We start from the raw sequence: 72,089 nt of genomic DNA, 5'->3' as shown, positions 1-72,089 counted from the left end.
ATGCAATGTAATACTTCTTTATGAGGTATAGTGAGTAAGACTTGGTGTTTGTATTCACTGAGTTTATGGTGTATGAGAAAGACAATCAGGAAGAAATTGCAATACCTGTATTTATTATGTTGCTCTAATAGCAATTCTGCCTTAAAAGAAAGGCACATCAGGCTACAGGACCGAAGATCAGGAGAATATAGCGCAGAGGAGATGGGAGTGGAGGTCCGTGGATCAGGGTCAGCTTCCTGATCCCAGGGGAATTTAACTGAAATGTAAATAATAACAAATAATAATCCAACAGATGAAAATAGTGTGTTTATGTTTCAAACTAAATGAGATTTAAGAAGTAGACCAAGTTTACTACAACTGGGGTTTGTTATTACAATGGGGACTGGTAGAAGTTGAGGTGGGAGAGGTATGAATTGGGACCTTTTAAATTGTGTAAATCATGCTAACAAATTAGTCTTTATTTTTTATCCTCAGGAAACTGTAAAAAAAAAAAAAGAAATAAAAAGTGGTGGTGAGGATAGGAAACAGGGAAGAATTCGAAAGCTGGGACACTAGCTCACTGGGAAATAACTGAGAGAGAGAAGGGGTTCAGAAGGACTCCCCCAGCCCTGGCCAGTTTGCTCAGTGGTTAGAGTGTTGGCCCTTGGACCAGAGAGTCCCAGGTATGCTAGGGACATGAACCTCGGTTGTGGTTTATCCCTGGCCCCCGTTGGGGTCATGATGTGTCTCTCTCACATCGATGTTTCTCTCTCTCTCTTCCTTCCTCTCTCTCTCCTGCTCTGTCTGAAACGAAATGAAAAAATGTCCTCAGGTGAGGATTAAAAAAAAAAAAAAAAGAAGGACTCCTGGACTCCCATAGTATTCACTGGGGCCACCGGTGGCCAGGGCACCATGATGGCAATTAGAAAGTGCACTGGGGAAGCAGGTTCTGCCTCCTAACCTCTGAAAGGGTTAGATCAGGTGAGATTTGGACGTAGTTTGAGAAGATGCTACATTTAGTTTAGAAAAGTCTGAGTTCCAGGTAACAGAAACCTCCAATAAAAAGTGTGCTCTAGGCAATTTGGTCTACAGGCTTAGTGAACAGAACAAAGATGTGTCAGCTGGCCAGGGACTTGGTTTTTCCTAACAGTATTCTCTGTGCCAGGAACTGCGTGGCATTGTGTAGATGCAGCCAAGGATCTTATTCCCATGAGTTTACAGTCTGGTTATAGGGACATATTTAGAGGTCATTAACTGAAGATAGAGAGGGAATAAGTTTCATAGAGTGCAGTCCCAGATTCAGAAAAAACAAGCAAACAAAAAAACAAAAGAATGTACACATTTATGAGCAATGTGCAAAAATAATGAGAAAAAAAAAGGAAGAAAGACATTTTTGTCTTTACATAGTATAGTGATCTAGTAGCATCTGGTTAAAGGAAATCTCATTAGTTAATGACCGAACATTTACATCTGACTATCTACATGGAAGTTGCCAGTGACTTTGTTGAGAGCTGAGCAGGGAGAAGTTGTGAAGAAGACAGGTTACAGCCAATTGGAGAGAGGGCTGGAGGTAGGAGGGTGCAGAGGAGGCTTTCCTATTGGTGAGGAGGCGGATCTAAGAACTATAGCCACCAGGGCTGCAACTGCAGGAAGATGGAGAGTCAATGGAGGGAGACTTGCTTTTGTTTATTTGTTTTTACACCAGAGACTGTTTAAATGTTGCAAGGAAGGAGCCCATGGAGAGAAATACCAATAAACACTTGCATTTGCCCTCTTTCGGAAGTAAGACAGAAAGCACACGGTTCCCTGAAACAAGATGCCGAGGGTCAGACCTCCGTAGCAAAAGACTAGATGCACTGGTGATGGAGAATGTCCTCATAATCCGCATTCAACGCAGCGCCTCTGAGTTACCAAACAGAATTCAATGCAAGCTAATAAAGTTCAGCCACTGTCAAATGCAACCTGAACCTGTGGAAGGTCTTAACAATGACTTCAATAACCCAGCATAACTTTTGTGTTAGCACTGTCATCTTTGCTGTCCTCTAAACTTCAGGCCTTACTTGTTTATACTTTATCACAATACCTTATCCATCTACAAAGTATTTTCTCCAGTTATATTAATTACTTGAATTTCAAGTGAAGTCCAAAAAGCCTCATACTGGCACTTAATGGCACTCCCGTTAAGAGCCAAAGGGGAAGATGAACGGTCTTGGCATCGTGTGTGTCTTGAAAACCTGGCTTTGGGCCGCACGTTAAAGCGTATCACTGAAGGTCTCATCGTATTTCTTCCTGTATTCAATAAACTGTCATGCCTTCATTATGCCATGAGCTGCACACAGATGCAAATGGATACCATTTATAATATTTTACAGTGTTTTGAAGTTCCAAGCCCATCTAGAATGATAAAGACCTGGAAATTGTTAACCCACCTCCAAGTCTTTTTTTTTTTTTTTTTTTTTTTTATTGCGTTCTTTAATAGATTGGTGCAATTTCTTTGCATGCTATAAAAGTCAAGAAAGTATTTCCATGGTATTAAATGGTAACACATGGAGACCATTTTGTTTTTAAGAAGAATGTTCTCTACTTTGTGATTTGTGTTTTTTAATGCCCTTTTCCTTCCTCTTGTTCTTTCAGGGACAGTTTGGTTCAGAGTAATGGAGCGGTGGAAATTAAATGAGTGCGCATGAAGTCCAATGAACTCAGTATATTGCTTATCTTGTAACTATACTTAATCTAAATAACCTTTTTTATGCTCTGCTGGAATGGCATTTTCAAAAGGCTATATAGTGGTAAATGAGAGTATATGTCAGTAAGGATTTGCCAGACAAATCAGATCTCACAGGGAAGTATATCTATCCATTACTATTTAATACACACTTCAGTTTGAAGGACAATTTCTATGTGTGTGATCAGACCATTAACATTTACTGTCATTTGGACTATGTTTTCTAACTTTTCTACTCTCCCTTTTTATTTTAATTTCATTTATTTTTTTAATTTATTTTTTCCAATAGAGGCCTTCGGACCAAAATTGCTTCTAAAAGACAGAAGAAAGTGATTTATATATGCACAAGACATTGACTCAGTTTTTCTTACAGATGTATGTTTGCCAAAGTGACAGATTTCTAAGGATAATGTCAACACAAAGGGTAGTATGCTGGAAAGAATATAATCCACACACATAAAACACATGGCAGGCAAGTCCTTTGATAACAACTTTTACTTTCTTTTCATTGATACCGCTTTCCTTTTTATTATGGTTGAAGGAATGATTTACTAAGCAGGATATAGAAAACAGCTTTTCTCTCTTAGCTACGGCCCCTTCCTTTGGTCGGCTGTGGGAAGTGATTAAGTGTGTGCTCAAGGCAGCCTAGGCATGTAAGCTATCTTATAATACTTTGTTTCTCCCAATGTCCTGAAGCAAACCTTGTGGTGCATTTGGGTAGTAAGGCTTTTCTCTTAGTTCTGGTTGCAAAGGCTAATATTTTCATCCCGTCCTGGGACAGCAAGCACCCCTCCCTCCCTGCCAGACTCCTACTATAAACCAGCATTTTGTCTGTGAGATACGTCCATGAATGAGGCCCTCCCTCAGGCTGCCTGATCTTTGTGAAGCTACCTTCCTCCTGCCTGCCACAGGGTATGCCCACTTGCCTTGGTTCCCACTGTTTGGTGCCACTGATATCAACTAGGGATGGGCCTTTGGTTAACAGGCTCTGCTCATCCTAAAAAACCATTCATCATCTGTATTCAGGCCAGTTCTGTTAGTCCTTATCGATAGGTAGATGAAATCACAGTCCTCCCAGTCTGTTCTCATTGGCAAAAGTAATCGTCCATGACTTGAAGAGCTTGAAGATAAAATTCTAGAAAGCAAGTCTTTGGATTTCAGTGTTACCAGAATTGACATTTGCAGAATACTTTCACAGTATCAGCAGCAATAGAAATTCCAGTCTTTCATACCTTGCAATCATCTCAGAAGCAGTCACTGCCTTGAACCTTGTTAAAACACAGGGCCAGTAGAGAGAAGTGAGACCAAGGATTTCCTTAAAAGTTGTTTCCTATTTGCCTCCTTCCCCTCATCTTAGTCTCAGGATTCCCTTTACCAGTGACCTTAAACCATCTCATTATATTCCAACACTCTCCAATGACATAACATTCTGATGTGTTCTTTTTCCATTTCTTTTGCATTCTTCTTACTTTCCCATGACCATCTCAGCCTACACCTTGAAAGGTTCACATCTGAAGGTAGTTTCTCAGCTTGTTATTCCAAGTTTAGGTTCTATTAATTACATCCAAACTGTACTTTAACTTCTTGTCAAATCAATTTTACTAAAGAATCGCTTCCATTAACTGAAGGGGGCAGGGGCAGAATGAGGAGGGGGGTTAAAGGGGGGGAGGGAGGTATCTGTAATACTTTCAACAATAAACATAAATTTAAAAAAAATCAAACAAAGGTGAGTGATCTCAGACTGTGGTCCCCCCACTGGGGGCATCAGCAACACCAGGAAACTTGTTAGAAATAAAAATTATTAAGACTCAGCTCCTGGGGATTCCGATGTTCAGTCAAGTTTGGAGCCACTGGTGACTTTTCCCACCTACTTGCTTGTTACAGAATAGCCACATGAACGAATGTGTTTTCTTTTTTTCAAAATGGAAACTTCTAATTACATAAACGAAATCCTCTGCTTACAATTAGATAGTATCACAAATAAAAAACAAATTATACAATTTAAGATCAAACCACTTGTCAATTTAAGAGTACTATGTAAATTTTGTTTTTTGTTCTTTGGGTTTTTTGTTTGTTTGTTTGTTTTTTTATCCTTGCACAAGGACATTTTTGCATTTATCTTCAAATATAGCGGGAGGGTGAGAGGGAGAAGAGAGAGAGAAACATCAATGTGAGAGAAACATATTCACTGGTTGCCACCCACACAACTCCAACCTGGGCCAAGGACAAACTGTAACCGAGGTACATGCCCTCAGCGGGAACCAAACCCGGGTCTCTCTGGTTCACGGCCGATGCTCTAACCGCTGAACCAAATTGGCTAGGGCAATACTTTGCAAATTTTAAAGAGAAAATCAAAGTTGATATTATAGTCTCTTTAAAACATAAAAACTATATATTAAAACTTATGGAATGCAGACAAAACCATACTTAAATTAATCATTATACCTATCAACCTTGTAGTTATTACACTAGAAAGAAAATAATAATTAAACTATACCTTTAACTCAAGAAATTAGAAGAAAACAAAATAATTCCAATAATAGCATGAAAGTAAAATTTATGAATTAGAAAACAAAGATAATTATCGAAGAGAGTGATGAAATAAAGCATTCCTTGGAAAATCTAATTTAAAAAATCAATATAAACACAATAAGAAACTACACTAAACTAAACTTTCTGTCAGACAGAAATAAGAACATACTAAACTAATACATTTAAAAATTAACATGAATGGCTATTTTCTTCGAAAATATAAATAACCATATAGTAACTTGATAATAAGATGAAAATCTAAACTTTTTAAATAAATTTCTGACCAATGCATTTGCTCCAAAAATGTTGCTAGACACAAAAACTTTATCAAGGATTTCTTTTAAAATCTGAAAAGAATGGTATTGCAAGGGCTCCAGAAGGCACAAGAGTGTGAATTTTGATAATATTTCCCTAGTATAAATTTTGATAATATTGTCTGACAAGAACTCAATGACAGGATCTCCTGGCCAATCTATCCAACTAATACATTAAAATAATAAAACATCATGACTAAGTATGCCTTATTTCAAGGTTGTCTGTAATGTGATATACTTGCTATTATTAACCATCTCAGTAGGCAAGAAAAGAATAACATAATCATCTTGTTAATAAACAAAAATCATATAAAGAAAGTAAGTATCCTTTTTAAATGAAAAATATTATAACATCTTATAGTTTATTAAAAGTATACAAACTGCTATACATACCTCAAATAAAAAATCAATAGCAAGCATGCTATTTTGAAGTATAAATACAAAAAAAGAATGTGTACTAATACTTTTACTATTCAGAATAGTTTTAGAAGTTCTAGTCAACCTAATGTGACAAAAATAAAGTATACATTTAGCAAAGGAAATTAATTTACTGTTATTTAAAGATGATATAATTTACTGTCTTGAAAACTCAAGAAAATCAACTAGAAATTTTCATTATTACTAAGAGAGTTTTGTAAGTTGACTAGAGACAGTATATCTCAAAAAGCCAAAAGATTTTCTATTTGTGACTTAGAAATTATCATAATTTAAAATAGTAAGTTAATGTACAAAAAGGAAAGAAAAATAAATTATAGGAACAAGATGAAAAGTCCACAGACTAACCTTGGTATAGATCATTAATTAGTATATATTAGGAACAATATTTTAAATAAAAACCCACGGATGAATTATATAATAAATGGTGTTGAGATAATTTAATAATCAAACAAAAATGAATACAGTAGACAATATCTTTTAAAATTGAGAGAAAATATCCATGTTTGATTGATATCAGAGCACTATACCACTACTCCCAGTTTTTAATTTAGATGATAAATTTAGGGGAGGGTCTATCTCATAATAATTACAATTTAGGCAGTTCCTAAACACTCATGATTCCTAAAAAAATCTTAGCTATCAAGAATACTTGTTTTCCAAATATTAAGGAAAAGGCAGTTCTTTCTTGCTGTTATTCACCATTGTTTCTATCTCCATGATTACAAGGCCCCACTCAGAAAACCATTCATCTGAGTTCGGTCAGATCCTAGATCCTTTCATTACCCCGCCCCCAGCACCCCCAGTGAACGCCTTGCTTCTGTCAGGACGATCAGTTTAAACCATGACTCCAGCTGGCCTTCTTAAAGCCACTCTTACCTTTTAAACTCCATCCAAATATTTAAAAAATATTTCAACCTTTTAAATTTCCTTTTACTAATTATTTATTGTCACCTTCTGCTGCCTTAAGCTGAAACTCTGCAGCCTGCAATTAACTGTAAACTCAACGGAGCATACGTAAAATAACAGCAGTTCTTGCCATTCACCCGAAAGACTCAAATCAAGTCGTATCGAGCCCCTCAACATATCTGTTATGTCAGACCTTTGACTGCTTCCCACCATCACCCATTTTCCTTCTGCCAACTTAGAATGGCCACTTCCATCCGGCCGTTGCAAAACACATTGTGTTCAAGTTCCTGCCGGCAAGATTTCCACCCTTCAGAAGACCTTCCCACACCGGTCCATACCATTGTGATCTTTCTCTGAAATTCTGGCCTTATATATACCAAAATCTCTTTACAAATATGGTTTTGTTTGTTCAACTCGATTATAAATTCTTTCCAAAATTTTCAAAGCCATGCTGTGCAACTAATACTCAATAAATATTTGCTCAATATTTATGTAATTGAAAGGAGAAGCCCAATTCTATGCCCAGGAAGGTGAAATATTCTCCTGGGGGAAAAAAGAAGAAGTTAATTGTGTTTATCTAATTATAAAAGTGCTAATGGAAAGAAAGAATTTATTTCCTTTGCAAAGCATTAAACACCAGAGGGTCGCTTATAATAATTTATGACAAAAAAATAGAAAGGCAGAAATTGTAATTTAAACAGTCTCATTCCAACCACAAAAACTTTTGTTAATGGCACAATACCCAGAATTATTTTAAATATAACATGTGACCAGAAACTCATTCATGAACAGGCCGATGCAAAAATACATTTTTAGAATACTTAAAAATATGAGTATTTTATAGGCATTTGAAATCTAAATCCTACAAACATTTATTGTTACTCTCTGCCCTGCTATCATCATTTTTTTTCAGATGATCTACGGCTGATTTATTATTCTTGACAGTGGCACTTAGTGAATTGGCACCCAAAACAGCAACAGAGAATTCTAAGCCAGGGTACATCAGCTTTCAAAGGCAGAGGAAACCTTGCATGATGCAGGTCTATGAAGAGAGAAACACAAAAGAACAGACCCTGGAATTTATTCTCATGTATCTTGTTGACTTGGGTAAAGATTCACCCATCTGACAACTCTTCATTTAGATTATGCATTACTTGTATAAAAATTTAAGTTACAGAAAATACATTTGAACAAGTACCATAGTTGATTTATAGATTATTATATAATGTAATTTAAAGCTGGCCACCTGCGTCCGCTTGATTGGTTGATTGACTGATTAAATATATGATCTTTACACTTTAATGTCACAATGAGGTAAAAATAAATTTGATTCTTTTCTCTTTTGCCCTTTGCTGGAATACACGCTCCTTTGGAGGACTAGTTATGTAGAGAAATCAAAATAAGTCTGTTTTTAAAAACTTATGTTTCCTTACATTCAAGTCAAGATTCAAATTGTTTAAAGATGTCATAGCTATTTCATAAGCAAGCTCATATTTTTAGGTAAAGGTGGAAAGTGAAACTGAAAAAAATAATTCCCCTTCTCCAACTCTTATAAAATGAATAAACAACAGAAGCAGTAGGGGGAGAAGAACCAATAACTCAATATCAACAACCATACAACCATTCAACCTCATGCCATAAACCTTAGAAACCGTTAGTCAAGGAATGAAATAGAAAGTTGTAGCATAGTGCAGCTTATATACAAACTCCAGTTCCATACCCAAAAAGCAGTACTGAGGATTGAATGGGAAGTGAAAATAACCTGAGAATTTTTATTAATATCCCACTACCGCCACCCCCACAGAAATATATACACATGCAAACACACACAGCAAACACAGAGCGGTAGCTTAGTAGAGATAGAGGCCATTTAAGTTACTTTTCAAATTTTTAATGTGAAAGTAAATTGTATGAACTACAGAAAAGATGACATAAACTTAGGAATGGTAGACACTATTGTGTTATGTGTTTAAAGTTGTACAATTTTTTAATTAGAATTGTCAATTTTTACTTGTTTATATAGAGAGAATGCATATTTTTTATATTTACAGTGCCCTGAAATAAAACACCTGCTTTTTTTAGAGTAAAATATCTGACATTTTTATTCTTGAAGCCCTGGCAATAATTTGTTTTTATGTTTTTATTCCTAGCAGCTAATCAAAGTGTTTGACAAGTGTAAAAGAAAAATACATTTTTTATTTAATAAATGAGCCTAAAACAAATTTTAAGAATATCTAAAGATGATTACCTGGGACAAAATAGCATTACTTTTAGGTTTTTATCTTGTACTTTAAACAAAGTTTTTATTTTCAGTGATACTGTTTGGTTTGAACATTTTAAGATAAAAGCTAAAGGCAAGTTCTGAAGCTGAACCTCATAGGCATCTTTACTGTAATCTTAAGACGGTGAGCCCTGGCCGGTTTGGCTCAGCAGTTAGAGCATTGGCCTGTGGCCCAGAAAGACCCAGGTTCGGTACCCGCTAAGGGCACGTATTTCATTTGCAGTTTGTCCCAGGCCCTGGTTGGGTCGTGCGGGTGGCAACCACTCAATGTGTCCCTTTCACTTCAATGTTTCTCTCTCTCTCTCCCTCCCACTCTATCTGAACAAAATATGGGAAAATGTCCTCAGGTGAGGATTAAAAAAAAAAAAAGACTGTGAGGCAACTCTTACAGATTCTCAGCATGCCCCAAAACTAGATGATCAGGACCTGAGGAACACTTTGGTAAACAGAAAGGACAAATGAAGCAAGCCGAACCTCTAGGACTTACCTGACCTCTCTAGCTAGAAAGACCATTCATATGAATCAAAATTAAAAATTAAACCAAAGCCTCATTTCATTATAATAAAAATGTTTAGGGAAACCAGATATTCTGAATATATAAAGCAATATCAAAACTGAGTCAAGAAACAAATAACCCAATAAAAACAATGGACTTTTAAACATTTGAAAAAACACTTCATCAACAAAGAAATGTGAATCACAAATAAGCACATGAAAACATGGCCAACATCATTAGTCAAATGCAAATTAAAACTACAATTCAATTATACTAGAGTGTCCAACGTTATAAAGCGAGACCATACCGAGCATTAACAAAGATGTGGAGGAAGAACTCTCAGACACTGCTGATGGTAATGTAAAAGGTAAAACCACTTTGGAAAATAGTTTGCAGTTTCTTAAAAAACTGAACATGCATCTACTGTATTATACTCCCATTGTACTTCTAAGTTTACCCAAGATTTAAGGGGGAAAAAAGCCTATGCCCATAAAAGACTCGTGTATGAATTTTTATCACAGTTTTGTTTGTAATTGCCAAAACCTGGAATCAACCCAAATGTCCATTAATGGGGAAATGGATAAACAAACTGTGATGAGTTTACAACGGGACACTACTCAGCAATAGAAAGTGATGGACTATTAATACATATAACTGCATGAATGAATTTCAAAATAATTATGCTGAATTAAAGAAGCCAGACAAAGAAAGGGTGCATATGGTATGAATCTATTTGTATAAGATTATAGAACATGCAAACTAATCTGTAGAAGCAGCTAATTAGTGATTGCCCCAGTACTTGGGGTTCAAGGAAAAGTGGCAGAGAGGAATTACAAAAGAACATGAGGAAACTCTTTGGGGTGATGGATAAACTCATTATTTTTATTATAATGATAACTTGGTGGATGTAAGCACATGTCAAAACTTACCAAATTGTACACTATGTTTGGTTTATTATATGTCATACTATCTACAAAGCTGTTTTGAAAATTACTAATTGATCATGTATTATAGAGCATGTCAACTAGTGCTCACATCTGACAAAAATATTTACATATAACACCTATTTTCTTTCTTTGCAAATAATGTTTGCTCTGTGCCCAAAATGTACTCACAACAATAATTTACTGATAATTTACTCATCATGACATGGTTAACCTAAGCATGCTTTTAAATTTTATCTGAAAATTCCAATTTCTAATTGTAATAAAACATAACAAAAAAATTATAAACTGAGTTTGGGTAAAATAACCCATCTCAGTGGTATCAAAAGTGTTTGCTGTCTTTCCACATTTGCTAACATTAGCTCCATAATCTCAATGGCCATGTTCTGTTGTGACTAAACTCTGCTGAGTTTGAAAACTGTGTTCGGATAAACATTTCTTCATCAGCTTCACTAATCCAGTTGCCTACTTACTCTGAGATGCCCTTGCCCCTTGATAGTTCTCTAACACTAAGTGTGGTCTTCCAGGCAGAGTTGTCTTTCTCTAAAATCCAGTGGTATGCCTTTTGGTTAGTGGTACCCAGTCTTTAAGTGAGTAGGTGTTGGTATCAAATAGAACTGTATGAATCTTAGTTTTGTTAAAGAATAACCTCCAATTTCATCATTTTAAAACCTAGTATGAGTACTGAACTCATACAGTTTTTCTTACCAATGACTGTGATAATGATATGTATATAACAATTCACATAGTGTCTGAAACATGTTTTTTTCTACATGTGAATGTTAATAAAAGCAATTATTGTTATATTTGACCTATAATTAAAGACAAGTATTAGAAGATGTAGCATCATAATATAGAATCTTGGAACCCCTCCCAAAATAATAAATATAATGCCATGATTTTTTACCAGCTCATGTTTTCTTTGGTTTTGTTTCTTTTTAATGAAATAAGTATGAACATTAAGACATACACTGGCGAAAAGATTATCTTTATACTTTAAACCCTTAGAAAAGAAAGTAAAAATTATAAACTTTACAAACCATGAACTCAGCATTCCCCCAAAGTGTACTTGGTGAAAATATAATCCTGTAAAATACTCTGTGAAGAAGAAGAAGAAGAAAAAAGAGTCCTATGGTCAAATAAATTTGGAGAATACTGTATGCTATGTGTTGCTTTGGGGGATTCACAGTACACAGGCTATAGTAAAGAGTCTGGGAAGTCATACAGTTAAAAAATGTGTTTCACTTTCTTGACCCAATGTTTTCCAAACTTTCCCTGAACATAGAACCCTTTTTAATAATATAAACTTTATAAATATGCCTCTTTGGGAAACTTGCCTTAACTATTATAACTCTTAATTCTTTTCTACTAAGAGACATAAAGACTGAAAATACTACTGTCAACTGTCAATGATCCCTGGTCTTTCCGTCAGGATTTCAGGGTCTGTGAGTAGGTCCCCGCAGCCTCCTTCACAGCGGCAGCGGTCTACTGCCTCAGCGTCTTCCGTGCTTGGCTACCAAGTCATTCCCCAGGGGTGTCTCTCTCTGTTATATTCTTCTCACTTCCAAGTGACTTGACAGAATTCAGAACAGAAAAAAGAATCCTGTGCCACAGGCATCTATACAACAAACAAATGTAATCCTCGTAATTGTCTTTTTCTAATGAGAGGAGAGTAATCTTCTTTTTTTAAAACTACTTGCTCTCATTTTTAGCACCTCCATTAATGGTCAATTACTTGAAATTTGCAATAGTTGTTTTAAGTGCATTCACTTGCAATTACTACAGAAGATTATGTATCAAAACATCCCACAACTCAGAGCCTTAAAACAGTAAGTACTATACGCACAGACTTATAGATCAGCTGGACATTCATAATCTCTTCTAGGCTCACTCACAGACCTACTATCAGCTGTGCTTTGGATAGGTCATTTTTCTAATATTGTCTGATCAAATGTTATGTCGTAGCTGGGTGTTGGTTGATCTAGATCTTTGTTAAATATTTGTCACATCCATCCAACAAACTAGCCCAGGACGTTCTCATGGTGAGAGAGAGAAAGTGGATGTGCGCAACTCCTCTTGAAGGCTAAGAACTGGCTCACAGTTATTTATACTGTATTTAATCTGCAAAACAAAGTCACAAGGCCTAGCAACTTTCAAGCAATAGTGAAATAGACTCCATTGCTTGGTGAGAGAGGCTTAAATTTACATTCACACACAAATCACACTGTCCCCTTCTCATGGTGCCCAAATTCTCTTCCAATTATTGTATTGTCCTCAAAGCTCAGCAACTTGTGATCTACATGAGGTCTACATATGGTTCTTCAGATGTTGTCTATTTGGGTTCAGAGACTTATGAACCAAAAAAGACAAGTTATTTGTACTTCACCATTACCACCCAGCATACAATAGCAGCAAAGGAAAATTGCATTAAACAGCACTCTCATTCTGAAAGGCAAGGATGGGAGGCATATAGAACTGTCTGGACCTTAAATATGTGGACATCCAATTGAGCAAATGTGGCCAGGTACCGACACTGGGAGAAGAGAATGTTTCCATATTTGGCCTCCATTCGGCTCCCAGGACAGGTTCCCTTGTCCATTCTTCACAGCTCCACCTTTCCAGACCAGGACCATCTTCTCTTTCCATCTCTCCCTTTACCCTTTCTGAAGACATCAGCAGAAGTTACACTGAGCTGACATCCTGTTCTTAGAAGGATAGGGACCCAGAAGCCAGTTTGCATTTTGAACAGCTTCAGTACCTTTGAGGCCCAGATGATGAGGCCACTTTTTCTGTAAAATTCCCTAAAACACTTTTGTGGGCTTTCGAAGAATTTGCTTTGCATCTAATCCACTAACAAACTATTTTTAATCACACACTTTTGGGCATGTCGGACAATTGTGGGAGACACTCTTTGCTCCTAGCAGCTCTTTGGTCTACCTTAGAGGACCAGCTAAGTTCTTCCTTAATTCTTGCAGAGACCTTAACAAAGTGTCTGAAACCATACTGATGATTTGATCTGTGCACCCAAGCTATACTTTACTTTGATAATCTTCTCCTGACTAGAGGGACTACAGATAATAAGCTGTTTTATTGTGTAGCCCATAATTTTGGCCCTGTCCTATTTCCTCTAAATTCTGCTGAGGAGCAGGCTAGTATTTTCTTTGGTTTATCACATTCTTGATGTATCATACACAATTAAGAACATCCAGCTGACACTCTCAACATTCTGCCTGGAGAACTCCTTAGGCAAATTCAAATGTTCATTAGATACATTTTTCATCTCCCAAGTCACTGCAACAGTTCTGTCAACTACGTTTGATGGCATTACATGGATCATCATTTTAACAGACCCCACTTGCAGTTTCCTGCTATGTTCCCAGTCCTTGTTAACAGCTTGCTTACCATTTTCCAACCTCCATTTGCAACCAGTCACAAAGCCAATGCCACCTACTTCCAATTTTTCTTATGATAGCACCCTCTGTCAAGTAGCAATTCTGTCTAGCTATCTATTGCAACTATCAAATTTCATAATAAACTACTCCTCAACTCAATGTCTTAAAACAATAAGGAGTTATTATGCTTCACAAAGATATGGATAGGTTGAGTGGCTCCTCTGGTCTTGACTGTGCTTACTAATAAGTCTGCAGTGAGCTATAGGTCAGGTTGAAGGCTCTGCTGATCTTGACTGGCTCTCTCAAAGCTATGGAGTTCTCTGACTATTGGCTACTCTTCTTCATGTGCCTCTCGCATCCCTCCAATATGCCAGCTAAGGCATGTTCTCATGGCAAAGTCAAGGTCCAAGAAAATAAAGAAAGCAGAGCATTCAAGGTTTTTGGAGTCCCAGGCTTGAAAATAGTGTATAGTCACTTGTGTGTATCAAAATTAGTCAAAGACCAATCCAGATTCAAGGTGATGATATATCATATATTGATGAGAAGAATTCAGACAGATTGTGAAGGATATCGGTAAAGAAAAGTGTGGAGAATTGTGTCTTTTTAATAATCAATCTACCACACAAGTAAACAGGACCTTAGGTATTTTTTTTCTGATGTTTATGTTTGATTAAAAGAGTTAATTTAACTCTTGTGATCCTTTTTATTAAAAAAAAGATAACCTAGCATTTAATCTGATCATAAATGTAATTTATCATACCACATTAACTATTAAAAAAAAAGAAAATTATAAATCACCTAAACTCTAACTAAAGAAAATTGCCATAGTAATCTCATGCTGTTTTCTCTGTAATGTTCTATATTCATTTTATATTGATATAGATCCATATATATTTGCATAGTTAAGTTGATACTTATGGATAGTTTTGTATCCTGCCTTTTTCACTTAATATCGCGCACACTAAACAATCATAAAAAATTATTGTTAAAACATTCAATGGCTTTTTCTCAGCTTGTTTATTTTAGATCTCATTACTATTATCTTATTATTGTCTGTGTACATGTTTTTGTCAACTTGATTTTTAATGCCTGAAAGGTGATTTCAAATCTTTCGATGTTTCAGACTATTTTATTACAATACCTAGAATTTTTTAAATTAATTTAACATTTTTAAATAAATTTTTATCACTCTCATTTTTTTAAAAATTTCATTTCAACCATTTCTGATATTGGGAATAGTTTGCTGCTGTTGTTTCCAAGCTTCAGCACATCACTCTGATCCTTATTCTGTTATCCCCACAGTTAGGCTTTCTCCTGGTACTCTGTTCTTTTCCTTTATAAGCCTATCATCATTTTAACTATGTGTTCTTTTGGTAAACTGCCTCAGATATAAATTATTAGTAACCAGTGATAAACCATCTCTCTATCCCCGACCCATTCCAGACACAAGGTAATTAATGCCTCTCTTCAGTACAGAATACGAGCTGCTGATAAAATGAAGTGAGTTAGATCCTGAGCAGTTAGAAACACTAATACCTTCCACTCTCAGGTTATGGTGGGAGAAGTACAATATCCTACCATATAAATGGGACCTACAGTTGTAAAATTCTCTCTTTCCCCATGCTTCTCCCTTTCTTGCTCACTCACTTTTTTTTTAAATCTTTTTGTTGATTTCAGAGAGAGAGAGAGAGAGAGAGAGAGAGAGAAACATTGATGTGAGAGAGAAACGGTGATCATTTTCCTCCTGTGGGCACCCTGACCAGGAATCGAATGAGCAACCTGAGTATGTGCTCGAACCAGAAATTAAACCAGCAACCTTTCAGTGCACTGGAGGACAACCAACCAACTGAGCCACTCAGCTAGACCTCACTTATGATTTTTAATTGGCTAATTTGATAATCTACATAAGAATTGAATGAAATGGGGAAGTTCTATGATTTTACAGCTATTTAATTTGACAATAGATAGTTAAGAATCTGAAAAAAACTTATTTGAAGAACTAATTTGTCTTAATTTATCAAATAAAGTTCCTCTGAATAAAGAAAAGTCACAGTACATGTAAATTTGTTTCAGATGAAGTATCTACACATTTAAATTAAAATGTAGTATTTATAATAATCTTCATTTAACAGCATATATGCTGAATTTAATGAGGACTTTAGCAATATTTTTTCAATTAAAATAGAATCTACATAGATAAGTGAATTGACTATATTAACAATTTTAAATTTGTATTCAAAAACCTTAACTTTGAAGATTATTGATTTTATTAAAAAAAATAAGACTTATTTACATATTGTATTCATTATCAAAAAGGTTGTCATCTTATTAGAGACAGGTGTACTTTAAAAACTGAAAGAAAAGTGTGAATGTGTACCAAGTAAAATCACTTTGCCTATGTTAAATTTTAATGGTTAGATACTCAATGTGAGCGGTGCTTTTTAATATACAAAGGTATTTTATTTCTGTTTTTTAAAAGAATTTTAATATAGGATTTAAATAAATTATTTTTATTTTTTCCCAATACAATAAAACCAATTCATTGATCAAGAATTATATAATTTAATTAGCTTTAGCATCTCTTTCACTCTCAATAGTGTCCTGGTTCAGATGATTAATTAAATGGCCTTCTCATCTATGAGTCACTAAAATAGGTCCTTCAGCTTCCATTTATTTATTCCAATTAGGTTTAATCTACAAAGTGAACTTGATTTTTGTGGCCAGGTCCAAAGGAGAATTGTTAAGACAAAAAATCGATGTGAGAAATCTGGTCAGATTGTCTTACTTTTACTGCTCGGGACTCAGAAGTGTTGCTCTGGACTCACCCTTGTCTCATCACGTCCTAAATGATCTCCTTCAAGCAGAGGAAAGTCAACTGGCATTTTCTTCTAACACTGGAATTCTTTAAAAATTCAAGATAAAATGATCTTTATCTTCAGTTCACAAAGACTTTAAATTGAAAGGCTTTATTTTATCATATAGGTAGTCCTCACCTTGCACAGTACTGTGAGGCCATAAAAATAAACATACAAACTAAAACCATGCAAAGCAATCTTAAATAATTAATGGGGAAATTATAATGTTTCTGTGGCCTATAAAACTTTTTTTAAAACCTTAAAATCTCTCTTATTGTCAGTTATAAGTATACAGGGATAGAGAAAAAAAATAGTTATTTTGTGTGCTATAATTTGCAACATTGAGACTTAAAGTGTTTTACTTCTTTGTTAAAAAAAGAAATACACGTCAAGAGTAGTTTGAAGAGTTGCTAGCTGCTTTTTCTCCTCTTGCACCTCACCACCCGGGACAGGCATCTTATCTATGCCTTGGTGAATTTTCCTAATCATTTCTAAACTTGGGTCGGCTTCCAGCATTTTATTCTTTTCACCTTCAATATTGTAAAATATCTAAGAAGTTCCTTTTAATGTGAAGATTATTGCCAGTGTCAACTTCCTCTAGGACATTTTCACCCATTTTGTCACAATCACTTTCCTCATGCGTGTCAGCAAGTTTGCCTTCACTGAGTTCTTCTGATACCATTGTAATTGGCCTAGTTGTTAATAACAGGAAAGGAGCAAAGAGAAAGCCACGTGTTATAGGCATGTCAGTTGGGCATCTTCACCAGGAAGCTACAGCTTTACGCTCCCCAGGGAGCCACCGGTCTATTCCCCACAGATCACTGGAGGAAGGGACTGGACTTGGGGACGGGGGTAGTGATAGACACATGCCCAGCACACTTGAGAACAGGTCATTGGCCACCATAGGCATGGCCATTGCAAGGGCATGAAATTTGGGATATTTAATCCCCTAAACAAAGATAGCTCTCTTGGTTTCTCTTATGCTCTTGGGGCTGTTGCAGGGCCCACTCTCGTGGCTCCTCTGTATTTGCCCACATGGTCCACAGCCGTGTGGACCCCCAACACAATGGACTAATGGACTGCAACTAGCCTGCTGCCAACCCGGCTCCAACGTGGAGAGGAAACTGGACACTGGCTTGATTTTAACTCTGCTGCAACCCTAGTTACGCTTCTCTCAGGACTGGATTAACAGAAAGGGGACTTTGGAAACCCACAGCTGTAATTCTATGCAAATAAAAATCACTCATCCTCCCACGTGAGTCTCAAAAAATTCTTTTCCTCAAGATGTCATGAGGACTCCGCCACAGCACTCAGTGGGAAAAGGGACACCTCAACTTCTGCGACAAGACTTCCAGGTACACATGTAGAATTTTTCAGACGGTGACAGAGTCAACATTCTCATAGGTAGCTATTTCTTCTACAATCCAATTTACCTTCAATTCACATTTCACAGTTAGTATCTGTGGACCCAGAGAAAGAAGATACCTACTAAAAGGGCTCTGGGTGGCTAACCAGGTTTAAAAAAAAAAAGAGTCCGCCGGCGTGGCTCAGTGGTTGAGCATCAACCCATGCACCAAGAGGCTGCTTGTTCAATTCCCAGTCAAGACACATGCCCAGGTTGTGGGCCCCATCCCTAGTGGGGGGCATGCAAGAGGCAGCCAATCGATGTTCTCTCCCATTGATATTTCTTTCTTTCCCTCTCACTTCATCACTCTCTAAAATCAATAAAGGAAAAAAAAGTTAAAAATAAATAAATAAATGAAACAGAGCCTGGCAACTATTTTTATACAGGGGTCTCTCATGCAACTGCACTACCCGCCTCTGCACTGGACCTCCTGCCTGCACTGTGTTCCTGCCGCGGAGCCAGCCCTTAGAGAGGAGTTCCTGGAGTCTTATTTCAACCAATAAGACTGAGGTTTTGCCATCCAATTGGAGCCACACAGCTATCTTCACCAACCAATCAGAATGGCTCTGATCAGGACAGTGCCTTTTGGACCAAATCAAACTGTGAGGATTTGTAGTCCTCATTTGCATCAGGACAGACAATTCAGTGACCAGGGTCAAGACTTCTGTCCATTACATCAGCTTCCCTCTGGCTCTGAGAATGCACTTTCCCTTTCCACGGAGCCTGCATTTTCCCCGCTGCACTGAAACCCTGAAGGTGTCTTGCCAGAGCAGAGCAGACCAGTGCAAGCCAGAGCAGACTGGCATAGAATGGAGCAGTCCAGAGCGAGCAGAGTGGAGCAGACCCGAGCAGAGCGGAACAAAGCAGTCCAGCCAGGAACAGAGCTGTCCAGCCAGAAAGAGGCCTGGCCCCAGGGCTGCCTCACGGCCATGCTGTATTGCAATTGAGCTGTTTTGCACTGAATAAAGTTTCCTTCTTCACCGCACCCCAAATTGGGGGTTCCCGTTGGCTTGAATTGGTGCCAATGACCATCGACTGACATATCAAAATGTTTCCCCTTTTTTACTGCAGTTCCATCTTTGTTTACCCATAAAAGTCTTCAAGACTAGAGTCAGCTATAAATTGTGAATAGTTTCTAACATCAGCCTGGTCCAATGCAAGAGATGGGTCTCATCAATCCCCTAAACGTTTTCCTATTTCAAAGAAGAAAGATTCAAAGATGTTTATGGAAAATAAGAATTTCTACATCAGAGAAAAACAAGACAATGTAAAAAAGTTTGACAGAGGACGCCCCAGCAATGCCGTTTCACGCAGCTGAGCCATTCATGCAGTCACTCGGCAAATTCTGGAAAACATGCCACCTCTGTGTGAGTTTTCACAGATCGAAAGTAGGTAAAGTAGAAATGCTGGCGGCAACTCAGCTATTGTTTAATTACAATGAATGATTAGTTTCTCTCCTGGTGATTTCAGGAGGCAAATTTGTATTCCAGGGCAGTCTGTCAATCCACTGGGGTTTTCTTGTTGTTCTCTTTTTCCTTCTTCTTCTTTTCCCCCAAAGAAGTAATTCAGTTACAACTGAAGCTGCTGAACTCAGCAGTTAACATTTTGAAGAACATCCAGGGCTAGCATCCTGTATATTTTTAGGCTTTATAGCCAGTCCCAAAAATGGGGGAGGGGGGGAGAGATAAAAAACAAGGAAACATAAAAGGAGCAAAAAGAGTAACATCTTCCAAAAATACCTCCAAGAATAGCATATCTAATTCATCTTCCTGGACATTTGCTTCATTTCCACATGGGCATCTCCTCCCCACATTCATGTGACAGCTATAGAAATAAGAGAATTATGATCTCATTTAGCGTCATTGTTCAGGTGAATGAAGTACCATATATTTGTAAAAAGAAGTTGAAATATGTTTCCATAACCTGCAAGGTTTAAATTATAATCAATGTTTCTCCCCTCCTTAGCCACATCTGATCTGTCTAGATTTTTTTTCCCCAGAAATAATATTCAGCATCACACCTTTTAAAATCTTTGGTTCATTATTTATTAATCTATAATTAGATGTTTTATATTCAGCTCCAATGAAATATCTCACAATCCTTGCTAAAAGATTCTCTTTTACCAGAGTCATCTTTTGGTAATATTTATCAAATAAATAAACCAAAATTTATAGGGGAAAATAGTCTTGTCATAAATTTCTGGAGTCAAGGAAAATTCTAAAAAAAAAATTAATGTTTCTTCCCAATTCAGAAACTTCTGATTTGCCAACATTACGATTATGCTGCAGTTATTTCAACTGATGTTTCCATTACAATCATGTGACAGGAATTGTAGCTTCTACAGACCTAATTGCTACAAAGTAATCACTGTTAAAAATAGAGGAGGTGTGACCATTTCCATCAAAAGGCTCAACTTTCTCTTATGCTCTGAATCCCTTTTCTATTTTGTCTTTAGAAAGGCTCACTTCAGCAGCTGGTTCAACAGTTTCTTCTCTGATTGTTCATTCTATTAGCATAAAAGTCTATATTATCTTGCAACTTAAAGAAACACCTACCTTAACCCCACACTATTGTTAAACTAATGCTTCATGTTTCTGTTCTCTACAGCATATTAAAATGACACAAAAGGGTTCTCTAGCCCTGGATGGTTTGGCTTAGTGGTTAGAGCATTGGCCTACAGACTGAAGGGTTGCAGGTTTGATTCCAGTCAAGGGCAAATACCTCTGTTGCAGGTTTGATCCCTGGCTCCTGTTAGAAGTATGGGAGGCAACCAATAGACGTGTCTCTTACATCAGTTTCTCTCTCTCTCTCTCCCCCTCCCTCCCTTCCTCTATCTAAAATGTAATAACAGTAATACTTTTTTTAAAAAGAGTTGTGTATATTGGAGTACTCTTTCCTTAGGTCCTTGTTTTTTCTTTGTTGACATGAAAAGCCTCTATTGTTTTATTTAGCCAAGGAGAAAGAAGGTGTGTTCAGGTCTGCTGGATGAGCAACAAATTGCAGTCCATGTGCTCCAATAAAATAATAATAAATGTCTAATACATAATAAATGTTTCTGAATATTCCATGTATGTTTTAAAGAAATGTTTCTTATCCTTTTTGAGAATATATATATATATATATATATATATATATGCATATATAGATACCACATGCTCACACATACAAGCACACAGAGACTTGTAAGTATTTTTTTATGTCTTGTTGTTCTGTGAGTTTCCAACACAGATTTAAAATCTTTTAATAAGATTTTTTGTGTCCATTTCTCCTTGCTTTCTATGAACTTTTGGTTTTTGTATTTTGTAATGATGTACATATAAAAGTTCCTGACTGCCATATCACCTGGGTGCACTGTTATTTCTGCTAGTATGAAATATTTCCTTTGCCCCATATAATTTTTCATTTTATTAATTCTATTTTGTCTGATAATAACATTGCTTCAACTCCTTTTTTTGATTAATACTTGTTGGTAATACATTATTCCACCTTTTTGCATTCAATCTTATTTTATGTACTTTAATTTCAGGTATGGCTTTTGTATAGCAAGTGAAATGTGTTTGGGAATTTTTAATACCTTCTGCATATTAATAGTGAAATTTGCCTAGTGAAATTTGCCTAGCAGGTGTAGCTCAAAGGATTGAGCCTCATCCCATGGACTGAGGGGTCCCGGTTCAATTCCTGGTCAGGGCACATGCCTGGGTTTGGCCTCAATCCCTAGCAGAGGATGTGCAGGAGGTAGTCAATTGATGTTTCTCTCTCACATCAATATTTATATTTCTCTCTTCCTTCCTCTCTCTCTAAAAAAAAAATAAAAAAATAAAAAAAATTATAAAATAGTGGAATTTAACTTATTAATATTTTTATAATTAACGAAAGCTTATAGGTATCATGTCATTTTACTTTATGTATTCTTTTTTTGCTTAAAAATAGAGACATTTCCTTTCTCTTTCATTCTTTATTTGACTGATCCAGTTATTTCCTGTTTTTATGTTTCCCTATGATTTGGAAGTTACATATCCTTTTTCTTTTCTGCTTCTGTTTAATCTTATTATTGACCACATATAATTAAATATCCCAAATATAGCAGAAGCTATATAGCACACTGGGACATCTGGTATTTCAGTTATTTTTTTTACTTGATTATAAAAATTATTTAATCTCAATGAAAAGTTTACTTGTTTTTTCACATACTATTATTTTGTTATAGAAAAATCTGTCCATTTTGGAGTTTTTATGTTAAAATTTACATGAACATCTTCAAGTAAAACATGTTAAAAGTCCAGTTGTGCTAAATTTTCTGAGGCCCTTTCTGTTCCAAAACACACCTATTATTCTCCCATACCTGAATGTTAATAAAAAAAATCTCTAATTTCCAAATTATTTATTTTAGGATAGTTGACAATTTACAGTTTGCTGATACCAATCTCCTTTCCTTCTTTATAACTATTTTTAGAATAAATTTAATTTTTTAAACCAGTTATAGATAAACAAAAAATTGTGAAGGTGGTACAGATTTATTCAGATTTCTTTATTGTTTTATCTAATGTCCTTTTTTGTCCGAGACTCCTGATCCATATATTACTTATTATGTGTCCTTAGACACTGCTTGGCCATGACAATATTCCACATTTCCTTATTTCTGATTCCCTTGACAGTTTTGAGAAAGACTGGTTAGGTCTTTTATGGAACGTCTATAAGTTAATATTTGCATGATATTTTTGTTCTGCTTAGTATGGCAATATGAATTGGGGGGAGGAAGACCACAGAGGTCAAGTGCCATTCTCACCGCATCATAGCAAGTATATATGTGACCTAGCAACATGACTTCCACTGCTGATGTTGACCCCAACACCTGGCTGACTTAGTGTTTGTCAGATCTCTCTACTGTACATTTACAGTTCTATTTTCCCATCTTACGGTAGGAAGGAAGTCACTACCTGCAGCCCATATTTCGGGAATGGGAGCTATGCTCTGCTTCCCAGAGAGTGAGTGGATTATCAACAGTCATAAATGGAATTCTGAGCAGGGGGTGTCCCCTCTTTCCTATTTATGTATTTATTCAATTATTTGTATCAATATGGACTTGTGAATATTTATTCTGTGCTCTGGATTATAACTTGAAACTTATCTATTCATTTTATTACTCATATTTTTTTCAGCTTTGGCCATTGGAACTCTTTCACTTAGCACCTGTACCCCTTTGACATGTTGCCACATTGTGTGTATGTGTGTTTAATTTCGCATTCTCCTTTATTTTATGATACTAAAAGATATTTCATGCTCATCTTATATATTTTCTGCCTTATTTCTAGAATAAACTATTTCTCCATGGAGATTTGGTTTCTTTTCATTGGGGATTGGTATTAGAATTCAAGGTGTGTGTGCTAACTATGATTATTATTCCTGGAGTGTGGTTGCTTCTGATCCCTTCCAGCTGACAGAGAAATGGAATGTATGGGTATATATTAACCCATGTGTCTATCCACATATCTATTTATATTTCCATATGTGTGTGTGTGTGTGTGTGTGTGTGTGTGTGTGTAAACATGAGTTCATATTGGTATATGTAATTTTAATTCATACTACATGGATCATTCTAGCCTCTTCCTCTCATCTGTAAACTTCTGCAACGGTGAGAACCTGACTGCCACCATCTACCATCCATTTATTTAATGGTTAAATTCAAACATACATGTATAGCATTATCAAAATTATTAACCCAGACTCTGATGGGAACCTACTTTGCCAACCAGAGTCATCTTTTATACATTTTTTTTACTTTAATCTTAGAAACACCATTCATTTTTAAAGTGCATTAAAAGAAAATTATTTCTCCCATCAATTTCAATGGGGTTGGTTTATACATTATATTAGAGTTAGATTATTTTGGAACATGCCATATAATATATTGCGATTTCCCAACATCCAATGTGTTTTTAATTTGTAAACACTGAAGTTCACTTTTAGTGTTGAAAGTTTCTGTAGATTTTGACAAATGCATAGTGTCATATATCTGCCATAGAAGTATCATACACAATTGTTTTACTTCTCTATATTCACTCTGTTCTTCACTTATAAACCAACTTCCAAGCCCTTGGGAACCACTCATCTATATACAGTTGCTATAGTTTTGTTTTTACCAAAATTCATGCAGTAGCATCATGCATTTTGTAGTGTCCCCTGACTGTCTTTTCTTCACCGGCAATAGTGCTTTTAAGGTTTATCCACTTATTTTAATGGCCTGAGAGCTCATTTCTTTTCATCACTGACTAATATTCCATTTTATTGTTGTGCCACAGTTTGTTTATTGATTCTTCAATGGAAGGAGGACATCTTGATTGATTCCAAGTTTTATCAATAAAGTATTATAGTAGCTTTATTATAAAAGCTCCTATAAACACTCATATGTAGGTTTTTGTGTGGATATGTTTTCATATTAGTTGGGCAAATATCTAATAGCATGATTTGCTGAACTGTATGTTAAGACTGTGTTTAGATTTATAAGAACCAGACTATCTTCTAATGAGGTGTTTGATTTGGTAAGAAACCATCAAATTGTTTTCTTTTCTTTTTTTTTTTTTTATCCTCACCTGAGGACATTTTTGCATCTATCTTCAGACAGAGCGGGAGGGAGAGGGGGTGAGAGAGAGAGAGAAACATCAATGTGAGAGAGACACATCAAGTAGTCGCCACCCACACGACCCCAACTGGGCAGAAACAAACTGCAACCGCATACGTGGCCTTAGCAGGAACCGAACTGGGGACTCTCTGGTCCACAGGCTGATGCTCTAACCGCTGAGCCAAACTGGCCAGGGCCCGTCAAATTGTTTTCAAAAGTGGTTTTCTAATTTTGCACTTCCGCAAGCAAGGAAAGAGAGTTTCTGTTGCTCTGTGTCATTGCTAGTAGCTGTATTATAAAGTTTTTACACGTCAGCCATTCTACTAGGTATGTAGTGGTATCTAACTATTCATTTAACTTGCAAGTACCTAAAGACAAATGAAGTAAATATCTTTTTTTGTTTGTGATCTGTATATATGCTTTGGTGTAATGTCTGTTCAGATCTTTTGTACATTTTTTTAAAATTTGGGTTGTTTTATTTCTTTATTAAGTTTTAATATTAAAATCCCTTTTATTGATTGTGCCTGAGAAGCAGAAATGCTGATAGTGTAAATTCAGTCTGAGTCCAAGTCTCAAGGTAGGAGAAGACCTATGCCCCAGTTTATTGCCCATTAGGCAAAGAAAGGGAATTCTCCTATACTCCCGCTCTGTTCTGCTGAGGCCTTCAATGTATTACATGATGCCCGTCCACACTGGGGAGTGGGGGAAGAACAATGTCCTTTACTCAGTCTACCAAACAAGTGTGTTACCTCATCCAGAAACACTCTCGGAGAGATACCAGAATAATATTGAATTCAAATATATAGGCCCCTCTAGGCTCCGTCAAGTCGACACATGAAATTAACATCACAGCCAGGTTGAGTTTTTGATATTTGCAACATAAAGCATTTTAACCAGTACACCAGAGTTGTTATTTCTTAAGGATGTATCATTTCTTAAAGAGTTGATGTTTTAAACCTAGCAATTTTTTTTTTAGCCTCAACGGAGGACATTTTTGCATTTATCTTCAGATAGAACAGGAGGGAGAGGGAGGAAGAGAGACAAACATTGATGTGAGAGAGACACATCGAGTGGTTGCCACCCACACGACCCCATCCAGGGCTGAGGACAAACAGCAACCGAGGTATGGGCTCTTAGCAAGAACCAAACCTGGGACTCTCTGGTCCGCGGGCTAATGCTCTAACTGCTGAACCAACCCAGCCAGGGCTAAACTCAGCATTTTTTAATTATTTTAATTAGCTATTATTTACTGTATCTTATGTATCTATTGTATCTTCTTTATGTAATAATCAGAAAAGTGCTTTCTTTAACAGCCAATAATCACTAGACACATTTAATAAGGATTAAAAATCGGGTGTGCTTTGTGGACTCATGTGCAAGACACCTCAGCATAAGTCAATCATTCCAAAATTTCAATCCAACCATTGCTAAAATCCACATCAGTTAGTGTTTTGCACAGCCAGTATTCTATATCAATTTTCCAGCATTGTGGTTACCTATAATCTTTACATACAGGACTTGGGAACATTAATATGGTGTTATAACCACAGTTAATTGCAATTTATCATCTATTGTTCTTTCAGCCTATCTTGTATTTCACTTTTTAAAATTCCTGTTAATTGAATCGATTTAAAACTGTGAACAAAGTTGCTGAGAATAGATGAAAGCAAATTTGAACTTTATTGCCACTTTATGAAAGACCAAGCCATATTCTATTGAGGCTTCCCAGAGAGAAACAAGTGAATTCAAACATAAGTTACCAACTCATTAAAATGACACTATTTCCATTAATTAGATGTTTTTAAGAATCTGTGTAGACAGCAAGCATATTTTCCTATGTTTTCTTACATTAGGTTGCAGCCACTGTCACCTAATATGCTGAAGTTCTTCCTACCCATAGATAGAGTCTAAGTGTAGTTAGAGGTATGGTTTCAGCAGTTCTGAAAAGGAACTCACCCTGAAATGACTGATGGGCTCATTAACACTTCAAGGTGGAATAGTTTTCAGATGAACTAGCTTTAGCCAACACAGAATGTGAAAGCATAAATGCATCTCTCCTAAAACAGAATTTCCTTTTTATTGCAAAGCTGCTACATGTTCATTTGAGAATACTCAGAGAATATATAAAAATTAAAGAAATAGGAGTCATCCATAAACTCACTACCTAAGATTACCACTCTTAACATTAGGGTGGATATACTCATCTTCCGTTTATTTATGTGCATGTAAAAATATATGTAGTTTAAAATTGAATGTTACTGTTTGAAGGTGGAGACATCTGATTTTATTTCTGTATAATTTGACTCTTTCACAAGTCTCCTTTCCACATTTTTAGTGAAAAATAAATTGAGTTTTCCATTTTAAGATGATTGAAACACTTCTCATTTACCTCAATCACTTCAGCATTAGCTAACTATTATTATCTCAAAGTTTCAACCTCTTCCTCTCTTTGTTTTCTTTCTCTCCAAGATACAGTGGTGCTATAGTTTGAATGTGTCCCCCCACAAAATGCATATGTTGAAACCTAATCTCCAATGTGATGTTAATAGGAGGTCAGTTGGGCCTTGGGAGGTGAGTAGTCGTAAGAGTGGAGCCCTTGAAAAAGATATTCCATGGGGGCCCCACAGCCCCTACCAGCAGGTGAGAATACAACTAGAAGTGTGCAACCTGGGGGATGGTTCACACTACCTGGACCCTGATCATAGACTTCCAGACTCCAGGTTGTGAGAAATACATTTATGTTGTTTCTAAGTCACTCAGTCTCTAGTGTTTTGTTAGAGCATCTCAAGAGAACTAAGGCAGATGGCATGCTGGGAAGGCCCCAACTTTCACATAGACTTGGCCCTTAGACGCGATGTCTCAGCAGACATGGCATTTGTGTGTGTGTCTGTTCTTGTTCTGCTGCTAATGTTCTCTGGTCACAGACAACACATGGTAGTTTCTCCTGTGTCTCAGCTTGTGCAGCTTACTCTGCTAGTGTTGGAGGAAGGTGCTCTTTGGGTCAACCTCCTATTGAAGTTCCAGGTAGTAATTGATGTATAAATAGGGTGACCATAAAGTTATTCTCTAAGTTGGGATGCTTTTGAGAATGAAAAGGAATGCTATTGATATTTAGAGTAGGATAATAATAGGTGAACACCAGAACTATCCAGGGAAATGGAAATATATGGTCTTATAGGTATAAGTAATTTTTATTCCTTGGATTTTCTTCTAGACTTCCTCCATTTGAAAAGAGATTTATATGCCCCACTATACCCATGTCCTTAGGGTTTGTCTTACTCATTTTAGGCTGCTAATGCAAATTACTACAGACTGGATGGCTTAAACAACATAAATGTATTTCTCACAGTTCTAGAGTCTGGAAACTCCAAAGTCAGGATGCCAGGGTGTTTGCGTTCTGGTGAGTGATTTCTTGCTTCACAGTGGCCATCTTCTTGTTGTGTTCTCCCTTTGGCAGAGAGCAGAGAAATAGGAAGCAAGCTTTCTCCTGTCTCTCCTTTTAAAATCATTAATCACATCATAAAGGCTTTATCCTCATGATCTAATTACCTCCTGAAAAGTCCCATCTCCAACACCATAACTTCAGGGTTTAGGGTTTCAACATATAGATTGTTTGAAGACACAAATATGTAGTCTATAGCATGGTTCTAACCCAGGAGGAGGCAGAACTAGAATTCAATCACTTATATGAATCTATATTGTCTCTTTTGATCTCCTTTCTGATTCTTATTCTTTTCCTTCTCCTACTCTTCAACTGGCTAAATCATTTTCACTGCAGGACAAATGTGATTATATCTTAGAGAAGCCATGCCTTCTCTCAGCCTGCCAGGATCAGTGCAATGCAATAAAACTACAAGCACAGGCTGCTTGGAGTGAGGGGGAGCTTTGCAAGGGAGCAAATGCTCTAGATCTTTGGATGCAGTCCCATTTATTTGCAGATTGGTACCCCCAGGTTACAAGTGGATTTATGTAAATTATTTCCTTGAGATGGCGTCTCAGCAACCACACACCCTACCTTTGTCTCTTGCTTTTTATGGGAAAAGACTTTGAAGCCAAAAGGCAGCAAACCTTTAATCACATGCAAATAAAGCACTCAATGCATCTGGGCAGGCCAGGTTTCTGAGAATGCATTAACACGAGGTTGAGAGTGCATTAATACAAGGTTACAAAACGTCCATCTTCCAACCCACCAACCCCACCAAGCCATATTGCATAGAAGTGAATACCATGTTCTCTGTAGCCAAATCACCTGAATTAAAATATCAGCTCCACTACTTACCAGGTGTGTATAAACTTGTTTAAATTATGTAACCTACCTGTGCCTCAGTTTCTTCATTTATAAAATAGCAATGATAACATAGCACCTACTTCACTTGAATTCAACAAGTTAATACATGAAAAGTACTTGCAGCAGTTAATTTCACTCAGTGTGGAGTATCACAATTTTAATTATGTCCTACTATGCATCCATCCCTAGTCTGTGATTTTCTCAGGCTGGAGTCCTCAAGGCTCTGGCTAATAATCTTCCAACCCAAGGACTCATGGGAAAACTTATAAAAAAATGTTCTACCTTAACACTTTAACACTCTAGATTTGCATGCAAATGTGCTTTTGTTTGTAGACTATTGCTTTGGCAATTACATTTTAAAACTCTATTTTGAAAGTTAAAGTAAGAATTGATCACTTTTGTATGATGCTTCTATATTTCTCTCCTTGGAGCAATATGTATTCAGCCTGTAGCTTGGTCTTAATGGTGGAAGGGGAGTAGGAATTATAATATAGCTACCAAGAATGAAAAAAGATAAATTATATTTATATTTCAAAATCTTACTCTATTATATACATATATAGTTTTGAAAAATTTGATTTTCTCTACATTCTTCTACATACTCATAGTAAACTATTCTGCCATTTCAGTCAGTATATAATTTATAATAATTACAACATAATGGTAGAATTTATTTACCAATCTTTAAACATGTAGAACTGTTCTCATGTCTCTGATATAAATGTTAAATGAATAAACAACCTTATAGAAAAATTGTACATAAATGTCTTTAGCATTAATTTGTAGAGATGAATTTGCTATAACAAAGGGTATTTTACATATTTTGCCATCATATACATATATTAGATATTTGGTTGGTCTTTAGTTAAGATGACCTTATATAAACAGTTATTAAATTAGAGTCAGAGGGTTCACTGTGTAGAAATGAGTTGTCTGGGTGGATATAATTTTGGAAAATTTGAGTCATTATAACAGGGATGGGGCTTTGTTAATGCTAAATCTGGCTTGAAGACCAGGTTTGCTTTAAATGTCTGTGAATACTCTTTGTAAAGGTGTATATTATTTGTGACTATAAAGTCTTCATGAATTTTAATGCAAGCCAATAATATAAAACAGAGTTGGAAAATTTTTCTCTTTAAAGGGCCATAAAATAAACATTTTAGACAGGCCACATGAGGTCTCTGTTGCAGTTTCTCAACTTTGGAAAGCAACCATAGACAATATGTTAAATGAGTGAGAGTAGATGTGTTTCAATAAAACTTTATTTATAACACAGACAGTGGTCCAGATTTAGTCTGCAGCTGCAGTTTGCCTACATCTGGTATGAAAGAACTATGCATTAAATAAATGGGATTTCTCAACCTGCAAGGGCCCAGCTCTTCATGTATCGCTCTATGAGTGTATGTGTAATCTTGTTAGGAACCTGGGAACCAACAACTGCTGAGTTAAGTTACACTATATTTTCCCCACATATTGTGCTACTCTCTTCTGAAAAGCATGGGACTTAAAGTAATCCACAATGGTTGCTTTTCTGTGTATATGACTGTGCATTTCTGTTGAGGAGAAAGAATTCCTGTCATTTGTAATAATGAATCATCTTAAACAATAGAATATGTTTCTATAAAAGTTGAATCGGCTAATAAAATCATTAACATTATAGGAAAATTCACCCTTCATATATAACAAAAATATAATACGGTATATTGATCTGTTTTATTTTAATCATTTTGGAAGATTTTTTTAAAAGACAACTTTATCTTTTGGCTTTAATTTGTATTTTATAGATTTTCAATACGGTTGAAGCTTTTCTTCCTTATAATTTAATAGCTGACAATAAGAACTAGGTCCCAGACAAGCTCCTGATCCTCCTGGATTAACTAGGCCATAGTTGTTCTTTTTAATCCTCATCCCAGGATATATTTTTTATTTTTTTTATTTTTTAGAAAAAGATTGAGAGACAGAAAGAACCATCAATGTGAGAGAGAAAACGAGACAGAAACATCTTTCAGTTGCCTCCCAAATGCTCCTCAACCAGGGATAGAACTTGCAACCTTTTGGTGTACGGGATGCCGCTTCAACCAGCTGAGACACTAGCCAGGGTGAGTGGGCCATAGTTTTGACTGGATGTTACTGAAACCACCTGCCCTCACCCCCGTAATTACCTGACAACTGTCACAGTTTTGTAGGGCATGGAGGAGATAGTTAAGACTTTTAGCAAAGGGAACTTTATTCAGCCTATCAATATTCTGTGGGCACATGTTTATGTTGTGCTCCATCTGCTCAGTAGGCCAAATATAAGATAGTAAGTGATCCCAGGTCCTCATCAGACAGCCCCTTCTTCCTAGCACACAACTCTAGCCTCCAACCTCAGGCCTTACCTCTTGCCACTGAAAGATGAGAGTCATTGGATCTATGCTGCACCCAGACACCTGGATCACCTGGAGGTCAGATGAATATGTACTCCTTCCTTCCCTCTCTCCCCAATAAAATTGGGAATTCCCCCACCCACCCAGAATTAGGGCATTAGGGAATTCCCTCCCTGATGAAATGTTAGCACTTAAGCTTTTGCCTCTAGACCTCTTTTCTAAGTCATCTGTGCTAAGAAAGGGTACATTCATTTTGTATGTAGAGATGCTAATTCAACATTTTTTTTAATTACAAGAAGCTATTACAATTTGTTTTAGTGTATTTAAGAGAAGTATACTGCAAATGTGTTTTCCCTGCCAACATTATTGTTTAACTTTCAAGTGCACAGCATTATTTGGTATGGGATTTCTTCTAAAATAATTGGCCTATGTCATCAAATTAATTTTATTACATTGTACTCACATGACCTTACGTAAAATAAATACTTCATATTCTGTGGATTAATAATTTTGTGTGCATGTCGAAAAAATGGAGAGACAGGGGGCATTAGCTTTAAAATTTTCATTCCAAATATAAGAGCAGGGGGTAGGTAAAAGTTTTAAGTGCCAAACCACTGAATTTTCTACGCGATATTGATAAGTGACACGCGTGGCTTTGATTGAGTAGTGGAAGATCATTCATTTTAGCATGAACATTTCTTTAAACCAGCATTTCAGTACACATGTTGGCCCTCACTCACTGCTTTGATCATCATCTCCTTCAAGTTTCCTACAGATAATTTATATTTAAAACATGATCTTTGTCCTATTTTACTTTATAGTGCTTATCACCAATTAATATTATAATTGTCTCCTATTATTGCTATTTTAATTCACTAAAGCTTAAGATCTATGGAGGCAAGAATCACCCACTGTTTTGTCTGCTGCTCTATTTTCAGTACCTAGAAGAATACACACTTGAAATATAGTAGGCACCTGTTAATTTCCGAATAATGAATGAATGCTCACTTAAGAAAGAAGCTAGATTATTATTTTAATAATGCCTTATACTTGTAAAACATCTAAGAATTTTAAAGTGGGTTTTACCTGCATCAATTCACAGCTCGTTTTGTGTGCACATTTTACCTATAAAGAATCTATAACTTTTAAAGTTTGTATGACTTCTCCAAGTTAACCATCTCAGTTATATGAGGAATCATGACCTTTTCCGCTGCTTTTCAGACTTTAAGACTGGTTTTGGTGTTATTACTCTTTTAAGAATAAGTAATTTCTGGTTATAATGTTATAGTAACTAATCCATTATATCATGACTATGTAATCGCCATACCTTGAGATCATTGACCCTTATAAACTGATCAATGTCCTTCCATACTGAAACACAGCTTGGCACATGAGGAAGTAAGGGAAGAATCAAATACACACACACACACACACACACACACACACACACACACACCCTACATGTGCACATAGAGTCTGAATCATTAATATTTTAAACATAAAATACTAGACAATAATTCATTCTATTCTGCAATCAATTCTGATGAAAGCCCACTGATAACCCTGGCATTTTCATCATCCTAAAGTCTAATTTCTTCTTTTTGCCTCCATTTATCACTTCTTATCTTACACCGGAAAAGGTTTTCTATTTGTGCCATTCAAATCTAATCTCCTGACCCCCTATTCTTGTCAATCAACTTTATCTGAACTAATTAGCATGGAAACAACTGTGATCATCTAAGGAGATTTTTGTTTCCTGCTTTTACTGGAAAACAAAGAAGGTGGTGGTGGTTGGATCACTTCAGTAAGAAGCAAAATAGGTAGCTCCCTTTTTAAAGCTGTTTAAATGCCCAGGGTGGTTTGAACTATTCCCCAAGTATGTACAGCTCCTGCGTAAACCAGGGACAGTACAAAATGGCAAGAGTGATGAAGATCTCATTGGACTCCGCTGCATTCTGTACAGTGTGGAGGTGGGCTCTTCACACTAAAGCAGACAATGAGTACACACTGTGTGACACACGCTTAAAAATAGACACGTGTGGCCGCCAAATATCCGCTGTGACAAAGATCTCATCTACTAATTATCTGCAACACACTTTGGGTCCCCTGACTGCTACCCCCATCTTTTTACAATCCACCAGAGGGTGATTTTGGCAGGTTGTCAGCAGGCAAACAGGGAAATGAGTTGGAAAACATTAATAAAGATTGAAAACAACAGCTTTTCATGCTTTGAGCTTATCAGTCAAGTGTAACAAAAACTGTAAGATGAGGACCAGGGACAATAGACTGAAAAGACAAGAAAGGGAGAAACAAACACTCAAATGACTGTAAAGAAACATTTGTAAGCCTCTTGTGAAGTATATCTGCGGTCGTTTTTTTCCTTGAAGTTGTCTTATAGTTTTTTTCCCTTTTAGAAATTGAACCAGTGAAGTGTTACATTCCATAATAGTGAAACACTTCTGTTTCTGGTCCAAATACGGCAAAATTCCTGGTCCATCTTAACATAAAAAATAACAACACACTATTCAGTTTACAAAAAGAGGAACAAAACTGTCCTAGCTATAAGATACCCAGAAAAAAAGAACCAGAGCATAACATGGAAAATAGCTTTTCTCTGATTAACAAGAATAATTCCATTAACAAGACGAAGTCCCTAATGTTACTTTCCTTCATCGACTACAGTGTATTTCCAGAATTTTTATAGCATTTAATTGCAAAATATGTGAATGCTGTGTTCAGTATATTTGAACTATGTATTAACTCGACGGAAAAGAATTTTAAGGAATCATGAGAGATAGAGATAAGTGGAGCTTCTGCAGGGTTTTCCGCCTGCAAGTGTGTTTCAGTGAGGGCTGAGGAAAACAAGGGGGCTTCTACCTTGATCTCTTCTATTTACCAGCTGTGTGATGCGGGTGTTTTGACTTCCAGGAGCGGCAAGCTCGTTGTTTGTACAATGGGACTTGCAGTGCCTCCTTTAGAAAGCTGCCACCTGAAGCAGACAGGAATGTGATGGTGTCTAAACCCACTTCATAGTTTGTGACGTAAAACGTAAGCGTGCACTTAAAAAGGAACAATGAAAAGAATGTTGTGTGAGGTGTACAACGGTTTCTCAAATCTTAAGAAAGTAAGAATGTGATATTAAAATATATATTTTATTGAAATGAGACTTTTATTCTCTATGATAAAAATGAAAATAATTGATTTTAACATACTCATGGAGTCATCAGGTTCATTTTGTATCAATATGTAAAAAATAATGTAACAGACTCCTTTTAACCCCGTTATATGGAGTTCAAATGTAATATATAGAACATGAACATGGAGCTATGCCTATAGCCCGTTACTAGTCTTGTTTTCTTCCCCATTCCAATAATTAACCAGGACTGCAGGTTTCTGTCTATTTTTAGTATTGTTACATACATGTGCTTCCACAAAAGGTAAATTATTGCAAGTATAATTCTAAGAGCTACTTGTTTCTGGCATTCAACATTCTATACTTGTGATTTTTATATATACACATCGATCTACTTCATATTTTTAGAAAGTTAAATAGCATCCTATCATATAAATATGATATTTTTTTTTCTTTCTTGTGGTGGATGCTTAAATCCCTTTAAGTTTGCTGTCTGAAACAATGTTTTTAGTGAGGATGCTTATATATAGCTCCTTGTACACATGTACAAGATTATTATCAGGCTATGTACCCAGAAGTGTCAACTTTTTAAACTAATAGGTATCTTAGACACTATAAATTCATTTTCTGAGGCACAATTAAATCAATAAGTGGGAAGGCTTAGAGTCAATCCCCAGCCTTCTGGATATGTCTTCTGTGCTCTTTCCACTGTGTCACTAATCCTCATCATGTGTTTTCCACATCCCTCTCTATGCCATTCCCTGCATAGTACCTGTAGTTAGAATTTATTTTAAAATGTTAATTGGATCATATCACACTTGGTTTAAGCCCATGAAAGTCTTCTTATTGCTCTTAGAATAAAATTCAAATTCCTAACCAAGGTCTATCTAGTCTCATCTAGTGCCCCTCTCCCTTCATTGGCTGTGCTCCGGCTACACTGGTCTTTTCTCTATACTTAAGCCAAGTTCCTTCCTACTTGAAGGCATTTGCACATACTATTTGTTTCTGCCCAGATCACTCTTCCTCCAACACTGCACATGGCTGGCTCATTCTCATCCTTCAGGTATTAGATAAAAAGTGAGTTCTTCAAAGAGGTCTCCAATCTCAAATAAGCCTCCATCCCCACAGTGGGTCTCCTTTATAGCACTCCATTATTTTGCTTGAGCAGCTATAACAAAATACCACAAATGGGGTGACTAACACAACAAAATGTATTGTCCCACAGTCCTGGAGACGAGGAGTCTGAGGTCAAGGTGTCAGCAGAGTTGGATCCTTCCGAGATCTGAGATCTGTGAAGAAGAATCTGTTCCATGCCTTTCTTCTAGCTTCTGGTGGTTTGCTAGCAATCTTTCGCATTTCTGGTTTATCTAAATATCACCAGGCCTTCATCTTCACATCGTGTTTCTCCTAGTGCTCACATTTATATCCAAATGTCCCCTTTAATAGGGATAGCAGTTATATTGGATTAAGGGTGCACCTTACTCCATTGTGCCCTCATCTTAAATTAGCTATTTACATCTTCAACAAACCTATTTCCAAATAAGATCACATTTTGAAGTACTGGGCATTAGGACTTTAACATATGAATTTGGGGAAGATACAATTCAATATATAACAATCACTTTTCAAAATGTATGAATATATACATATTTATTTATTAGTTTAATCACTGTAGAGAATAATTATTTTGTTCTGTTTATTGTTTGTTTGTTTTGGTTTTTGGTGTGAATGTATATACCCAATGCCCTCAATAGGCTTAGTACTTGATAGTCAATAATTATTTATTGTTTTCCTACACATGTAACTACATGATTTATAAAGTCTGTTGCTGCTCTAATTTTGTAATTTTGCTTTGCTTTTGCTAGGCCAGATTTTATCATTATAATTGTATCCACTGCCATCTTAGGGCAAAGTTTTCAAAATGTAAGCCATATGTCAAAATAAGTAAAACATAAATCCAGTTTTGTTTTATAACTTCCTACATAATTCAAAGCAAAATATGTATGCTTTTAGAAAGGAGATGGAAGAATCCACATAGTTCAGTTAGTAATTTTTCAACCAACTTTCTATTTACTTTCTGTCTGAGGAAAGAGGTCTAGAAATAATATATAATGTAACCCCACTATATTTTGTGCTGGACAAGGGAAACTTGAGAGAACTCATCTTTGTAGTTCAGAATATTCCCGGCTTATGCTAGACTCTCTGCAGAAGAATCGTCTTTCCTTCTTTTTATGCTCATCCCACTCCAAGCCAGAGCCCGGAATCCTGTTAGAACCTACCATCTGAATCAATTTCTTTATGCATTTATTCTATTCTTTTCCTCAGCCTTCTCTTGCTTGCCCTTTTTACCAGTTCCATCTCCAATGCTGTCAAAAGATCACGAGTCTCCCATTTTAAAAGGTTTGTTTTAAATCTTCAAATCTATTATTGGATCTGGTCACTCAACCCAACCTCCTTGATATTTCCCTTCAGCCACTTTACATTACTCCTGTCACTTCTGCTCTATGAATCTTCCCAAAATGCCATTTTCATTATTCCATTTCCCTGGCTTAAAACTACATTGGGACCATATCACTTCCTGGATCAAGTTTAAGATTCTAAGTCTCTGTTATTAGCCTTAGATTACTCATCCTTTCTTTAAAAAAAAAAAAAAAAAAAAAAAACAACTTCCACTTGATTTCTCAAACTGAAGCCATCTACTCTATTCTCCCAACAACTCTTCTCAATGTCAACTCTCTTCCCTTTACTTATGTTCTTTTTCCAAGTGAGAGAGACCTGCCTACATTGTCCTGAGAACATCCAGCGCCATCCAGTTATCACATTCCAGCTAAGGGATGTTCTCATGGAGTTGACCCTTCTATTCCATACAATCTTCTCTGTCTAAACTTCTATAGCAATTTTAGTTAGGGAGCAACATGAAAAAAGGTATTTTTTTAGTTAGATGAGTGAACATTAAACTTCTGGTTCATCTGTGCTTTTTGGCATTCTTCTGAACTCAGTAAATAAATAACTATCTTCAGCTCCACTCACAATTAGGCCTGAACTACATGGAATCAATTAAGGAACATCTTTAAACAACACTGAGTTTATGTCACGTATAAACTATTCTCTTTATATTTTTTATTTTTCTATGCTCTTACCATTTTTTTAATCCTCGCCCAAGAATTTTTTTTTTTCCATTTACCTTCAGACAAAGTGGAAGGGAGAGAAAGAGAGGGGGGGGGAGAGAGAGAGAGAGACCAATGTGAGAGAGACCATTGATTGGACACCTCCCACACGACCCCTACCAAAGTTGGGGACAGACCTGAAACCGAGGTTTATGCCCTTGACCAGATTCAAACTCGAGATTCTTTGGTCCACGGGCCGACACTCCAACCACTGAGTCAAACTGGCCAAAGCTACTCTTCCCATTTCAATGCCTAAGTGCTTTCTTCATACCAGCTTTTATGTATAAATTAGGTATAATTTCAAGATTTCAAAAGAAATACACAACTTCTGTAAGAAACCCAGAGGTCTATAGCCCTTAGTAGAAAGCCTTTGAAAACACATGTCAGCAGAAATTAAAGAAATTGTAAAGCTATAGAAAGTACATGGGAAAATATTGAATTTTCTTTCATCCTAAATAAAGTTTTCTCTGACAACACTTTTTGATTTTGTACCTAGCTGCTTTATTTTTTAACAATATATAACAGCATCAAAGGGTTATTATGCTCCTGCCTCATGATTCTTTAACTTCAAGCTCACAGTGTAATACTGATATAGGAAAAATGGGAAGCACAAATATAAAAGAATACCAATAGACTACAAAAGAATGTTAATTTAGAATGCAGTTTCTAAGAAATGCCAAGAATGATCTCACCCATACAGAGAACGCATTAATCTATAATATATGTAAAGTGGAAATACATTAAATGCAGGGCACGTATTCAACAATATTAATTTTATGTGATGCCTTTTAACAACTGTAAGAAGTGCAAAATTTTACAGTTGGACCCATTATTCAAGTCTGTTTTCCATACTAGACTATAAAGTCTCTGACGTTAGGACCATGCCTGTGTTATTACTATTGTACCCTACCATCCAGACCCGGGCCACCAACACTGTGCTCACTAGCCACATGGGACTATCGTACACTTGAAATGTAGTCCAAACTGATTTGTACTATAAGTCAAATACACACTGAATTTTGAAGGCTTAGTAAAAAATGACAGACTCAAATTTTATGTTGAAATAATAATATTATACCTATATTGTGTTAAGTAAATTTTACAAAAAAAAAAAAAAGAAACATACCTGTATCTTTTCTACTTTCCTTAGTGTGGCAACTACAATTTTTTAAAATATGTTTTTATTGATTTAGAGAGAGAGGAAGGGAGAGGGAGAGAGAGATAGAAGCACGCAAACCCCGGGCATGTGCCCAGACTGGGAATCAAAGCAGTGACCTCCTGGTGCATGGGAGATGCTCAGCCAGCTGAGCCACACCAGCCGGGTAAAACTGCAAAATTTAGTCATATAGGCAGGTGTCCTGACATGGGCCTGAACCTGTGCAGATTCAGAAAACACAGCCGGCGGTGGAATGGGGGCGCGGTTCGGAGGCTCCGAGGATGTGGAGGTGCTGTCTGTTTTGACCAAGGTTATGAAGCACGTGATGTGCAGTTGCTGCGCTGGTGGAGGAAGAAACATCCAGATACTGACCTACCAAGAACCACCTGAACAACCTAACAGCCCCGGGTTATTCTGCTTTGGAAACCAACATCATGAGAATTGAATTTGAAAGACTGGCTGCTTGACAACCAAATGAATTGCTCTGTATGAAAGGGTATGAACTTCAGGTCAGAAAATTGACATTACTGCAGGGCAAGAATGTGTAAACAAGTCTATGGCCCAGTTAGAGCATCAGTGGTTGGACCTGAGCATCTGGAACTAATGTGACAGCTGGATGCAACGCTTGGAAAGTGTGTAATGAAAATCTCATTCATCTGATTGAACACGCACAGAAAGAGCTCCGGACGCTAAGGAAACATACTCAAGTATTAAAGTGGCAGCGGAAGAAGGCACAACTCCGAACTGGATGTCAATGAAGAGAAAAGGAGTCAAGTTCGGTATCCTTGGTCGGTCGGGATGATAAGACTGAACAAACTATGGTGCAAGTAGAAGATGAAGTCTCTCAGATGAAGCAGCAACACAGAGAGGCCAACAACGAAAACAGGGAACAAGAATTCTGAAAAGACGAATTCAGTCGGTGGTGGAAAGAAGGGGAGCTGGACTTTCACAGGAGATCAGACACCTGGACTATGAAGGACAACAGAATCTTTCAGAAATCCTCCGTGCTGAAGTGTTAAGAAACTATAGAAAGTGGACTGTCATATTCTATTTGTACATTAGAAAAAAATAAAAAGTTTCAGCTTGGTGGTAAAAAATGAAAAATTTCACCTGTGGCTTGTGTTATAGTTCTGTTGAAGAGTGTTGATCTAGATCATGATAAATACATTGTAGACTTTCAGTAAAGTTCCTTATATAAATAAGTGGACATACTACAGAATATGTTAAAATAGTTGTGTTTTGACACAATTATTTATTGTCAGTTTATAAGATTAGCTATTTAAAACCACATTTTTCTAATTCTAGAAGAATTTGTGGAGAAGTGTTTTCTATGCTCAAGAAAGCTAACTTCTTTTTTCGGTATCATATTATCATTGACATTATTTATTCACTAGAGCACAAATCAACTTTAGTTCTTTCATAGACTGTCTACATGACATATGGAAACATACCTTTTAAAAGAAAATCAAAAATTTGCCTGGCCAGTGAGGCTCAGTGGATTGAGTGACTTCCCATGGACTGAGAGGTCCCAGTTTGACTCTCTGTCAGGTCACATGCTCAGGTTTCAAGCTCGATCCCCAACAGGGGGCGCGCAGGAGGCAGCCAATCTATGTTTCTCACAGAATGTTTCTCTCTCTCTCTCCCCCTAAAAAAAAAAAAATCATTAAAAACATATTAGAAAAAAAGAAAGGAAAGAAAGGAAAAAAGAAAGGAAACCAAATAGCATATTTTGTATTTTATATAAAACTATACTACTATTTCCTTTGAGTTGACTGACTGTTTTGACATTGCTAATCTTTTTTATGATATCTACTATCATAGATACAAAAATGACTTTACCAACATGCTCTGGATTAAAGGTATATGCCAGTGCAGCCCAGAAAGGATGCTTTCCTCCACTCTGCTTTACAAATGCCGTGTTCACTGATACACACGTTCTGTTACCAAGAACCAGCCTAAGCATCTAAGCTAGTACTTACAGTCAAGACCAAAGCTCTCTTAATAAAGTGTGGGGACGTCCAGTTGAGATACAATTAAATTAAGAATTACAGTTAGAGCATGTTTTGGAGAACACTGTATTACCATCTGCTTTTCCTCTACCTACAGCATCTGTGGTCTATAAAATTGAATATTAATCTTAATGACAAGAAATGATCATGAATCCTGACAGATTACAAAAGCAAGACTAGTATTCCAGCAGCACAAGGAAATATAAAACTTCTCAGAAGAAATATAGAACTGGCCTATACAATTCAGCCCTGCCCTCTACTTTTACAAATGAACCAACAGATGCCTTGAGAGGTTAAGTGACTGTTCATCGCTCAGAGTGAGATCACTGATCTTCATCCAATTCCCTTCCCTTTATAGCACACAGTCCTTCCTTCACTCTGAATTAATTTTGTAAGATACATCCATATTGACTGACTGAGCTGGATTTCAAACAGCTATCAAAATTGCTTAAACTTGGCATGTAAGAGAAATAATCAGTGGGACAGAGCAAAATTGCTTCAATTCAATGTGAACCGTGAAATAAATTATCGCAGCTAGAGATATTAACAAATCACTCTTTTAGCATGACAACTTCCAAGGATATCACTTTTTTTATATTTCTGTGTTTGCATTTTTCCTTCTGTATTTGTGAATGCATTTGCCCTCATTAAAACTAAAATCTTGAAAAAGAGTCATCCCAAATCCTTATACTTTTCCTCCTCTATATGCCTTAGAGTTATTATTTCTATCAAGCATAGGTCATTGGGCTATTTTATGATTTTCAGTAATTTAGACACTCACCTTTAACTAGATTATGATGACAAGTGCTTTAAGAACAATGATTAAGCTTTATAAATTGTTCTCATCAGAGGTCTAATACTCAGTGGAATGCATTCCACATATTAGATAATCAATAGAGGCAAGTTGATTGGCTGTTGTGGGTTGTTATCCTTCACTGAGTCTTTGAGAGGGAGATGAATGTGTTCTGGATGTTGAAGGAAAGATGGGTGTTGGAGGGATTAGCAATTGGCAATACTTTTGTTAGTTCTGTGTTATAGGGACCCTTGACCAAATACAGAAGTCAGGGGCCAGGTCATGCAGGTCTCCACACCAGGCTTCTGTAATGTTTCTACAGACTCTGTGGCCGCACATCTCTGCGCTATTTGGGGGATTATAGGTCGTAGCACTTTATAGACAATGTCTGTTTTACCTTTATAGTATCCTCTGCCAGTTGAGAAGGGGCTAGTGCTTAGTCCATTTCCCTTTACCGGCACAGGGGAAAATATAAGCAAAGAGAGCCTGAATCATTTATACAAGGCGGTGGAGGAGGCGGGGGCAGGTCTCAGATGGTTGTCTAAGTCCAAATTCCACGCTCTATCTGCTAGATAATCCTGCTTTCCCTCTCAATATAATATTTCCCTAGATAGTTCTTGAAACATTTATAGCAGAAGCCTACAGAGTGACTGTTATAGAAGTCTGTGGAAAATTTCCAGGAGTCTAAAACTGTAAGGAAATGGCCACATTTCACTTCGGGTATTCACATTTGAGAAGTGATGTGTGTTTTTTTCTCCCTCCCCTCAAATATTCAAAAGTTTGATCTGAGGCAGAAGTTCTACTATATTCCTCCCTAAACCAGAGGAATGAAAACACCCATGAATTTTCATCAGTTTGCTGTAGGCAGAAACTTGCCAGTTTGCAGGAAAATGGCTTAAAAATCAAGCTGAGATGAAATACTTGAACTTCTAGTGTGAACCTATGAAAGTAATATTTTTCTTTATCAGCTAATATGAAGGTTTTCACAACCCTACATTACTTTGGTACAAAAATGACTTTTTCTGTCTAAAACGTCACAGACTCGATTCTTTAGAACATACTCGTAAGAGGATTCTCATCCCCTTAATTTTGGCTCATGCCATCATTTTCCTTTTATTCTTTATTCCTATATTTATCAGAAATTCCCTGTAACTAACTTCCTTTAACCTTCACTGTGAGGTACACTTATGGGAGGAGTGGAAAATGGGCTAAAACTGGAGAAGTTTTTCTTTCTCAGGGTATCAAAAAACCTACAAAGGCCAAACACTTGCTTCCTACCTAACAAAACCTGTGATCATACTGAACTCAGTAGAGCCCTGAGTTTCACCCTGAAACTTACAGATTCAGTTTGCATTTCCCCAAGTCATCATCATGTGACAAGATGGTGCACGTTTAGGCCACTTGGATATCAGCTATAATTACCATGGGCAATGACGCTGATCCAGTGTTATGCTTCTCCACAGATGGGACCAGAAGGGTTCATTTGATGATACCTCACTCTACTTATTTCTTTGTCATACTAAACCAGTAAGTGAGTTTTACTTTTATGACCTGCATCTAATCAAACCTATTTCTCCAAGATATTTTTCATTTCAGATCAATGAGTATTTCTGGAGCCATCAATTACTTGAAAGCTGCTATCATAGATGCTATAAAATATGTATGCTGATAATGGCATTAGTAATGTAAACATGAATTTATAAATCTACCGAGTCACGGGCATCTATTTGTTCAATGAAGTATTTAGCTTGCTTGGCTGGTATGGCTCAGTGATAGAGCATCGTTCCATGCACCAAGAGGTCACTGGTTGATTCCCCACGCTCAGGTAGCTAGGGGGCATGCAGGAGGCAGCTAATTGATGTTCTCACATGGATGTTTCTATCTCTCTCTATCTATCCCTTCCTTTCTCTCTCAGAAAAAAAAAATCAATAAAATATATTAAAGTATTTAGCATTATAAGACATGTGCTCCCTGTTTGACAAACTGAAGTATATGATAAAATTTCACTAATATTCTCCTATAAACAATTCTGTGAGTGTCTTTAATTATTAGATTTTGAAGTCAATGAAAAGATTATACATAGTGGACACATCAGAATATTGAAGTAAGTGAAGATTCTGATTTTCATTATTTTTGCCTCATCTACATCTTTACTTCACTTTCTAATATAGATCCTTCTTCAGAAGTATTCTATTCTCAGAAGGGCAAGTATTTTGAGTTGCTTTTTTAGTAATTGTGGGGAAATATACATATTCACATTCTTCTGTTGTCTAATCCTTCCTGTTTATATTAAGTGTAAAAGAATGGAAAGGTTGCTGCAGAGAAAAAGAGTACAGTACAAGCTATTATTAGTGAGTGAAGGGAAGTCAATTGGTATATACTGGAAACAAGAAATACTCATCACATTATTGGTATTACAAAACAGTCTAGATTGAAGACGCAGTTCACTTAAAAATTATAAATTGACTTTGTTTTCATTCAACACCGGTGTGTACGGCATGTTCTCTTAGAAGTAGACACCAAGACAGCATTAAACCAGCAAGAGATTTATTGTAGAAATGTCTATGAGGGAAAATTGGGAGGAAACCAGGAAGGTCTTAGAGAACCCTCAGATCAAGATGATACCTGAAAAGGTGGGAAAAAAAGTAAAGATTGATTGGAGGAAGGCAGGTCTAAAAAGTTTGGCAAGGTCAATGGCCCATGGGAAGGACTGAGAAAAGTGGCCCATCAGAGTTCTCCACCTTCCAGGAATAACCTACTCTACCGCTGCACTGAGCACTGGCTGGGGAAAGCCATGTGGAAGGGAAGCCTTCATGGGCTAGTGGTGATGCATTTCAGAGCACAACCGCTAGAGCCATTGCTCCCTTCAGTTGGAACTCTGGGAAACACAGTAGAATGGTTTGATGGCTGCCACAGGCCCTCTCTTGCAACACACAGATCTACTTTTCCTCACAGCTAGGAGAGCCCGTATCCATGGTTTCCCAGGGCCTCTCTTCCTAACAAGAAACTTAGAAGAGGTTGTTCTTATGTACTTGATCTTGAGACCACAAATGATATTCAAACTATTCTTCCTCCATTATCCATTCAGAATTCCCTTCCATCCTCAGCAATCACCTCTGCTTGTTGGTGGTAGCAATGTTGTTGGTACAACCCAAACCTTCATTCCTGGGAGGTCTGTATCCTTGGAAAGCATACTCAGATGTGGGGGTTGTAGTACATATCCATTCACAGTTACAATGGGGCAAGTGGTACCAAGAAGTACTCACCTGAATCACCTGGAGTTCACACATATTCCTACCAACTCCTGCTGTATGAATAGTAGCCCCATGTCTTCTTGTTATCAAGGTCAATTGCTGCTGCCAGTATGATGACCTCTTTTCTACCGTGATGGTCTCTCAGCACAAGGGATACAGGCAGCAGCTGTAACATGCACTTCAATGGAACTTGTTCTGTGTCCCTTAGCAAGAGTATTTCCCCTTTGGTCACGAGGACCTTAAATTCTGCAGTCCAGATCACGGAATAGAGATGAAGAAAATCCCTCAGCTAGTCATGGAGTGACAGTAAGTGAGGAGAGTCATGCTTCTACTCATGGTTCCCAGATCCATACATTCTTCTTCTTAGAGACACAGCACTATCTCGAGGTCTCTGATTTAGTGCACACACTACATCCTGAGGATGACTCTCCATAATTTCAGAATGTTGCCCTCTGGACTAGCTCTTTGGCTGGATTTTTAGAGGCTGTTCCAGGGTTCTGAGGCAGGCTGGTTCTGGATGGTGCACTATCTGACATAACCAGTGGATCCCATGGTTATCTGTCCTTGGTCTCTTTCAGTGTGAGGTACACCCACTGTTTGAATGTTGTGGGTATTATATCTGAAAATTGGCTCAGGTGTGAGAATTGCGCAAGAGATTGTTACTTTTAATTGAATCAATCATCCTCAGCTTCTGGATCCTCCATTTTTACTTTTTTGTTGTTGTTATCATTGTGACAACACTCTTCCTCCCAGGGATACCATGTTCCATTACCATCTTCACAACATCCTGTGTTTCAAGCTCATTTGACTACCCCTTTGACCTTGCCAAAGAGTTATTGTGGCCTCCTGGCATCTGGTGTCTAACTTTGCTCCCTGGCTTCTATAGACTGTACCCGACTCTCTTACCATCAGCCCTGGCCTGCAGAGGAGGCCACCATTAAATTTCTGATGCTAATACATCTCTCACCAGCACATTGATGATGGTCTTGGGAAATAATATGACCTTTGGTTCTTGTCATCTGCTAGATCTTCACGCCTGCTTTCCTTGGCCTCTTTATTTGTGCCCTTAACATTTGACATGGCAACTCAGGCGTTTCAACTTCACATGGTGTTGGTCATACACTTTTCAGGCCTCCCAGAGCTCCTGCAGCAGCAAGTTTACTGCATCTCCTAGGGTCCTTGCGAGGACACGTCTTGTTCCAAGACAAGAATCCTTGATTTCATAGTCTTACATTTGGCCTCTTTGATGAAGCACCTTCAAAATTACACCACAGGAGTATTCTCAAGCCAGTACATGTCAGCTAATTTTTTTAACTCATTCAGTAAATATAATCTCTTTCCTTCCCAGCAGCAAAAGTGAGCCTGAGGCAGCCAGAGCGATGCCCACAGACAGTATGGCAGCAAGAGCCAAGCAGGGCAAGTGGCCAGCCCAGTCAGCCTCAGGCCAGTGGCCCTGGAGCACAAAGCCACAAGCAGCACCGTGAGGGTATTGGCACCTCCACTACTGTCAGCTGGGCCACATGGTGGGGCTGGCATATGCAGTTCATGTCCTTCTCAGCTGAGCTCATCAGCTGCTTAACCAGAATCAGCAAGGCCAGCAGGCAGAGCATGGTGCCCACTGACAGTCACCATTTGCCCAGCAGTTGCTGGTGGAGGAGAGCAGTGCCACTCCACCACCCCAGAGCCCACCACAAGGCCTACAGTGAAAGTGATGGTTCTTTCTTGGTAAGGGTGGTCCACCTCTGAAGCCTAGAAGGTATATAGGCAAATGCAGAGCCAATATTCCCAGGGGCCTCCATGCCATGTTTCAGAGCCCCCGGTTTTCCCAGCCAGCATCCTGGCCTTGCCATAACAAGCAGAGCATTGGGTGAGCATTGAAATGTCTCTGGGGCTCTGCAGTTCTATCGGAGCTTCAGCCTACCGCACATCTGTTCCCACTACAGGAGACAGGGCCTCTGTAAGACATCAAAGCTTGTGAAAAGCCCTTTGTCACTTATCCCTCTGCAGGGCATCAATGCAACTTGTAAGGAACCAGCCAACTCCACTATCTCCATAGTACTGGTAACCCTAACCTTTCCATGCCTGAATCCTTCCCCCTACCTCAGCACTCTTCTCAATCCAGACACTTTCCTGTCACCAGCCTTAAAATCCTTAGCAATCAACACCCCCTTGTACAAGGAAGTATCACTTCTCCATTGTCCTCTTTACCCACCAATGAATAAACCAATCCTATTCCTACCTTATTGCTTGTTTTCTTGGGTAACTCCTGATACAACTTGTGTTATTTGGGTACTGTGAGAGGCAGATGACACCAAGAAAGAATGAGATATGAAAAATTTATTAGGAAAAAACATCTATGGAGAAAACTAGGAAAGGAGCTGGAGGAGGCTAAGAGAGCAGACGTATCCTGACCCTTGTGAGGGGAAAGGGAAGAAAGAAAAGTTGGATGCAAGAGTTGTAGATGGCCTGGCAGTTTTAAGAAAGTTTTAAGAAAGCACTGTTAGTGAATCCTCAAGCCAAAGTTTCCCATCAGAGGAGTCCCTTACCCTCCAATGTTGGGCCTGTCAGCATCCTTATAGCACATGTTTTATGAGGTAAAAATATGCTTTCTTTCTTGTTCATTAAGCTACTGAGTTAATGTGTTTACGTAAAGACTTAAAAGTAAACAAAAGAATGTAGAGATCTTTGTGCACTCATATTTTGTAGCTCTTTTCTTTATTTTGCTATGTTTGCAGCAATTCTACAATTTGTATATTCTCTTGTTCTATAATCTTATTTTTATTAGCTCCTTGAAGTCCTCAAGAATTTCAAGGAGAGTCTATAAATCACCTTATGATTAAATTATTATTTCTAAATTTTTATGTTGAGAATCACAGATAAGTGCTATGTGGGATGGGGGAGAGATTCCAACAGATTTTTTTTTTAAAAAGAATATATACTTTCAGTTATAAAGTAAGCATAATTAAAGCACTAAACTGTTGTGGTAAAAATGAATCATTCTTCATCTGGTGTTACATCAATACAGCTAATGTTTCTGTAGGCACACAGCAAGCATCAGTCTTTCCTTCGGTTTTCTGTACCAGCTTCTTATTTTATTATCATATTCATCTGTGCCTAAAGGCTTGAGCTAGGTGATTGTACCTGCATCTTTACCTTTCATGGAATCTCATCAAGACACTTTAATTTCTATTGGCGTGCAGTGTTCACATGATGCCTAAATATTCAAAATGATCTCAGTTATAACTTATTTGAGATTATTTTTCATGTTTATTTTCTTTTTGTTACTTTTATTATTTCAAATCTTTCCATTTTAACTGAGTTTCTCCAATATCTGTAATACTCTATAAACATTATACATGAAATATCTCTTTAATTATTCTAGAGGGAAGAGTCATAAGGCATAAGGACTTTTGTAACCAAAGTCAATTTCTCCTGAGTGAAACTCACATGTCTGTCTTTTTAAATTATTTCAGAGGAGACAAAAAACCTTGTCAATATAGGGCAATTGATTCTACTTGCCTGTTATGATTTTATAAAAATGGCCCATCTCCAAAGAAATGACCAAATCAGTCATAAAGAAATCCACACTGACATTAATACAGGATGGGGCAAAAGAAGGTTTACAGTTGTGAGTATGCAAAACAATTTATTCTTGTATTATTACTTATTAATTATTGTGTTATTTTCCATATGAACAACTATAAACCTACTTTTGCCCCCACCCTGTGGTAGCATTAGTAATATTAGCAAACAATGTAGTCTGCTCTTTTTCAGTTGAATAGACACGGCCTTAGACAAGAGACAAACATTTTCTATAAATTACATAATGAGTTCATTTCCTTTTGTTATTGGTGAGGAGCTCTTTGTGGCCCCACCTGTCACTGGTGAAGTGGGCTTTTTGCAATGTCATGAGAAAAGGAATTTTTTGAGACTTGCACAGGAGAATGAATGACATTTATCTGTGTGGAATTAAATCCCTGAGTTTTCAGGTTCCCTCTCCCTCTCTCCTGCCATGGAAGAAGTCCATCTACGTCTCCAGTAGGGCTAGGATGAAAGCCATTGTCCAGAGTTTCCATTCCATATTTATACAGTCCGGTTTGGCAACAGGCTAGCTTAGCTTGTGTCCCCAGCTGTAGTCCACCACATGAGGGGGCCCCATGGCAATGGGTCATTCAGCTTCTAGGGCACATGGCTGTGGAGGGTACATGGTGAGTGCAAGGATGCAGGAGCAAAGCAAGAGGAACAAGAGAGAGAGAGAATTCCTTTGGCTAGCACATTTAACAAAGATTTCCACACTTGCTGTGGTTCTACCCCCTCTAGCTGATTATCTTTGTTCCAGGTTAGACTGACAGGCACCTTCCCCACATCACCCTGACCCACTGCTCATGTGCCCATCTTTCCCTTTGTTAAGTCCCTTCCTCCAATGATTTGCAGGCAATGGAGCACACCAGTGGTTCCCTGGGTTGTATGAAATTGTAGCTTCCTAGAGAAGCTGCCCAGATAGCCATGCTTACAATGTCTGGTCTCCCTTTTGCCTTCTTCTTCTTATTAATATTAATAATTAGCTAATTACAGGGGTAACTCTTTGAATCCTTCATGAAGAGAAGGGATTTATTACGAATGGAATTCCCATGATTAGTCGTGTTCTTTACTAGTTCTCAACGCAATCTTTGCTAGATTTAAAGGGAGTATATATTTATCAAAAGCACTCTGGTTTGTTGTGGTTTGCCTGCTTGTGCTCTTGTCATAGGAACATAGGGCGGGATCATGTATGAGACAGAACAACCCATTTTTAGACTTTTGGCTTAATGCCATAGGGTCCTAAATAGTTTATGCTTAGCCTTCGGTCGTGTAGGCAGTTGCCAGTTGAAAAACATACCTACATCCATTATCAAGACAGAAATGAAGGAAGAGAGAGAAGAGGTCCACTCAAAGAGCAGTCTGAGCAGTAGAAGAACAAAGTAATAACCAAAGTGAACATGTTTCTATGCCTTTCCATCTATTCTCACTTTGCTCTTTATATTTAAAACCTACCTGTCACAATGATCACATTATTGTGTTTCTGAAGACTCCATTTTTCTATCTGGATATCAAGCTCCCTCAGACGGTGAACAGATTTAGGGAGGATATCTTACATATCCCTCAGAGTAACGATCCTTCACTTGGTGTAAGAGAATCATCTTGCTAGCTAAAACTCTTTACAAAATAGCACAAACATGCGTTTATCGTAGAAGAGGATTCATAGATTCATGAAGTCCCCACTGGGTCTATAAACACAAATACAGCATTAAATAATATTAAGGATTATTGTTGTACTTTGTTTGTTTTTTCCAGCTGCCTATCAAACTTCCTTCACTGTTTTGGAATGTCTTTACCGCTGCATAAGTGCTTGACTTTGAACTTCCCAATCTGTCCAATTGGTGCAACTTTCCCTCTTCCTCAGATCCAAACCTTTGCTTTCAGAAGATTCTTTCACCTCTGTTTCACTGAGAAGATGTCACATCATGTGATCATTTCAATTTAAAAGTGCTTTTTCTCTAGTAAAGGTAATTCTCCCTTCTTCACATTCTCCAGTATTTATGTATCTGCCCTGGCATCAATCACATTTCTCCTAGTGCCGGCGGTCACCCTGATTCCCTCAAGCCTCATCACCCCTAGCCTTAATGTAACCTGTTACCCATGAAACTCACCTTCTCCTTTCTCCTTTACCAATATATACTTCATAATTTTTACCAAATAAAATGCAAAATAGAATGAATCCAACTCTAGCAGTAGGGCAAGAAGGCATAATTAAGTTTCACATTAGTATAGAAAAGGTATTTCTAAATACTAAAAAAGAGAAAATATCAGAAAAATAAGATACATTTTAATACTTTTTGAAACTTATGAATTTAAAAGAAAGAAATTAAATGTAATGATAAAATACAAACTAAGAAAAATATTGGTAACGTATAGAGCAGATGTAGTGCTGATAACTTCAATATAAAATTATTTCTTATAAATCAATATCCCATAAAGATATTCCCATGAAATATCCCAAAAGAAAGTGCATAAAAAACATAAGCAGTTAATTTATATACAAAGTACATTTTTTTTTTGCATTGAACAAAAATAGTTTAAAATCTTACCTTATAAGCAAAATAAGCAGGTAAACTAAATGAAAAAGAATAGGGAGTTAATAAAATAATTTTGACACAGGCATACTGAAAAACACTGTAAAATTTATTTTATTTATTTATTTAAAATTTTTTTTTATTGATTTTAGAGAGAGAGGAGGGGAGAGGCAGAGATAGATGGAAACATCGATGAGAGAGAACATCGATTGGTTGCCTCCTGCATACCCCCCACTGGGGATTGGGCCTACAACCTGGACATGTGCCCTGACCAGGAGTCGAACTGGTGACCTCTTGGTGCATGGGTTGATGCTCAACCACTGAGCCACACCGGCCGAGCACACCATGCAATTTTAAAGTCATATTTTACAATGCATCCAAAGACCTAAAACATATTTATAACATAATTCTATATGAAAATTGGATTATAAAAACAGTATTGCATACCACCTGTGTTTTAAACCTGTATCCAAATATAAACCTGGAAATATGTAAACCAAAAATACCATTTTTAAAATTCTGGATTTAGAATTCTTACAGGCTAATTTTCTCTTACATTATATCATTCTATAATTTCTAAATTTTCTCAGATAAAAGTTAGACTTCCATTAAACATAAAAAAATCAGAAAAAAATAAGTGTTATTTTAAAATATAATCCAATAAGATGATTAGAAAATCTATGATTAACAAAGTTATGTTTAAATAGAAGATAATGTTGTTATACTCACTTGAAAATTCTATAGCTGGTGATAAAAAATATTAAGGTAAACCTTCTTGTTGTAAAGACAGTGCATTTTACAGATTTATGTAAACCTAAAAGGCTTCTGCTCAAAGTACCTTGTCACTATAAACAGTGATTTAATTTGAAAACTTTTCTTTGTTTATCAGAAATAGTAGAGTCTTGGGGGAAAATAAAACATGTAATTTTAAAAGTCTGATTATCTTTGAAAAAGATCATCAGTTTTTTCTAATAAAATAAAAAGCAATAGGCTGACTTTATTAATTTTTATATAAAGATAAAAATACAAATAAATGTGAAGGAGCTTTTTAAACTCCTTTATTGTGCACACTAATTTTATTAATTATATTAAAAATATTTAGGTATAATATTTTCTCCTTTTGTTACCAAGGACCTCAAATAGTTAACAACTTTTTATTAATGCAATGTCTTAAACTTTGTAGAGATGCTACATACTTTCTATTTGGAAGATACTCTAAAAAATTAGTGACTTCGTTTTAAAAATAAATGGTCAACTTTTAAAATTAAAAGGAATGTATTTCTAGCCTTAAAAAACGCTATGCTTGGCACTCTTGATAGATTAGATAGATAATAGATAGATAGGTGGAAAAATGAGACACACATTCATTTATACATATATGTATATACATGGTTGTGCATTCTCCACCAAAATAAATACTTTCAAAAATTTGAAAAAAATAGATTGAAGGTAATTAAAAAGAGAAAACTGTATCGCTTACCAAAAAAGTGATTGGCCTAGCAACAAGACACAGATGTTCATTTACTTGAACCTCTAAAAGTTTAGATGATATCAGAGCTCTGTTTTCCCTAGATATCTCACTTTCTCATGACATTCCAGGAAGTTGCTCATTTCCCACATTTCTGGAGAATCTATGTTTTTTGTAACCTGCTGAAACTCTTCTAGTGCTGTGAGCAAAATGATTGGCATCACTTGAGAATCACTGGCACTAGGCTGGCCATGCCCTCCTGCAGGAGTAATTAGAACATGGCCTCACACTAATGCCAAAGAAGGGAAATACAGATTGAGCATTTGGGCAAAGAGCAAATGATGGTAGCAATTATACCCTCAGAGATGAAGGGATTTAAAGAAGCAGTCTCATTACTCAAAAATGTCCATCATAGTCACTAAGGCTAAGAAATCCTAAGGAAATTAAGAAAATCTAAATGTCTCCCAAAGAGACACATAATTTTAGCAATAGGAAAACATGTATACGTTTTTATTCTTTTACAGAATCCTGCTAGCAAAAGACATCAATATTTGTTTGAAAATAGGAAAGAGCCGTATTTGGCAGATGCACATTTGAAATCTATCCAGAATGTATTTTTATTCTCAATGGAACAACAGAACTTGGCCTTTCCCCAGTTTTAGGAAGGCATACACATATTCATATATGTATATGTTTGTGTCAAAGCAAAATGAAAAGTGTAATTTTTCTATTCCTTCCTCCTTTCTAACCCATCATTTTTTCCCCCTGATGTATAGGCATAAGCACAATTAGGAAAAACCTAGACGGTCATGATAGCCTTATTGAGGCTTTGAAGTACTTTTTTTGAGAGATAGGAAAAAAGCTTTTATCACATGTCCACTTAAAAATATGCTTATATATGATATGTAACTATGAAAACGTACAGTTTATAAATAGTATCATGTGTCAACAATCTGCAACTTGCTTGCTTATGCTCAGAAATATGTCTTTGGAAACTTTTCCATTTTAGGTACATGTAACTCTTACTTTTAACTATGCAGAGGTCCATTACATAATGTGAGCTGATATTTATTGAGCACCTACATGCAAGGCATTTTTGATGTTTTATTTGCATTGTTACCTTTAATTAGCACAAATAAATTAGATACTCTGATTATCATCTCCATTTTACAGATGAGAAAATAAAGTCACAGAAAAGCTTAGCCACTTCTCCGAGGTCACACTGTAGGAAAAGAGCAGAGTTGGGTTTTGAATTCAGATGACCTGATTCTTCTCTACAATATTTCTCAACAGTCTTTAAAAATGCCTAAGATTCTCTAAAAATATTTCTTCATTAGTGGGCAATTAGCTTATTACAGGCTCTTTAAAATTTTTTAGTAAACATTGCTGCCTAATCTTCCTTATGTACTCAAGTGAGCACCCCCTAGAGTATGCACTTAGAACTGCAGTTCCTAGTGGAAGATGAATGGGGGTCATATTCCCTACTTAGCATCAGTTAGAGCCTAGACTCGGTTCAGACTTCTCAGCTGTAGAATGAGACAGATCTAGTTTCAAATTTGTTTTCTCCCTGGGAATTTTGGGGACAAGGTCTCTCTAAACCTGTTTACCCATATGTGAAATGAAAATATTGACAGTTCCCCTCTCAAAATTATATTAGAGATTAAATGAGTTAATGCTTGCAAAGACCTCTATTCAATGCCTAGTGCACAGTGAGTATTATCCATGGTCGTTATCATTATTAACATCAATAGGAAACTTCTCTGAATCCCAATTCTACCCCCTTTCCCCTGACAGTGCCTCATAACTTCTACGTTACTTCTTCCCGTTGTATTGTAAGCAATCACTTATTTCTCCTTCTCTCTCTCCCTCCCTCTCTCTCTATTTAAGCTTCATGAAAGAAAGAAAAATAAACACGATAGTTTTCATGTGTACCTGAAAAAGTGCCCATAAGGTACCTAATACCATTCCTTTTTTTATGAATGAATAAATCGTAGAGATATAGAAAGCAGTTCCCAAAATGTTATTTCTCATTCTTCCCCGTCATAATTATGTACATTTCCTTAAATTCTTCCATTTGAACATACTTAATTTTCCTTGACACACTATTGTGTGCGGTGAAGTGATTTAAATAAAAACTGAAGAAAAGAGAACCAAGTTTAAAAGGCTGAAATCTTTCTGAAATATAGAAATGGCCCAATCAAAACAAACCAAAAGACACTTTGTGTTCTGACCCGATCAAGATGACAACCATGCAGTCTCCTTCGGGCCACAAAGTGAAAATGTGGTTCAGGTCTCTCATTTTGTTATGGCCTTGATCAAAGTAAGCGGAGGGTGAGAAATCCCTGTTTCATTGTGTGTTGTATAGATGTAGCATGAAGTCATTGCAGTTTATTTTATTCTGTTTGCCTGGAGCAAAAGTCGTTATGCTGTTTTAATAATATATTGAGACAGTTTAATGATGGATGGGGTTCCTGACCACAATGACCAGACTCAGTCAAACCTCTGCAGCCATAGCAGAGATAAGAAGAAATGACACCTGACTCATAATGAACATGCTAACATCGCTTAGCTATTACTTTATCATGTGCTTTCGAATTTTGTTTCATTAATTCTGTAAGCTTCTTTTTCCCATCCTCCTTTCCTGTGTCTCTACTTTTTTTATTCCCACATCATTCGTGTCATTATACCTTTGTGTGTCCAAAATCGACTCCAACCTCTATATTTGGAAATTCTGCTTTCATTTGTACAGGAGTTTGGGATTTATTCTTGTTAAGGTCAAAGAAAGAAGTATCTGCAGCTGAATTTGTATGCTTGCCAAAGTACAAAAGTGAGATGAAATGTAGGGAAAGGATCCAAAATGAGAATGAAAAGAAAGGCACGAGTACAAAGAACTGTAAGTGCTCCAGGTTTCATCGGGCTATCTGTGTAGTTTCTCCCCTGCACCGCAGTTCTCATCTTTCTGTACATGTGCGCTGCGTCATTTGCTATAAGCAAACAGTGAGAGGCTACAAAAGATGCAGCAGAGATGTAGGGTTTGGGTTCAGTTCTGACATTCATTTTCAGTGCGGACAGTAAAGGGTTGAAGTTGCAGAAGCTACAGAAAGCAGTATCCTAGGGTGTGGGGAGAGAAACCATAAAGGAACGGGAGACAGAGCCCTGTCCATAACCAGATGCAAACTTGGAAAGTATTCGGAAACTCTGGCAGCTTGTGCCAAAAGAACAATACAAGAAGACAGAGGCAGGTGTCCAAATGGCCTAAACAGTCAGCCTAATATTACCACCGTGTACCCAAAACAACCATTAAGGGTTGGTGCACAGCAGCTTTGATCCTGGGCCCACTGTGAGATGCTCCAGCTCTACTTCCTAAGAGCACTGTGGATATTTCTGACTCCTCTCCTGCTCACGCCTATGCTAATGAGTTGCTCCTGTAACTGTCATGTAAGATTTTTAAAGAAATAATTGGCTTAGTATAGAAAAGAGAAATATTAAATATTAAAGTTGCATCTTTAATGTCACAGAAAAAACACTCCTCGTGTCATGTATCAAAGTTCCAAAATAAAAATATGATTAGCTGGAGCTCTAGTGGAGAACGTGTGTATAATGAAATTCTGACATTAAGGCAATGTCTTAGTACTTCAGAATTAGTAAAACTTGCAGCTGTACGAGTGCCACAATCTTGCTTCCATCAAGATGCTCTTGTCACGTGAGGTTCCTCGTTCTTTTACATCACTATATAGTGATAACCAACACCAATCCATAACATGCTGGGAATTTCCTCATATTCATGATGCTAAATATTTTTATAGAAATCTTAGTATGTCTGACAGCAGGTGTTCAGTTTGCAGACCTCCTGTAGAATCTGCATTTATTATAAACCTCCTCAGCTCTAAGCATGGTTATTCCCAAATTGACACTCTCAAAGCCAAATGTATGATGGTCTATTAATTTGTGACTGGTGTTATACAAATGCTCTCAGTAAGTTCTTATTGCTTGAACAAGGTTGCTTTCTGAGTTGCATTCCAAATACCCAGAAGTTATTGATTATACTTGGTTCTTGGATAGTCCTCTAAAATAGATTCCCATATTGACATTAAGGTGTTATGTACTCATATCTAAGTCAATGAGGTATGGTTTACTAAAGCATTGATTCATCCACATAATCATGTACAAGTCATATATTGATCACACACTTGTGGTGAGGCACTGTGAAAGACCTGGGGCTATGAAGACATGGCTTATTTACATTACAACCTGGTGAAGAGAACAACACATAAACCAGTGTGTACACAATGTAATATATACTGCGAAAGGAATACAGCAGAACAAAAGGGAATGGCCAACTCTACTTGGGAAGAGGGGGTGTCTACAGCCCATGAATTTTTGGAGTACCATTAAAATACTGTAAGATGCAGCAAAAATGTGTGCATTAAACTAAAACTCTGAATATATACAACGTTAGACAGGGTAAGATATTCAGTGAACTCTCTAGAATTTGCCCTTTTCCCTATCCAGAACTGAAAAGAGAATTCATAGTTTGCAAAATGTTGAATTCAATTGAGAAAGAAAGAAAAATATTAGTTTTCTAGTATTTCTTCTAGAAACTCCCACAGTATCCTCACCATTCTGTTTCCTTCCCCATTGGAATGTACTTAAGTCAATCATTCTAGTGAATATCTAATGGTTGTGTTCACTTCAGAAGGGAATCAATGAAATGCATCCATTTTGTACATCTTTACCTGCTAGAATTATATTTAGGATAATAATTTTTGTATATTCTCCTTAACACTTACTGTTTTTAAAAATCATATTTTCATATGATTTCATCAATATAAAATTAAGATATCATACATTAAATATTCTCTGTGAAACACATCTTGTTACTACAGTCCCTCATCTTTAATCCTTCAAGAAAGTTGGGATAAAATTATAGCATGAGTATTAATTGCTAATGCCTTCTTAAAAAAATTTTTTGATGATTTTCATGTTCTCAGAGGCAAATTTCATTTTGTGGTACCTATTTTGTTTTCAAAGAAAACATCAGTAGAATTAAGCCATTTTTAGTTGTGAGACATGAAAAGACTAGTAACAGAACATTTGTTAGGTGATTCATGGTAGTCTTGAGTTGAGATTGATGTTATTATTTATCATATATAATCTCTAAACAGAATAAAATTCTCTTTCATACTCACATCTTAAAAATGTCTATGAAAATTGATCAATTGAAATAGTTCAGATTCTACAGCTTATGAGAAATAAAGTCAATAAATGAGTATTAGATAGGCTTGTCTTTATAGCAGACATTATAAAATCCAATCTTAATAAGAGCTTTTGATCTATATGTGATGATACCCAGTGTTTGGTTATTAATTTAACAACAGAAGGAACACAAGAATCACTTGACCTCTGTGGTTAAATGAAGTTTTTGAAATCATTAAATAACGCCTTCATGTTAGTAGAAAACACGGAAAGGCATTTGAAAGAATATAATCACTTATGTTTTCCCCCAAAAGACCACCACTATTTCTGTCAAAAAAAAAAAAAAAAATGCACGAACAAAGCATTAATGAACTGTTACCTTTCAAAGAAAGATTTTCCATTAAAATCACTTTTATAGCAATGGAAACTATTAAATAAGTTTAAAAATTAATATTTTTCAAGTAATGCATAGTAACAGACATTGCATAAAGCTAAAATGCCCATCACAATGCAGGTTATGATGAGGTTGTGCATATGTAGTGCATGCTTTGCATATTTCTGAGGGAGAGACAATGCCATCGAGACCGGGGAGAACAGGACTGACCCTGTGAGTGGTCACATTAAAAAACAAAAAAAGCAAACAAAGTCAAAGAAGTAAACCTTGCTAGTCATAAAGGCAGAGAGAGCAGCGGGATTGGGCCGGGGGCAGGGCAAAAGATGCGCTTTTTAATCGTCCTTCCTACTGTCCCACTGGAACTATGTTGATTCTTGGTACAATCAGTTCCCACAAGAACTCTAAGGATCCCTGACTTTCCAGCGACTATTATAATAATATTTTAATTATTATGAAGCTTCCACTAAAATGCTTAGGGTGCTACATCAGCAATTAAAATATCATCATCGTAAACAATAACAATTAAAACCACATAAAGTGCACAGCACAAGGCAGCAGCAAAGCACTGAACACAATGGCATGTTCAAGGAGAAGGCTCCTTTCTGCGTGCTCCCTGCAATGTGATATCACAGAGCTGTTTTTCTGAAGTTCAAGACCAGAAGCAGTTCCCAAAGCATCATCCGTTTATTAACTACAAAATGCCCACAGGTTGATCAGTGGATCATTGATCTCTTATTTGGGAGAATTATCTAGTATTCATTGTCTTCTTTAAAATCAGAACTTAAAAAAAAAAAAAAAATAGGACAATGCCAATTAAAATAAGGAAAGAACCTGCCAACTAAATTTCTGACTGAAGAGAAAACGCTTGTAGGATTTTAATAACTCTGCTCCCTTTTTCATATTTCTTTGACTGTGATGATTAGCAGGTTGCTTAACACATTTATAATTTTATTTCAGCATCTGTGAATGAGGAGCAAAATTGTTTCTGGAACTAGAGAAACTACTTAAGTTGTACAAACTGAAGATTATATTTATCCACCAAGGAATAGACATAACACTCCCCACAAAGCCAGTGTTTAGCCAGGGATATCGATATTCTGGGTTGAAATACGTATTTTCCTTCATATTCTTTAGGGTTGAAAAAAAATTCAGTGATATCTTCTATATAGAAAACATCTTGTTTCTTGTTTCATAAAATAAACTTTTTATTACAGTCTTTTCTACACACTATAAGGTGAGCGTAGTATACACCTATAGCTTTATGCAATATCACAAGAAAGCACAGCCATGTAATCATCACTCTGATCTGATTGGTGTGGCTCAGTGGTTGAGCATAGACCCATGCACCAAGAGGTCAGCAGTTTGATCCCTGTCAGGGCACATGCCCAGGTTGTGGGCCTGATCCCCGTGGGGAGCATCCAGGAGGCAGCCAGCCAATCGATGTTCTCTCTTATCGATGTTCTATCTCTCTCTCCCTCTCCCTTTAAAATCAATAAAGAAAAAAAAAATCATCACTGATGAATAAATTGAAAAGTTCCAGCATCATAGCAACCTGCTTCCTGCCTGCTGAAGTTATCACATTTCTACCCCAAAGGTAATCAGTAGGCTGTCTTCTAAGGCCATGCTTTGCACAACCTGGTTTTGATCTGTATGGAAATAGATCTATTATGTGCCTACTCACTCATGACTCTTCTTTTGATCCTCACTCTGTGTGTGTAAAATTCACCCACTATGCTGTGGGTAGCAGTAGCGCCTCTATTGACATTACTGTATGGCATTGCTTTATGGGAATATGCCACTGTTTATTTGGTCATTCTGGACTTTAGGCTGCTTTTATGAACGTTGTTGAACATGGCATTTGCACACAGGTTTTCACTTCCGTGAGGAATATACCTACAGCAGAATTGCTGGGTCGTAGAATTTGTGCATGTTCAGCTTTAGTAGTTTTCCAAAGTGGTTGGCTCCTTTTACATGACCATCATCTGAATGTAAGAATTCCACTAAATCAATATCCTCATCAAGAATTTTTATTTTCACTTTTTTATTACTTTTTTTCAAGTTATCAATTTTTTTTAAATAATATGTTTTTATTGATTTTTTTTAGAGAGAGAGGAAGGGAAAGAGATAGCAATGTCAATGTGAGATAAAAACATCAATCAGCTGCCTCTTGCACGCCCCCTACTGGGGATAGAGCCAGCAACCCTGGCATGTGCCCTGACTGGGAATTGAACTGGGACCTCTCAGTCCATGGGACAATGCTCAATCCACTGAGTCACACCGGCCGGGTAATTCTGTTTAATTTTTAATATTACTTCATTTGGATTTCTATTTGAATTTCTCTGATGACTAATGATGTTGAGCAACTTTGTATGTGCATATTGGACATCTGAATAATTTCTGTGAAGTGCCTCTTCAAAACTTCTGCTCATTATTTTTAAGTTGAGATGTCTATAGTTTTCTTAATGACTTAAAGAAGCTCCTTTCATAGTCCTGACGTGAATTCTTTTTCAGATATATGTATAGTAACATCTTCCACTCTGTGGTTTGTCTTTTCTCTTTCTTACTGTGACTTTTAATGAATGGAATCAATTTTAATAAAGTCCATGTTAGAAGTGTTTTATTTTTATAATAAGGGGGTTTGGTAGCCAACTTAAGAAATACTTTCAACTCCCAAATCATGGAGACATTCTCCTTTTAGAAGATGTATAGTTTTATATTTACATTTAGATCTACTATTCAATGAGACATGGTTTTTATTCTTAATCATTTGAAGCAGTGCTCAATATTAACTTTTATTTTTCTCAATGTGGATATCCAATTGGCTTAGAACCATTTATGGAAGAGAACATCTTTCCTCTGTGCACTGAAGGAGAACTTTATCATAATTCAAGTGACTACAACTGGGCACTGTGTGTTGCTTTATTGATCTACTCTTACTCCATTATGTGATGAATAATTACTGAATTACCGGAGCTATATAGGTCTAAATATTGGCAATGTAACATTCCCAACTTTATTCTCAAAATTGTCATTTCTAGTTTTGGTCTTTTGTTTTTCCATTTATAATTTAGATTCAGCTTGTCAATTTCCACACACTCAAAAAAAAGATGACATTTTCAATGTCAATTAAATATATAGATCAGTTAGGGTATACAGTATTGATATCATTACAATAATAGGTCTTAAAGTCCATTAATATACAACTTCTCTCCATTTGTTTAGTCTTCTTTAATTTCTCTTATGTCTGGAGGCTTGTGTTGATTATTGATACTGTTTATCAAACTGAGGAAGCCTTCTTATTCCAAGTGTGCTAAGAACTTTTTTCATGAAAAAGTGTTGAATTTTTATCAGCTATCTTTTCTGTGTCTATTATAATGATCATATGATAGCATTCTCCTTACTTCTCTTGTCATGATAAATTACAATAATTTTAAATGATAATCTCATGTTGAATTCCCAGAATAAATATGATAGGTAATTTTCTTTGCATTTTGACAAGATTTGAAAATATGAGAAAAAATATGTTTCATTATAGAATTAATAAAACAAAAAAAAAGTCTATCTTATTTTCAACAATTTTGGACACCTTCTTATAAGGCATACAAAGTTACCTGCCAGTGATAACTTGACTGGTTTTCATTCACCCTGAGGTATGACTTTTGTTAATTATACCTGGAAAATTCACATTTTCTTTATACATTACAGTACATATAACTTAGAGACTGGTCTCTGAATGTGTTAATATGGAAATGAATATTAAATATTGTATATGCATTTTACAGTAGCAAAATGGCTTACTCTTAAATCAAAGACTTTTTTTTAATTGATCTCATAACTGGCTTTCAATTATATACATGCGTTAGCAATAATCAATCCTGGTGTCCACTTTAAAACATTGATGAAGGCTTTTAGAATTATCAGCAAAACATGTCTGAGCTCCCTCAGGTCTGAGTAGTAATCTACTTTCCAGTACCCTCTTCCAACCTATCTTATACTTTTAGATGGCAAGTTTTATGCAAACAGAAAAATATGGTATTTGAAAAGTCCACATAAAATGGAAAAAAAAAAAATCACACAGGTATATAAAGGCTCAATCACTTTAAAAATATGGTTCTTCCTTCTACTAAATCTCCAACATTTGGAAATGGAAATGCTATATACATAGTGCTATAGAATGGAAGTACTTAAGTATCAACAGACTTGCCTTTTCTAAGAAGTATTTGAAAAAAAAAAAAATTAAGTTACATCAAAGGAGCATTTACTAATCAAATGAAGTGAGTGGGAGAATTTACAAGCAAGCCATCCAGAAATTTGAAATTGCCACATATTCTAGGGGAGGGCATTAATCGCCAGTATTTGAGACTCTAGTAATGTCTCGTGTTCGAATAGAAAAATGTGGAAACTGAGGCAGCAGCTAGTTTGAGAGGCTGCAGCCCACTTTAGAAGCACACTAGCATTACTTTAAAGCTGTTAACAAGATACAAAATTTAACAGAAAACAATTCATTTAAGGAAAACCGAGTGGTCAGGGCTTGGAAATTCATCTTCATCGAGAACATCAAGTTTGTGATAGTTAATATGTTCCTATGATTTAGCTTAGCAATATTTTTTTGGCCCTTTGTATTAAAATATGTGTTTTTCTCTGTCTTCACTCTTTAAATGAAAGCCAGCTAGCACTGATAGCCCATCTTGTCTAATTTAAGAGAACGGTAAATCAAATAGAATTTTGAACTTTATTATATCTTGCAAAACAATGTCTGGGATCATCTTCTAATATTTTGATTTTCTAGCAAAGAGCACTGTGCCTGACATTTACTAAATAGTCAATATATTTAATAAATAAGAAACCCTTATATGTAATAAATGTTTTATTAAAGAATAAAACAATTCCACTTTAACATTTTACTTTTCAAAATTTTGATGGTGAAGTAGTCCATGGATTAAATTCATTAGCTTATTTTTTAAAAAGTTTGTGGTCCATGTCCTTACTCATACCTCTCATTGGTTACTATTAACTTTTAGACAACCTTGGAGTTCGAAACTGTATGCTGTTTTTGTTTGTTTGTTTTTGCTTTTTGCTTAATCCTCACCTGAGAATATCATTTCTACTGAGTTTTAGAGAGTGTGGCTAGAAGGGTGGGAAGGGGAGAGAGAAAGAGAGAGTGAGAAACATCTATGAGAAAGACACATTGATTGGTTGCTTCATGTATTTACCCCAACTGAGGTGGGGATAGAATCTGCAACCCCATATATGCCCTTGACTGGGAACCAAACCTATGACCCTTTGTGCACAGGCTGATGCTCTCATCATTGAGCCACACCAGCTAGGGCATATGCTATTTTTGTTGTTGTTAATCCTCACCAAAGGATATTTTTCCATTGATTTTTAGGTAGAGTGAAAGGAAGGGAGGGACAGAGGAGTGAGAGAGAGAGAAACATCGATATGAGAAACACACATTGATTGGCTGCCTCCCTCATGACCCCAACAAGGATCAGGGAATCGATTTTGTAACCCAGGTAGGTGCCCTTGACTGGGAATCAAACCCAAGACCTTTTGTTCCAGGGGCCAATACTCTAATGACTGAGCCAAACTGGCCAGGGCAATTTATAATATATTAGTCATTGAAATTAAACTTCCTTAGATAATCTCAAGATAAAGCAGCATTAAGATACAAAATAAAAACCTTTCCTAGAGGAGAAATTGCATCTTTGAGGGGAGATTAGTTTGCTCCAGTTGACCTTACTGGTTTCTACTCAAATTTATTTTTGTGTGTTACTCCTTATTTTGCCCAAGCAATCTCTGTTGGGACCCTTAAAAAAAATGGATTTTTCCAAAATTTGAAGTAAAGAGGCTTATTTTCTATATGAATGCTTTCTGTAATAGCTTTATTTTGTATTTTCAGAAATATCCTGATAAATGAAAATAAAGAAATTACTTTCATGGCCTTACTTTATTTTTTGAACAATTGTGGACCCCTTACATCTATCTTCATGTTATATTTATCAGTAGCAAATTGCTTTCTTCAACTATATGAGGCAAAAGTGGCCTATCTTCAAGCACTTTCACCAAACAAAATGCAAAGGGATATAACATAGCCCTTAACGAGCAAATGAGCTCTGCGTCTAACAGGGCAGGGTTGTCACTGGCATAGTCACACTTCAGTACCTCCCTGTCAACCCCTCAAATACTCCAGCACTTTTGTTTTATTTAATTATTCATTTAAACAATGAAATAGGAAGAAAACTTCACTTCTTAAACAAAGGCATTAAAAACCTTCTAGGTCACATTTTATTGTTTCCACGCATCTCTGTTGACTTGGTTAATAGCTTTTGATTATGGAGTGAGAATAGAGAACCTTCCTGGGAATTCTAAGTTCTCTCAACAGTAAACTGAAAAGTTTATAAGTACAATTCCTTATTAACTAGCCAGAAGCATCTAAAAATTATCATGTTGCATTCATAACTCAGAGCAGAAATTTAGAGTGTGAGCTAGGGAACACTGTTACTTGAATATCCACACAAAGCACTCTATTTGTACACAAGAAGAAAACGGAAAAAGTTCTGCTACTTCCATTCCCTGAAAGGATAAACATTCTTAATCATATTTAGCAACGAATGAATGTTTGAATGAAAGGTGCCATGTTGCTACATTTGGAATGTGTGTTTTTTTTACAGTGTTATTTTGATGGTGACATTTTTACTATTAGAGTTTATTTTTCTAGAAAGTTAGTAATCTAGAAACAAAGAGTATGAAGCATCATGGACTTTCTAACTGAAGATATGTTACAAATGAATTCAAAGAATCACAGCATATTTTGTTTTTGTTACTTGAATTCATTAAGTGTTCATTAAATGAAATTTTCAATTGAATTAAATCCCAATATAATTACACATATTTACTCTTCTAATGACATCTCTTTTTGTCACATATTAACAGACCTAATATACAATGTATGTCATTTTATTATACATCCCATATACTCTATAACACATCTACATTTTTATGTTGAAACATAGTGTTTAAATAAAGCACACATTTCAAAGCGTCACAAGTCAAAATTTTGAATTCATAGCAATCTAAGATATGCTAATATATTATTTGAATACTAAAATAACTAATATAATTTTTACAAAATTATATAATATGTATAAATAGTAATATATATACAAGTATATATAATACATCCCTAAATAGATTAGAAATTTTTATAGATGTTTATAGATTCTGTTACAGAAATTGAAAATAAAACAAATTCTCAAAAAATTTAGAAGTGGCTAATAAACTGCATTTTTGCACTCTCTGGAAATAATGCCACACACATATATCTAAATATATAAATAGCATTGTTTTGCGTATTTTCATCTGTTGCAATATTTTTATTACTAGAAAACTGTATATTCTTTAGAAAGCAGATGTTTTCTGTGAGGTAATATGCATTCTTTAAGCCAGTTCAATGTTTATGCAAGGTGAGGCCCATTAAAGTTGTCCCTATGATCTACCTAACTCTTAACCTCATAGTTAATCATGCCCTCTCTTATGACCCTGTACCTATCCCACCAGGTGCTATGACTTTGTCCCTTTGTGTTTACATGGCACTTAATAAATGTTCAATACATGTTTTTGAATAGTATTTAAGAAATTATTCCAGTTCCATAGATTAAGAACATTTGACTGCCTGATATGATTTCTAAATGTGCCCATTATTCAACTGTCCCTTTAACTCCTTCTGCTATCTGATACTTAGAAGTTTCTCAACTTAGTTTTGCCCATGCTGAAAAATGCCATCAAAATAATCATTAAGAAACAGTGTTGTGACAATGCTTCACTTCTGTAGTAAAACAACTCTCCCTATTGCCTACATGATAAATGAATTAATTCAATCCAAAAACATTTGAGTGTATTCTATATGCCAAGATATTCAAATCTCAGGAACTGGGATTCAAGTTCCTCTGATTTATTGTAATCAACATTTTCAACAATATCTCCAAACTCTGACCCTTTTAGATCATAGATTCTAGTGAAATTTTCTGTCACTTCCTGTATATCTTGTACCTTTCTACTTTCCAAATTTTTCACTTTAAGATTCACAGCCTAACCTAATTTTTAAGACATAATCAAATTTCTCCTCATTTGTGAAAATTTCACAAACTGTTCCAGATATGTTGCATTTATTTATTATTGTATTTGTCTTTTAATTGTAGCCTGCCTTCCAATATGTTTAATTTTATTCTATCAATTTTAATTATGGAAGTCAGCACTATACAATAAAAAGAATTGGTCATACTGAGCACAAATTTCTGACAAGATACATACTAGCCATGTGATTTTGGTTAATTTTGGAATGGGTTTGCTTTGACTAAAGTGAAATTAGCAATAACTATTTTTTAGGGTGAGCACAAGAATTCAGTGAAATAGTATTAGTACTTATTGACTATGATTTTGCCACAGTCTTGCTTTTCTTATATATTTATGTTTACTAAATAGTTTGCAAACTCTTCAGAGCTAAAGAGTTTTACTATATTTTATTATATATATTCTTATAAAAATCATAGAAAACATTTCTGTAATAATAGATTATTTATTTCATTTTTGTAGTAATACACTTATGGGGGGAAATAAACCATGGACAAAGAACATGAGAGAAAGAAAATACTTTATCGCCAAATAAATTATGCTAAATTTTATATATGTGTGTATATATGTATGTGTATGTTTTTCTATATATGTTTTCAGTCTTTATACATAATACACAGGGTCTGGCAAAAGTAGGCTTAACACCTTACACCTGTCAGAATGGCTGCCATCAACATATCATTAAACAACAAGTGCTGGTGAGAGTGTGGAGTAAAGGGGACTCTAGTACACTGCTGGTGGGAATGCAGACTGGTGCAGCCACTATGGAAAACAATATGGTGTTACCTCAAAAAAATTAAAAATTGAACTTCCATTTGACCCAGTGATCCCACTTCTAGGAATGTACCCTAAGAAGCCTGAAACACCAATCCAAAAGAATATATGTACCTTTATGTTCATAGCAGCACTATTTACAATAGCTAAGATCTGGAAACAGCCCAAGTGTCCATCAATAAATTAGTGGATAAAAAAGCTGTTGCACATATACACAATGGAATACTATGCAGCTGTAAGAAAGATCTCTTATCTTTTGAGACGACATGGAGGCACCTGGAGAGTTTTATCCTAAGCAAAACAAGCCAATCAGAGAAAGACAAATATCACATGATCCCACTTATTTGTGGAATATAATGAACAAAACAACCTGATGAACAAAATAGACCCAGAGACATAGAAGTAGAGTATAGTCTGACAAACCTTGGAAGAGGGTGTTGGGGTGGGGCAGGGGAGGGAAGAGATAAACCACAGAACTTATATACATGTATGCATAACCATGAACATAGACAACAAAACTGAGGATGGGGTAGTGGGGGATCGGGAGAAGGGTGTCAATGGGGGAAAAAAGAGAAACATCTGTAACAAAAATAAAGTAATAAAAAAAAGCTTTACAGTTGTGAGTATGCAAAACACAATTATTATTTATTAATTATTGTATTTTCTATATGAACAACTACAAACCTACTTTTGCACCACCCTGTATAATACACACGTATATAAACAGACATGTATACTTGTGTGTGTGTATACTCTCAAACTGGAATGTGTATATATTTACACACACGAGAGCACACACACACACATACAATAAGCCGGATAAGAAACTGATTATCTTGAGTTCAAATGTTCTGGACAGTACAGTTCTGTTGGATATGCATTTGGACGTCATAATGTACTTTCTCAGAGGGCAAAATATCAATATTCTAAGACAGATTTCAGGACTGCACTTTAAAGAGGGCTCAAAATGTGTATTTTGAACTGATCGGTATCAATGATATTAAAGAAAGATCAATGTCATTAAAATTTACAAAAATCATTTTTAAGATTATACTAATTGAAAACATTTCTCCAAAAATTTGCTGTTAAAGAGCATTTCTGGATTTAGGGGGCCTTTTTAATTTAATCTTATCTTATGCTGCATTATTGATCAGCTTGATGAAAGGAGTTCTCCAGTTTTTCCATATTTTATTCCTACATTAAAATCCAAGCACATTCTTCTATGGCATTGCCCTTCATTTGTTCTTCCCAGTTGGAACGCATGGCTAATCTCTCGAGGGAATGTTCTTGCTATTTATTATTGATTGTATAGCTCAAAAATGTAAGTGGGCAGTGAATGGGCTGGGTTTCAGATTAGGAAATAACTGCTCGGAGGAAGAAACCAGCTGGACACTTGTGATAAATTGCTATTTTCTGTCTGAATTTTATACCTAGTTATAGGTAGTTTAGAGAATTAAGCTCCATATGGACCACATGCTGCAGAGGGGGCCATGGCACAACCTGTGTGCAGTTAGAGACGCTTCTCTCACTCTGTTGGGACACATTTGAGGAGAAACATGTCATAATCAGGGATTTAGGAATAATGAAAGATTTGGCTTTCATCTGGTTTGCATGGATTTACCAGAGCGGAGATAAAGAAAGCAAACATACACAAATGTTAGCTGGGGTGGCATTGAAGCAGACTAAACAAATGCTCCCTGAACGTGGTTCTACACACACAGGCACACAAACTCTCATACCACCACCACACACACTGTGATTCTCAGTATAGAAATACTATCAATGCTTGACAGTAACTGAGAAATAAATGATCTGTTATAAAGGAAAAGAAGTTTGATGAATTACCCAATTGTGTTCTTGGATTTATATAATCTAATCTAAACTAAATTTATGCTGACTTCCCAAGTGCTGATCTAAGAGGAATCTTCTAATTTATCGCAGTGATTTTGGGTTAATCATTAGCATTCTTTGAAACGTATTATAAATAATGTGTTGGCCAAGGTTAAACCAGGAAACTGAAACCACCAAGTATTTGAAACTAATAAAATGCAATGCAAGGAATCGGTTATACACGAGAAGGAAGAGCTGGATGACCACTGAGGGGAGAGAAAGCAACACTGAGATCAGTGAGACCTCGAAGCTACATTTCCCATAAACCCAAGAGACAAAAGGAAGGAGTAGGTGACATTATTTGGGCCCAGGGTCCTGGAGTACCAGGAACCTGGCACCAAAGTAAACTTTCCCAGCAGGAGCTGGATCCATGGAGCAGAGAGAGCAATAGCTAGAGAATCTGTCTGAAGCAGAGAGCAAAGAGGATAAATAATCTGGTTTCTCCCATCCACGGCCTTCCAGTTGACAGCTCATTCGTACCTCTCATTGGCTAAACCTGGTCAGAAGCAGCTGACAGGAAGGAACACCTCCTGTTGGGGCAAGCCCCATGAGATGGTCATTTCTGGGGAAAAGAAGGAATCAGGGAAACAGTGCCAGGACCAGAATATATATTATAACTTGTCAAACTTTAACTATTTAAAACTTAATAGACTACCTTGAAATTCCAGATTTATATAGAATTTAACTACCAAACTATAAAAGTTGGAAACAAGGGGGTTACCTCAAAAAATTAAAAATTGAACTTCCATTTGACCCAGTGATCCCACTTCTAGGAATGTACCCTAAAAAGCCTGAAACACCAATCAGAAAGAATATATGTTCCACCATGTTTGTAGCAGCACTATTTACAATAACTAAGATCTGGAAACAGCCCAAGTGTCCATCAGTAGACAAGAAGATAAAAAAAAGCTGTGGTACAAATACACAATGGAGTACTATGCAGCTGGAAGAAAGAAAGATCTCTTGTCCTTTGAGACGACATGGAGAAACCTGGAGAGTATTATCCTAAGCGAAACAAGCCAAACAGAGAAAGACAAGTATCATATGATCTCACTTATCTGTGGAATATAATGAACATAACAGTCTGAGGAATGGGGTAGTCCCAGAGACGTGAAAGTGGGGTACAGACTGACAATCCCCAGTAGAGGGGTGGTGGGGGAGCGATAAACCACAGAACTTATATGCATGTGTGCATGAACAATGGACATGGACAACAAAGCTGGGAACAGGGCGGGGAGGGAGGGGGAGAGGGGAGTCAGTGGGGGAAAAAGAAGAAACATCTTTAACAAAAATAAATTAATAAATTTTTTTTAAAGTAGAAACTAAAGAATTTTGAGGTTAAAGAAAAACTGTTTGCCCCTCAGAAAATTTTAGACACTTTTCAGTAAGTGTCAACATAGAAGTCGATATTTTTTGTAGTTTATCAAGCAAAGATAATAACTTAACTAAATTATTTGGATATACATAGCAATTTCAGACTTTATATATACTCATCAATGGACCTTAGCGTTTATGTAGTCATCTTTTCCTAAAATCAACATCATTAAATATAGCAACATAGGAATGGATTTTTCAAATATATTCTGTGCAATATAACAATTTTGTCAATTAAATATTAACATAGTTGATTTGAGAGCCCCAGCTCTATTAACCTGTCCTTTAAGTTTTTATTATTATTTATTCAGGAAATAACTGATTAAATCATGTCGAGAGCAGATCACAGATTACGTTTTCCTAAACACGTCACAAAAAAATGTCAAGCTAGCTATAATTGAAAAAAAACAAGTATTATCTATTATTTTTAAATAAACAGAAAAGTGTATTTTTGGTAATATACTATATTTAAAATATACTGTAATTAAAAGTTACATTTAAACCTGTGAGAATATGTTCAATAAAAATAAGCTTGTGCATTTCTCTCACTCTATTTCCTTTATTCTCTTGTGTCTCAGCAAATGTCCTTTTTTTTTTAAAAATGAAATTATTTCCTTGAAAACACTTTTATAAAATTCAAGCAGAATATTTTTAGTATGAACTAAAATGTTTTACATATCTCTGGTACAGTCATCTCCATTACAGAGCAAACTTTGCCTCTGCGTTTTGATGCTGCAGGAAATCATACACAAAGAGAGATCTTAACTACACCCCAGGCTACCACCATTTAGCACCCAAGTCCCTCTTACCTCGTTTGAGACAGATTCTCGCCCCTTGCAGACTCACAGGTTAACCTTGAAGACAACAAAGTCCTGGCTATCTCAGAATTCCCTAAAACACAACAAAAAAAGATAGACAACTGTGACAAACCAATTGAAATCAAGAAACATAAACTTTCCTGAAATGACTTAGCTACAAGGAGTGACCCCGGTCAAATGCCAATGTCAACATAGCACTTAACTAGACCTCCTGGTCCACACACAGGCAGAAATGGAATGGAAAGGACTCACCTACGAAACAATGGAAGCAGGAGATGCTTGTTTTTTCTAGGTTAGTTATTAAAGAAAACCTGGAATTTGTGGATTTGGGGGGGATGAATGGCTTTGACAGTGGTGGAAAGGACATTTTGAGAGCTACCAGTGAAAGTAGAATTCTCTAAACACAGAAACATTTGCCTGTCTTGTGATTGCCCCTGGGTCTAATTTAACAATTTGACTTTGTATCACCTCATCATACTTTAAAGTCCCTTTATTAATTAATGAACCCAATTAAAGTTGGGGAGATTAGAAAAGGCTCAGCTAAAGAAACTGCCAACCTTAAAACTGCCTACCACATAACCTCTATGCCCTACTCCCCAGTACAATAATAAACCACAGGCAGTTCCCTTTGAATGACCCCTACCCTGCCCTACTAAAAACTATTTCTAGAATATTTTGAGGTTTTCAAAAAAATAAATATTCTGTATTATTCCTTAGACTAAAAATGGGAAAATTCTAGCACAGAATCTCATACTATTCTCATGGAGTCATTACATTCCTCATATAAAGTAAAATGCAACTATAGGGTTAGAATTCCAGGCCATACGGGGTCCAGACCCTTAATGTTTCTCTTCACTCAAGGGTAATTACCAAGCCT

At 36.4% G+C, this 72,089-nt stretch overlaps 1 pseudogene; it reads left to right on the top strand.

Moving 5' to 3' along the window:
* Positions 1-39,203: 39,203 nt before the first annotated feature.
* Positions 39,204-39,898, top strand: LOC118641569 (annotated as a pseudogene).
* Positions 39,899-72,089: the final 32,191 nt, after the last annotated feature.

Source organism: Molossus molossus, unplaced genomic scaffold, assembly GCF_014108415.1.
Source record: "Molossus molossus isolate mMolMol1 unplaced genomic scaffold, mMolMol1.p scaffold_m16_p_3, whole genome shotgun sequence".
NCBI classification, from domain to species: Eukaryota; Metazoa; Chordata; class Mammalia; order Chiroptera; family Molossidae; genus Molossus; species Molossus molossus.
Note: the sequence above shows the minus strand (reverse complement) of the source record. Positions and strands in the feature narration are given on the sequence as shown.